General features: G+C 37.8%; 1 pseudogene; it reads right to left on the minus strand.

The window, feature by feature from the left end:
* Positions 1-28,607: 28,607 nt before the first annotated feature.
* On the minus strand, positions 28,608-43,560 carry LOC105980404 (annotated as a pseudogene).
* Between the last annotated feature and the right edge of the window lie 28,529 nt (positions 43,561-72,089).

Here is a 72,089-nt window from a genome sequence, read left to right on the forward strand (position 1 = left end):
AACCTCCATACTGCTTTCCAAAGTGATTGGACAAGTTTACATTCCCACCAACAGTGAAGTAAGGTTCCTTTCTGTCCACATCCCCTCCAGCATCTGTTGTTATTAGAGTTCTTGATTTTTGCCGTTCTATCTGGGGTGAGGTGATATCTCAATGTTGTTTTGATTTGCATTTCTTTTATGGCTAGGGATGTTGAACATTTCTTCATGTGTCTATTGGCCATCCTTCTTTCTTCTTCAGAGAAGTTTCTCTTTAAGTCTTTCGCCCACTTATTTATTGGGCAGTTGTTTCTTTGCGGATTTGTTGTTGGGGGGTTTAATTTTTTGAGTTCCAAGTATATTTTAGATATGAGACCCTTGTCTGTTGTATGGCTAGTAAAGATCTTCTCCCAATCTGTGGGCTTTCTATTGATCTTGCTAGCTATGTCATTTGCCCTGCAGAAGCTCTGAAACTTTATGCAATCCCATTTGTCCAACCTTTCTTTGATTTGTTGTGTTTCCGGGTCTCTATTCAAAAAATTTCGGCCTGAGCCAAGGAGACCTAGGGTTTCTCCTATTCCATCCTGTAATGTTTTCAGAGTGTCTGCTTTGACTTCAAGGTCTTTGATCCATTTGGAGTTGATTCTGGTGCAGGGTGATATATAAGGATCTAGCTTTAGTTTTCTACATGTAGTTAACCAATTTTGCCAGCACCATTTACTGAAGAGGCTGTCTTTCTTCCATTCTATTGTTTTAGCTAGGTCTGTAGGTTCATTTCTGGGTTTTCAATTCTATTCCATTGGTCCTGAGGTCTGTTCTTATGCCAGTACCAAGCTGTTTTGATTACTATGGTCCAAGCCCAGTTTTTATTATTTTAATTAATACTGCTGTTTTTTATAGCAAACTCTGAGAAATAGGATTATTCTTGATCAATTTTGAACATCTACATTATATAGTACAGTGCCTACCAGGACACCAAAAGCAATTGGTAGACCTTAGCCATTATTAGTCATTACAACACATTAAATCATTCTCTCTTCTGTCCACAAAGAGTAATTAATATTTTCTAATGTAAGTTTCTTGGTCATTTTATAAGTTCAAGTATGTGAAAAACTCTGAAAGTTATCATTTTGTTAAACAAGCTTTTCAAGATTCAACTCATATACTGTAATATTCACTCATCTATTGTCTACTTTATGGTGCTTAGTACATTTAAAAATTCATGCAACTATCATTACTAATATTAGAATACGTTCATCCCTAAAGAAAAGCATGCTAATTAGCCATAACTCTAACTCCTTATTTACCAGCCTTTAAGAAACTAACAATGTGCTTTCTTTGTATGAATTTGCTTGCTTTGGACATGTCATACAAATGGATGTATGCAACATGGAGTCTGACTTCTTTTATTTGACAAGATGTTTTCAAGGTTAATTTACATTGCAGTATGTATCAGTATTTTTAATGTCTAAATTATATTTTATTGTGTGGAAACATTGCATTTTATCCATTTATTGATAGGTACTTGGGTTGTTTCCACTTTCTAGCTCATACAAGTTTTTGTGTTGGCATACATGACCATTTCACTGGGGTATATACCTAGATTTGTTGGGTCATATAGTAACTGAATCATATGATACCATTTTGAATTGCTGCCAAACTTTTCCAAAGTGGCTGCCCTATTTTCCCATTCCCACCAGGACTGTGCAAAGTTTCTTCCATTTCCACACCTTCACTAACATTCACTATTGTCTGTTTTTGGTTAAAAAAGACATCTAGTGGGTGTGAAGTGATACCACAATGTGGTTTTGATTTGCATCTTGCTGATGACTAATGGGGTTGAGCATCTTTTCTTGTGCTTGCTGTACATTTGCTTATCTTGGAGAAATCTGTAATCACATCTCCTGCTCATTTTAAATTGAATTACTTATCTTTTTGTAATGAGTTTGGCATTCTATTCATATTTTGGATAAGAGTCTGGAGTTCTTCATATATTCTGAATATTGATTTTTTTTGTTTCTCTGTTTTCCCACTTGGTAGTTTCTCAGTGATAGGCATTTGTGTTAGTTTCTAAAGCTCTTTTAAGTAAGTCTAGAGCATTCTCTTTAGGATTTCTTGAGGGACTGATTGGTTAGTAATGAGTTGTGTTTTTCTTTATCTGGGAATAACTTGATTCAAACATAGAATGCTTGATTGATGATTTGTTTATTTTCAGTACTGTGAGGGGACCAGCCTATGGCTTGTTGGAGTTCATGGTTTCTGATAAGTCACCTGCTAAGCTTATTGAGGACCCCTTGTATGTAACAAATTATTTATTTTTTGCTATCTACAAGATTCGCTGCTTAATTTGACTTTCAGCAGTTTGACGGTTATGTCTTGACTGCATTATCTTCCCATTATTTGGTTTTACATGATTACAGAGTTTCTGTACAGAGTACTTTGGAGTTGTGGATATGGGGAACAGTAGCTCAAGTTATGAACAATTCTTCTTATCTTGTAGTTTCTATTGAATAAATGCTCCTCAGATTTGTAGGAAAATGAATTTAAATAATATTTGTCATTGCATTTGTGCAGGAGCAGATTGATGGAGGCTTCAATCTGTCAGTTCAGAAATCATACTTGACATCTTCTTATTTTTATCGTGTGTGTGTGTGTGTGTGTGTGTGTGTGTGTGCGTGTGTGTGTGAGTCCTGGAGCTTGAACTCAGGACCTGAATAGTCTCTCTGAGTTTTTTGCTCTACTACTTGAGCTACAGCTTCATTTCCAGTTTTTATGGTGTTTAATTAGAGATAGGAAGGTTATGGAATTTCTTGCCTGGGCTGCCTTTGAACTGCAATCTTCAGATATTTGCCTTCTGAGTAGCTGGGATTATGGGCTTGAGCCACTGGTGCTTGGCTAATATCTATTCCTCCATTAAATCTTTTATTTGTGATTATGACTTGTATAATCTGCTGACCCTATATAAATTTGACTTTGAGCCTACACTGTTATGTGACCATATCTGTGAATTTTAAGAGCCACTTGCCAAGATGTTATTGAGAAGTTGACTATCTAGTTAATGTTATAACAATGAGAAATCCCCTTTTATGTATTTGGTTCATACAGCATGTGACAATGTGGAACAGCTGCCATATTTTCCTGATTGTGAAGGGTATCCTGACTAGAAGACTGGATAGAGACTGAAGGATGTAAACTTCAAAATTGGTTTGCAAACCAAGTGCTGGTGGCTCATACCTATAATCCTAGCTACTTGAGATGCTGAGATTGGGAGGATTGTGGTTTGAGGCCAGTCGATGCAGAAAAGTTTACAAGGCCCTCTCTTCCCCTCTTCTCAATAAAAGCTGGATTCAGTGATGTACATTTGTTACTTTAGGTATGATAGGAAACCTAACACAAATACTCACTGAGGCACCTGAGCAAGAAGTGAGGCCATATCTAAAAATAAGCAATTGAAAACAGGACTGGATATGTAGCTAAGTAAATAAGAGAACCTACATAGCAAGTGTGAGGCCCAGAGTTCAAACCCTGGTACAGTAAAAAAAAAAAAAGTTAAAATGAATGTTTGAAAAATGATGCCAATGACTTTGTAGTCATTTTGATATCTGTCCTTGGCAGATTATAGTCATCTCTATAGTATACCTAGAATGTCACCAAGAACCAGGCTGAAGGATTATGAGATATCAATCAGAAGACAATTAAGTCTAATGTAAGACCAAAAGGTCTATTACCACAAGAAGTTTAGAAAGATCAAGAGAAAGGAGTTCCTAGAAGTCAGGGACTGGTCTTCATTCAGTTCCTTGCTCTTGAATCTTATCTCCTGCTTGATATAGGCTAGAAATTCATACTCTAGACACTCAAATCATGAAAATGTAGTGAAAATGACTTGTTGAGACATCACTGAATTTCCGCTATAATTTCTCATTTTGAAGGTACCATGAAGGCATGTATTACTTACATGGTTACCATTTACTTATATTCATGCCCAGAGATTAGCTGAGGTTATTTACCACATTTTTTTCAAGTGGAAACACAACTTTTCTATTGCTTGGTAAAAGAGCTTATGTATCTGGTTTAATATTATATAAAGTCAATTTTTATGATGAGTTTATAGGGAAACTGTGTATTCTTCTGATATAAGTCTTTTATCCCTCATGATAGACTGAATAATGCCCTAGCAGGGCATTTGTGTATTATAACATCACTCATGGACTAAACACAATTATTAATACAAGTATAATGGTCTCAGGAAGTTAACAAGAAGCACCAGTGTCTATCCTGTTGTGTATTAAATGATTTCATGGGCCTTATATGGCCTGAACGTCAGATGTTCCCCAACCCTAAAGGGAATATGGACAAACCATTTACCATTTCCAAACTTTACTTTCTTCCTTTGCAAAAATAGGGACAATATACCAGGTAGATTAAAAGAATTTGAAATTAAGGCACTTTATATGAAGTCTAAAACATCATTACACTGTTGAGACTGACTCTTAAGATACTGCCCACAAATTTGGGTAGGCTTCCAATGGGGTAGAATTCAAGCAGTTTTTCAGATGAATGAAGGCGGGAAGGCAGCTCTGGCAGATGGTTAGTAGGTGGCTATTGCTGGCACTGGAGTCTCAGTAGAAACGTCTGGAGGCTAGAGTAGGAGGAAGGAACAGAGGGAGCCAAGACTAGGTTGGCTGGGCTAGAACAAGCCAGTGAGTGCATAAGTAATACCAGGAACATTTATCCTGGGCCTTTTAAAATGCTTAAAAGTTATATGTCCATGTGTAGTTTCAAACTGTTAGCCAATAAATAGTTAAATGGATGGCATCATGTCATTTGGATTTTGGTACAACTTTATCATTTTTTCTTTATGTGACACTCTCTTTTTCTTTCTTCCTTATTTTCTCCTCCTTTTATTTTTCAAGTGGGTATAAAACTTCTAGTTTAATAATATGTTACTTCAAACCATGTAGCAGTTTAGAAATAGTAGCAGTCAGTGGTGTCCTGCTGACACACATTGGCTTTCCTGGGGATGACAGACCTTAGGCACAATTGAACTTCATCATCCCCAGTCACAAAGTGACATCTAAATCTGTACCAACAAATTTTAATTTATGAATTATTTTCAAGAAAAGTCAGTGTACTTGTTTCTCTTTAATGTATAATGAACTTGGAAATTAAATGCAATCAAACTTCAGAAAGATTGCAGAACAAGAGATTGGCAACTTTAGTACCCTTCTAGAAAGATCAACCAGCAACCTCCCAAAGACAAGAATGGCTGTGTGAAAACTGCAAAAGTTAGGCTAAGGGGGCCCCTTGACTATAACTCTCTGGAAGAGCAGCATCGGGAAGGTAGGATGGGCTTTTACTCTGACTAGATTGACTTTTCCCTCCACTTGCACAGCTCTGCACCAATAGGGCTCCTCAAATACTCCACTTTGTAGAAGAGAGCCTCGTGCTAGAGCATTTTGTGAGAGACCCACCTTTGTCTTGCCTTAGAGGGAACACCAGATCTAGAGTCAGCCAGGAGCAGAGAGAGCATGGCTTACAGTGACTAGTTTGCTGACCTTGACAATGGCACTTTACCCCGCTGATATTGTAATCAGCTAACCAGAGAGGCCAGTCCTCACTCATGTTGCAGAATGGTCAACTTTGTCAGTCCAGAAGATGGCATATTTGGTTCTACTGCTTGAGACCACAGCCATTAATATGGGATGTCCACAGAGCCCAACTCATAGCCCTGCTTGACCAAGAAGCCCATGCAAAGATCCTGTCTTGTCATAGACCTCAGTCTGAGACTGCCAAGAAAAGAAACTAAGCCAGCATCCTTGCTATATGGTATGTCTACCTTGTGGTCTAAATGGCTAACAACTCTGCCTAGTCGTAGGCCAGCCTATGGTCATGAATGACCATGAAACCAAATCCATGGACTTGCCTCATTGATAAGCATAGTCCATAGGCCCAGTAGGTTAGAGAGTCCAACCAATGAAACCACTCTGCTGAACTACAGGGCAAAACCTGTAAATACTTCCAATCTGGGAGACAAGTATGAACACTAATTAGCTATACAACATCAATAGAAACTGTGTAGAGTCCAGCTAGTGGTCCTGCATATTTATGAGAAATAGCTTGCAGCCCTGCTTGATTGCAGAGTTGAGTTTATAGTCAAACACAACTTCAGAACCCATCTTGTAGTTCTACCAGAATGTAAATATCAGTGAGAGACACTGTCTGGCCAGTAGCACAGCCTAGGCTCCTACCTACCTAAAGATAGTTGTAGAGCCTGGCTTGTCTCCAACTATTCATGAATTCAATCAGTTCCGCTATTTGACCAGTAGTTCTGCCTGACCACATAGTCTGGTCAATGGCCCTGAATGACCAAAGAGCTCTTCCACAAGTCCTGCTAATCCAGAGCCCAGCCAATGTGCCTACTATTTAAAGTACCAAGGTATCATTCCTAGTCAATCTCAGAGCACAAATAATGACTCTCCTCAACTAGAGAGCCTGACTGAAAGCCCCACATGCCTGGAGGTTCTACTCATTGGCTTATCTAGAAACCAAGCAATGGATGATGATCTTTTCCTGCCAATATAACCTTTAAAGCCTGGAAGAAGTGGCTACCTCTTCAAATTAAATGCACTAAAGATAATGTAATTGTATAAAGATTAGAAAGGACAATGGGACCAAAAGATACTAACGCAACTCTAAACAAGTGTCTTAAAAAAAGCGAAGTCTCTGAATTGATAGGCAAAAACATATTAGAATAATAGTCCTAAAATAATTTATTGAATTTCAAGAAAAGACAACTACCTGAAATTAAGAAAAACAATTCATGCACAAAACCAGGGGTTCAACAAAGAAGTAGAAACCATAAATACACTGATCAAAGTGCATTGTACTTATAAGCTGACTTGTTGAATTGAAACCCCTTCTTATAACTGCTTAGAAATAATAAATAAGTAATAAAAAGAGCATGAACAAACAAAGAAACCTGAGAAATCCTAACCCTGAAAGAATATAATGACAAAACAAAAATGATAGAGAACTTCAACAGAAGACACCACTAAGGATAAGAAAGCAAGTGAAGGGAAAGACAAGTGATTCGGGGCTGGGAAGGTGGCTCAGTGGTAGAGTGCTTTCCTTGCATGCACGAGGTCCTGGGTTCGATTCCTCAGTACCACATAAACAGAAAAAAGCTGAAAGTGGTGCTATGGCTCAAGTGGTAGAGTGCTAGCCTTGAGCTGAAGAGCTGAGGGATAGCGTCCAGGCACAGAGTTCAGGCCCCATGACCTACAAAAAAAAAAGAAAGAAAAGAAAAAGAAGAAGAAAGAAAGACAAGTGATTCAAAAGCAGCCAGTGAAAGGGACAAGAAAGAAAAGAGGATACAATACAATGAAGGAAACCTAAGGGATTTATGGAACACTATCCAGTGGTGAAAACATATGCATTTTTGAAATTCTAGAAGGTAAAAATGAAAAGGGCAGTTTATTTAAAGAATTAATGGTGGAAAATACCTCAAATTGAGTAATATGCAGCTACATTCATGAGGCCCAAGTGTCACCTGGGAAGTTATATAATAAGTTAGGTGAAATGAATCCCAAGATAAGTATTCAAATGTTTTTGCTTTTATGCAATTGTTTCTAACATATTTATAAGACGATTTATTTGTTGCTTTGTATGTCCCTTTCCCACAGTATAATCCCTGCTTTCACTGTGTTTGATGTTGGTATAATTTGTGGAGTGGAAGGGAAAAAACAACTCGTTTAAATAGGGATACAGGTGGACCCTTTGCAACAATGAGATGTACAAATCATTATGTAGAAAAACAAACTTTACAACTTAGGGTAGGGGGTGGAAGATGGGAAGGGATGGTAGAGGAAAAACAAAGGAGAAGTAAACAATGCTTGATAAGAAAGGTACTCATTATCTTGCCCATGTAATTGTAACCCCTCTGTACGGTATTTTCACAATAAAAAAAATAAAAATGTAAACATCAAAAAAAGAAATACTATAATTGTCAAAACTCAAAGACAGAATTTTAAAGGTAACAGGAGATAAATTACTCACTGTAGAGAGGAAAACCACCATAAGATAAGAAGATATTTTTAAGCACCTCCTTTTCTAGCTATGTGTCTTATCAAACATAAAATAATTTTCTTATAGACAGAATTTCACTGGATGTTGTTTTGTTTATGTATTTAGCCTCCCTACATCTGTCTTCCCATTTCAAGCATATCAAGGTTTTGTTTTGTTTTTTTCTGACCACCAATGTAAGAAACTACAAATCAATAACAGGAGGATAATTGAAAATTTTACATTTGTATGGGAACTAAACATTATTAGAGTAGGTCAAAGAAGAAATCAAAGAGAAAATAAAAAAATGAACTTTAACAAACATGGAGATAGCATACCAAAGCTTAATAAAATTAGATAAAGAACACAACAAAGGCAATCCTAAGAGGAAATTGTATAGCTGAAAGGCTTACATTTAATAGAAAAAAGATGTATAAATCACCTAATTTTACTTTAAAGGAACTAGAAAAACATAACAAATTAACCCCTAAGTTAGTAGTATAAAAGGAAAAATAAAAAAATCGAGGAACAGAGGAAGATGGCGGGGATATAGCTGGGCTATATGTGAGCTCCCCCCAAGACTCCAGTTTTTGTAGTTCAATAATAATTCACTACGGGAAAATCACACTAAGTGAGCTGTAATAGTACAGAGATTCTGCCTAGAGAGGAAAAATTCAGGCAGTTTGCACCAGAAGACAGATTTGAGCACAAGTGGTTGTTGCTACCCCAGGCGGCTGCTGTGGGATCCACCAGACAAAACCAAAGTAAAGGCGCCAGAGACTGGGGGGAATCTCTTCCCCCACCTTCAGCACGGACTGGATGATCAGAAGCAGAATCCCACATCCTGCTGATCACTGTCCGACGCAGATCCGGATGGGCCAAAAAGCGAAGGGAAACCGTGAGTATCCCCACTCCTCCCAAGAACAGCTCTCCCGCTGGAGAAGAGTGCCATATTTGATACTGGCATAGACTTCGCCATAACAGCAAGCAGATAACAGCACACAAAAGGAGCAACAGCGGCACCATTTTTCTTCAGGGCAAGGATTCTGATCTGTGAGAGTCCGCTCTTCCAAGTGAAGGCTGCCCTGCCCAGGGCAAGGCTTCCCCACCTAGGAGGAGGGAACTCCTCACAGGGCCAGAGGGGAACAAACTCACTCCCTGGTGAGCCAGTGCAGGCGGCCACAAACCCTTGCAGGCAGCAAAGGAATTCCAACCATACCGCCGCCGCAGCCAAGCCAGCACCTTAGCACCTGCAGGAATCTCACTAAAATTCATTAAAAATAAGAAATAAAACCTAGACAACCTATAAAACAGTCGACAGAGGTTCCAGGTTGGTGGCCCAAAGCGGGCTGGCTATTTTGGGAAAAGCCACTGACTCCAGATGGACCAAAATCCCACCCACTCCTAAGCTCAGTTGCAGCAGCAATAATCTACAGTCTCCAGCCACCTCTTCACACACACACACACACACACACACACACACACACACACACACACACACACACACACACAAAGCAGATCATACTTAAGTCCCCAAGCCTGTAAAGCACAACTTTATTCTGCCTACCCAAACAAGCTGAATTGAGAAACCAAGCAAGCAACAAGGAAAACCGACCACTACAAGCAAATCAAAGACGCCATCAAGGGACTGGAAAGAGGACACAGGAGAGACAGAAGATCCCGCCAAATAAGTTGAAAATACTTTCCCCGCCCCCCTCTCCCCAATTATAAATTTATTTTTGTTTAATTAAAAGTTTTTCTCCTTTTATTTTTTGCATCTATTGTTATTCTCTGTCCGTTTCTTGTTTTTGTTTTCTTTCTTTCTTTCTTTTTTGGTACAATCCTATTCCTTTTTTGTTCTTCCTCATTGCTGTTCTGTTCACAACTGGATACACAGCCTATGGTGTTCACTAGGCTTTTTCCTTAACTGTGTATATACTTAATTCAGAGTATAAATTGATCACCTAATTCTCTACTGAGCAATAGTAGTTTTAGTATTATTACTTCATACATACATAATTGTTCTAATTTTTTATTTTTATGAATATATTTTTTTCTTCTTTCCTTTTAAAAAAATTTTCTTCTCTTTTACTTAGAGTGTAGGTCTTAGTTTTCTTCCCTCTGTTCCTTTCCTTTGCTACATCCTTCTACTCTGATTTTCTCCTTCTATATTTCATTGCATATCTTAATCTTTACTCTAACTTCACCTCAATCCATTTACCATTATTTCTACTCCTTCATCCTCACTTTGCTTTCTTTCTTCCTTTTATTTATTTATTTGCTTTCTTTACTCTGTTGATTAGTAGTAGTCAGTGAGACTGTGCCAACTTGGCTCATGGTGTTTTCCCATTGGCCCAAACCATTTTAAACCTTATAACATACCTACTCACTGATTACAACTGTTTATAATCCCCACTTCCGAAACACAATACACCTTCCCTGACAAAGATAAGCAGAGATAAATAAGGGAATACCTATCTATGATTGGGGACCTCTAAAATTGGTGCAAAGACACAGCGCAGGTATGGATTTTTCTTAAAACTCTGCTCAGTGGTGGTATGGGGCTACTTACATATCCAATAGAAGAGAAATAGAGTGAAATACCTATTTGGATTGTAAACCCTCAAAGACTTCACAACTACAGGGCTCTGAGTTGGTGCTTGTCTTAAAATTGTGTCCTGGTGAGGGAGTGGATATACTTTCATCTCCAAAAAAAGGAGAGATAGTGAAAACACCTATCTTTGAGTGGGAACCTCCAAAGTCTGTGCAACTACAGGGCTCTGGGTTCAGGCTTGCCATAACTAAATACTAAAAACCAAACTCTACCACGCAAACAGATTCAGTAGAGTGTATTCTTGGGTTGCCAGGATAGTTAATATGCACAAATCTCTAGGTGTAATATGACATACTGATTGAATGAAGGTATCAATCATGTCATTTTAATAGAATTTCATAAATTTCAGCATCCTATGATAAGACTGGTAATATAATGTATTTCAATTTAATAAAAGATAAATACAATAAGCCCATGGTTATCATCACTTATGATGAAAATGTGTCATATGCCTAGATATCAGGACTAGGGAGGTGGAGGCAGTAGGATTTAGAATTCAGAACTAGCCTGTGCTACACAAGGGTTCTAAGGTAGTCTGAGTTATGTAGTGAGAACCTGTCTCAAAAGTTTTAAATGTTAAATATGTGTGTAGCTTGGTGGTAGTGTGTTTACCTAGTGGATGCAAGGCCCTAGGCTCAAGTCCAGGCCCTGGATAAAAATTCTGAAAACTTTAAAATTAGGAACAAGATAGCATTATATGTTCTTGGTATTTATATTCAGTGTACTGTGGTAAGTCCTAGTCAGAGCAATTATGCAAGAAGTGAGAAAATAAAAGGCATATAAGTCAGAAAATATGAAGTAGTTTCTGTTTACAGATGACATGATCTTTATATGGATAATTCTAAAGATTCCACAACAAAACTGTTAAAACTAATTAATAGGTACATTAATTGGTAAGACACAGAATTGACATAAAAAATCAGTTATATTTCTATGCACTAAATATGACTATCTATGAATGTGAAATTCCAGTGTTAAATGCCACTAATATCACTTAGGAAACTAAGTCAAACAAGCTGCCACCTCATCCCTGTTAGGATAGATACCATTGAAAAATAAAGAGATAGCAAGCCAGGCATGGTAGTTCATTAAACTACTTGGTATGAGGAAATCAGGATCATGGTTCACAGCTAGCTCTGGATAAATATCAGTGAGAGCCCATATCAACCAATAAGAAACAGCATATAGGAACAAGTTTGTCACTTTAACTATTCAGGAAGTATACATAGGAGTATTGCAGTCTAAGCAAAAAGAACACCCTGTCTCAAAGACAACCAAAACAAGAACTGAATGTATAGCTCAAGTGGTCTAGTACCTTCTCAGAAAGCCTGAGGTACTGAATTCAAACACCAGTACTCCCTCAAAGGAAAAAAAAAGATAAAAGGTGTTGGTGAGTGTGTGGAGAAAGTAGAACCTTTGTATAATATTGGTAGTGAGGTAAATTGTACAGTGATCATGAGAAACAACATGAACAGTTCTTAAACAATCAAAGTGTACATCACAGGATGAAGAAAAGGTAGGATATATACATAACAAAATATTATTCAGCCATAAATAACAACATGGATGCCATTTGCTATATAACATAGTTGAAACTCAAAGGTGTTGTCCTTAATGAAATATGTAGGAAAGAGAATGACAAATGTCATAATCTCACACATGGAATCTAAAAGCATTTAGTGCATAGAAACTCAGTACAATAGTATTTGTTAGCAGTCAGAGGGATGGGAAAAATGGAAAGTATTAGTCAAATGATAGAATTTTAGAAATAAGATGAACAAATTCTGAAGTTCTAATACATGGCATGATGATGATAGTTACCATGTATTACATACATATATTTACTATGATAGTAGGTCTTGAATCAATTGTCTATTATATGCTTAAAAATACATCATGCCTCAAATAAAACTAAACCTAATTTTAAAAATAAAACAATCGAACACCCTAAGAAGTTCTAAGGCCAAATTTTTTAAATTAGAAATATTAAAATATTTGGCCTTAGATGATAGTCATTTTTATTTTTGGAGTATCACCAAAAGAATTTGGCCTGTATGGCCTAGCCTACTTCTTAAGCAGCCAAAATCCTTTGTGTAGAGAAAAGATTAAGAATGCTGACTGTTATACACCCTGAACTAAATGCTAGGTAATTAGTACAGCTAAAACCTGAAAAAGAAAAAGTGGCCTTTTCTAATTCCTCTCTCCACCCCTTCTGACCACAGACTTAACTTCATTATATTCTGTCAAGACTGTGTTTCATCATTCATTTTTATTCTGCCCTGCAGTTTGAATAGTTCTATTTAAACCTTGCCTTCAAAGAACCAACATATTTACATCTTCCCTGCTCTAAAGTGAGCCATACTCTAGTCTTAAATTGCTGAACTTCCTCCCTTCTTTTTGAAACCTGTAGTTATTTCTGTTTTGTCCTATATCTCTTGGATTTTGTTGTTGTTGTTTGCTTTTAGTCCTATCACTGTATTAACCATGGTTTCAAAAACCAGCAGTGAAGTCCTGATTGCTACATCAATTACTGCTGGTGTTGGTAGCCTCAGACTTACTGGGAAGGTATATAGTGCCATGGTAAGTGAGAACTGGAATAGATATTCTGTTTTCACATATTGGCTGGGTGAGTATCTTGAGTGTTTATGAAGTGTTACTTTATAATTTTAAGTCCTATGAAGTAGTCAGAAATAGTTTAATCTCTCTAAGACAGTTGCTGTGAGGATTATACAATACCAGAAAATCAATGTACAATTTTTAGTATTTTATATTTTTTGTAAAAGTGCAAATTTGAGTATTTTTATTGTGTTTGGAAAGCATAGGGACAGAGGTGTTTCAATCAAATCTAGGTGACTGTTAAAAGGTTAAATTGTTAACCCTTCCTACCCCTCCCCATCCCCCCCTCCCAGAAACACTGAGAACTTAACTCTTCTGTCTGTGGATCTGAACTTCTTTGGGAATGGGCTCTTTACCAGATGTGCTTGGGATGTAAATTAACATGTGTTCATATGGTAGGCCAGGTCCTTAACCTGACTGGTGACTGGTGCCTGTTAGAAGAAAGACACATGGTGGAGTATCATATAACCACAGAGGCAGCAATTAGAGAGATGAAGCTTCAGGTGTAGACCCTCACCACTCGAAACTAGAAGTAGGCCAAGCAGCATGTCCCTAAAGCAACAGAGATAGCCTGGCCCACTGACCTCTTTAGACTTTCAGCTTCCAGAATGGAGAGAGAGAACATTTCTGTTGTTTTGAGCCACCCAGGAGGTAGAACTTAGTTAGAGAAGGCATAAGAAATAAATGCAAGAATCAAATGTCAGGTACTTATCAGACATTGGAATTAGAGCTGGTAAGAAGGACAGATTGCCAGCAGAGCTATATTAATGCTTTCCTGAAGAGCCATGTTACAGATCTTGCTGAGTGATTAGTGGGCATTGAAGCATCTATTATGGTAGACAGAGGAACAGGACCCTAGACATGTGCCATTTGAACTTCAAGTTATTAAAGAGAGAGGATTCAGCATAGTACAAAGTAGGGCTTTTCTCAAAGGAAGAAAAATCATCTATCTTTGAATGGAAAGAGATGGTGGCAGTGGGGACATTATTGGAGAGATGAGGTAAATGTTAAATCAGATCTCTCAAAACTTGAAGAGATCTGTGCATTTAACCACTATCAAGGATGTAGTTAAAAGAATACTTTTTTATTAGAAGAGTCCTCCCCATCATCTTTGGAACCAGAAAGGCGGATAAGAAATAGATGTAACAACAGATGTTAAGGTAAAAATAAAGTACAATCCATTTGGCTGTAATTCTTGTTTTGAAAATGTGAATTCATTTCAACATGATTGATGTTTTAGAGTACAATTTGAGCATAATTGGAATTTTACAGTTGCTCATAAACATTTTGTCTATGACAAATGCTAGGTGGTCACTGAAGACTTGCCCAGCAGATACAGGTCAAGTAGTTCTGTACAAGCCACATTATGCACACATGTGTACACAAAAGAGCACATATGCACACATGTGTACACAGTTCAGAATCCATGAGCTACTTCAGTTCACTGTATATATTATAAACTATTTTTTTCTACCTCCTTCTAGTTCCAGATGTCTTCTGCCAATAACAATAACAGTATCTCACAAACTTCAGTTCTTTCCATCTCCTCTCTCATAAACAAATGTCATGTCTTTTCTAGGTAAAATACCACATATCTTGTACCCAGTAGTATATATAACACTGTGCTACCATTTGTAATTAGGTTTGCTTGCTTTCTGTCCTTTCTGTCATATCACCAGCATTGGTGCTATGGTTACCCTCTGCTTCCTGGCCACAATGAGATGGACACCTCAGCTCCACCACATTCTCTTTGTCATGTATGCCTGGTCAAAGCCCGGAAACAAAAGCCATGTGACCATGGATCTGAAACCATAAGTCAGACTAAAACTCGCATCTTTTTAGGTTACTTATCTTAGGCATTTTGTCACAGCACCAAGAAACAAACACAGTTGTTAATTTGAAGTATGTTCAAGCTTTTTGTAATTGTAAAGGTGACAGTTATGTTCATTTGAACTTCATACTCTAAAAGTCAAATTGAATAGTTTGTTATATTAGTAGACTTATCATTTTATTAAGTTTTTACAGAATTATGCACACTAAAGGGCTTCAGAATACATGTAAAACTTCAACAACATAAATTAACTTCTCTATTTTTTCTAAGAGTAGACTATTAATGTAATGTAGACTATGTAGACTATAATGTAATGATGTAGACTATTAATTAGAGAAATTATTTTCCTCTGGCTATTAATAATATGGACATTTTCAGTGAACCATAGTTTAGATGAAACCTACCTGCAAATAAGAGGATGGGTCTATAAAGACAATGCAGCCACTGTATTCAGTAAAAAGTATTACATGTTGAGATTATAGGCTTTTTTAAATGAGGAAACAAACAAAAAAGGAGAAATACATTCAAATGTCAATTTGGAATAAGTAGACCAGAAAACTTTGATCAAAATGCATATGAAAAACAAAAGATAATCAAAACTAAAAGTTTCATCTAGTTGCTATGAAAGCATTTTAGGAAAACAATTCTTTCTTTCTTCCTTCCTTTCTTCCTTCCTTTCCTTCCTTCCTTCTTTCTCTCTTTCCTTCTTTCCTCCTTCCTTCCTTCCTTTTTATTTCTCTGTCTTTCCTTCTCTCCCTTCTCTTCATCCTTCCCTTCCTCCCTCCCTCCCTCCCACTTTTTTCTTCTCTCTCTCTTTTCCTTCCTTCCTTCCTTCCTTCCTTCCTTCCTTCCTTCCTTCCTTCCTTCCTTCCTTCCCCTGCTTTTTTCCCTCTCCCCTTCCCTTGCCCTTCTTTCCCTCCCTCCTTTTCCCTTTCTCTCCCTTCTTCCCCCTTCCCTTCCCTTTCCTTCTCTACTTCCCCTTTTTCTTCCCCTCCCTTCTTCCTCCTGCCCTGCCATCTTTGTGCCTTATGCTTGCCAAGCAACTACTCTACCATCAGCCTATTATTTCTTTCTTTCTTTCTTTCTTTTTTTGAGTCCAGTCGTGGGGCTTGAACTCTGGGCCTGGGCGCTGTCCCTCAGCTCTTCAGCTCAAAGCTCGCGCTCTACCACTTGAGCCACAGCGCCAGTTCCAGCTTTTTTTCTTTTTGCTTATGGGGTGCTGAGGAATCGAACCCAGGGCCTCATGCATGCAAGGCAAGCGCTCTACCACTGAGCTACCTTCCCAGCCCCTTGTTTCTTTTTTTTTCTAAAGTTAGAGACTCAGAAAGATATTTCTAGAGTGTACCCTCTTTACTCAACACATTTAAACACTGATCTGAATGGTCCAGAACCATAAAATAAGAAATAAATGAGTTGACAAGGAAGGGATTCCACAAATGTTAACAATTAGTGTACCACTAAGAATTATGGCTGCAGAAAGCTTTAGGGGCTCATGAAAAGTATTTACATCTCTTTCCTGGAATATTCTGACGCAAACTCTTCTCTAGTAGTTAGCTAGTGGACTTTTCCACTAGGATAAAGGTATGTTGAAGGTATGCTCCTTTGAAGTAAGGTAACATACTACACTTAATCTCAAGAGAAGAAAGAGCTTTGACTTTCTTTACATGCATGGCTTAGTTTTTTCTCTGTGATTTTGCATAAAAATCTCAACCTCAAATGCAGCCACAATTATCCCTCTGTGACTGTTTCCTACATCCTCCGAAATTTGCCAGGCAACCAAGGTTATAAAATATTATTTTAAAAACTTGCCAAACATTTTGTGTTAGTCTAATTTGAGCTCAGTTTTCAAATGAATTTTCAGAGCTGCTTTGGTTGTTTCTGTGATGATTGACACAATTAGATTCTGCATGTTTCTAGCTGTCTCACAGAAAGGGCTAGAGGGGAATACCAGAGTGGAGTTTTGGGGTTGTTGGTAAGATAATTAGATAGTTTAGGTTATCACAGAAAAAGAAGTGATAAACATCAGGCTTTGGGAGGAGTCTCCTGAGATCTGTGAACACTAGTATCACTCTTATAGAAGTCAGCTGAGTGGATGTGACAGTGAGGACATGCTTAAGACTGAGGCTCCATGGAAGTGCACAGCTTTGTCCCTTCAGTGCTATGGAGGGAAGGGTGATGGGTAATTTCTTAAAAGTGCTGCTTATTATATAACAACTGAGGTACATATCTATATCTATATGTAGATATAGATATATACTCAAACTGATTTATAGCATATATTATTTGGTGAAAAATTAGAGGAAATATGTATGCTTTTTTTAAGAAATGTATTATGTGAATATACACATATATCACATATAAATGCACCTATAAAGATATATTTATATGTAAATATGTGTTACATATAAATACACATATATTTTTGATTAAAAACTAAAATTATACATATAATAAACCATATGATAATAAATATGGGATGTGTGAAGGATAGGAGCTAGCTTAAGGGGTTGAGAATCGAAGGAAGATTTTAAAAATAAGTTTTATTTTGCAACTTAACATATACATTTAATGTAATATGATTGAAGTTATTGTATGTACTTCTGAAAAAGGTCAGAATAGATTCTATTTATGTTAAATACAGAAGGATTAGGAAAACTTAGAGCAAGAATGTAATTGAGGAGTAAATATGACCAAATGCATTTATGGGAATAGCACAATGAAACCTCTTTCTTTGTACAATTAATATATACAACTAAAAAAACTTTTAGAATTAATTAAAGATAAATAAGCTCTAAAGGTGAAAGAATATATTGAGACAAACAAGCCTGTGTGTACAGCCGATGTTAACCACATATTCAAAATACAGTTGAAATTACTTTTAGATTCAGTAACTGGACTGTGTAACCTTGTGTTAGTAGTTTGATATGGAGAATCTGAGATTAAACATTGTGTAGTGTGGGATAGATTACATGAGTAGTTGGTTATGTTAATGTCACTGAAGATCACTTGTAACTTTTCCAATTATTTCTGGAAGGCTAACAACTAAAGCTTGTGGACAATCTTTTCCAGGCAAAAAGAAACAGTAAAATAAGCATGTGTTACAGTTCTAACAACAAAAATTATTAAAGAAAAAAGTATTAAATGTGAAAAAACACACCTTGTGATTCTAAAAGCTTTCTTTGATGCAGTACCAATAAACAAAACTACAGAATTTGGATAAAAACCCAGTAATAGTAAAAAAAAAAAAAGACTTTAATACATAAATCGTCAAGACAGGCCAAGTGGATCAAAGGCAAGAAATTATATTAAAAATAACAATGCAATGAATAAGTCAGATTTTTGTTTCTATACCAAATTTTACATCTGGAAAAATAAAGAACATTTACTTTTTAAATCCACAGGGAATTTAAAAAAATTGTGTGTCAATACAAACATTGCAGCTTTCCAGTACAAATGCTCGGGTTTTGCTCTAGCAGGACATGATTGCTAGGTCGAAAAAGCTCCACAAGTTCTTCTGAGCTTCATCGACATCTGAAGTTCACTCACAAAGGAGACAGAATCAATACAGTACATGGGCAGTGCCTGAGCTTTGGGAGAAAACTTAATGACATTTGATACTGAGATTAGTGCAGATCATCCCAGACAGAGTACTTCATAAGCATCCCTGATTATTCTCTGCCAAAGTTATTTAACTATCTGAATATAACTTCCATAAATGTGCCCGTATATTAGTTTTCTATTCTGGATTAGTTTTACCTGAGTGTTTATTTATTTCTAATTCCTAGCTATCTTTTAAGTGTAATATCCATCTTTTTACGGAATTATTGACATTCTTTACAAAGTTTGGGCTCTAGCATCAGAATAAATAAAATTTATGCCCTCAAATTTTCCAAAAAGTAGAAGGACAAGTAAAATGCACTAATACACAACATGACCTTTTCTACCCCATGACTTTTATCCTATTCTTCTAAATGTTTCTTCTGTTACATATTATACCCAGGGAAACTGTGCCAAGTTAATAATTGGACTTTGTTCCAAAAAGTAACTGAGTTTATAATAACTCAGCAAAGTAACCTGGTTGAACCCTGGGTGTTTTGTTATAAAATCCTTGTAATGCCACAAGCTGCATGCTCACGTGGTGGAAATGTTTCTTCGTGCTCCAGACTTTGTTCTTTATCTGCAGGTAACACGGAGGCAAGTGAATATTGTCAATGATTTCCAGGCTGTTAGAGAATCCAGTCATTGCATAAGGCATCTGAACCCTTGTGAATGATGGCTCCTTAGCCAAGATACAGAATGCAAGAGGACAGATTCCTTGTTAGAAGTGATGGACATACACTTAGTGGGTTGAGCTCTGTCAAGTTTCTCCTGTCTCTCCTTACATGCATTTCCTATTTAGGTTAGAGACCAGGGGATAGCAGTATCACTAGTCCTTCAAAGAATAAACATTGCTATACCGAGAATGATGCATTCCTCTTTGTACTTAGGAGGAATTATGGCAGCTAGATCATTACAGGCTTTCATAAATAATTTAAACATGTTGTAACATAGGTCAGTATCTCACTGTATCCATTTATTTCTTCAGGCATATCAGTGTAAATGCAAGATGCATTAATATGCCTTTCTAATGTATATCAGCTTATTTTCTAGAGTTTGACCTTATCTTCTAAAATTTTTATTATTATAAAAGTGAAGTGCAGAGGGGTTATTGTTACATAAGTGAGGTAAAGAATACATTACTTTTTAGACAATGTTACCCCTTCCCTCACTCTCTTCCACTTTTGCCCTCTCATCCCCACCCATGAATTGTATAGTCCATTTTCAACATAGGGACCAGTGAGTACCACTGTTGTATTTGTTCACCCATTGTCCATGCATTTCTGTGCCTCTCCTTACATTCTCAAGGACATTTAAACAAACAAAACAAAAGAAAAACGTTAAAAACCCAACTTCTTGTTTCATTTCTTAGATTTCATTTCAATAAATATTATTTTGTATGATCAGATGTACATAGGCATTGTACCTTTCTGTTCCTCTCCTAAAGGTATCCTGCTTTGGTCTTACTGTATTTGAATGCCTACAGGTCTGTGTAATTTATTATGTACTAGTGTGTTTTAGATCTAGCTTCTGCATATGAGAGAAAACATGTACTGTTTGTCTCTCTGAGCTTGGCCTACTTCACTTAACGTGATTTGCTTTAGGTCTATCCATTTCCCTGAAAATGACATAAAATTATTCTTTCTAATGGTTGTGTAAAATTCTGTTGTGTATAGTTACCATACTTTTTGATAACCTAAGTTATCTCTTGGAGCACTCAATGTCTGAATATACAGCCCTGTACTAGTTATGGTTCTCAGAAAAACATTAATAACAAGATTTGCTATATCTTGTGTATGTGTGTGTGCATGTGTACACATATGTGTGCATGCATGCTGGTCCTAAGGCTTGAACTTGGGAGCTACACACTGTCCTTGAGCTTTGTTGATCAAAACTAGTACTCTAGCACTTCAGCCACAGCTCCACTTATGGCTTTCTGATAGTTAATTAGAGATAAGAGTCTCACACACTTCACTGTCTAGGCTGGCCTTGAACTTGTGATCCTTTCATCTCAACTTCCTGATTAGGTAACATTATGGGTATGAGCCACCAGTATCTGGCTCATAGAGAATTTTATATTAAATAATTCATTAAATTTATAAATTATGGAGTTGCAAGTCCAAAATGTGTAGGGTAGGCTGGCATATTTGAGATGCAAATTCTATCAGAATATCTGCTGGCTTGAAAAAGGTGAATCTTTGTTCTATTAAAACCTTCAACTAATGGATGAAGCCCATGGGCAATTACCCACAATGGTGGGTAATCTAATTTACTCAGTCACCAATATCATCAAAAATCACTTTTATAGCAACATTCAGAATAACCTTTCAATACATATCTGAGACCTGTGAGCCAGCCTGGTTTATATAAAATTAACCATCATAAACAGCCCTGAAAGTGTGTATACACACACACACACACACACACACACACACACACATATCAACAACCAAATGGAGAGGTTTAGAGGGTGTGGGGTTACTTTATATACCAGAATATGTCTTAGAACCAAGATGAGGGAAATGGTGGCTACTTGATGATTATTCAAGTTCTCTGTCCTCAATAAATTAATGTCCACTGCATGGAGCTTTACCTCTACCCAACTAACCCAAGTCCCCAGTAACTCTCTAGAAAGAGTTTCTAGGATGTTCTGGGTGAAGGGAGGCAGATTGTGTTTCTTCAGCTCATTGTGTAGCATCCTTCAGCTATGAGCATAAGGATCACCATCTTATGTCCTGTCACATCCTCTATGATTTGCAATTAGCTAAGCTTCAAGTGGATGTGTTTTCATTCTGGGTTTATTAACTTGCAGGAGTAAAGAAAGTGTGGCTAGGGCTGGGAAGCTGGCTCAGTGGTAGAGTGTTTGCCTCGCATACATGAGGCCCTGGTTTTGATTCCTCAGCACCACATGAAACAGAAAAAAAAGCCAGAAATGGCACTGTGGCTCATTTTGGTAGAGCATTAGCCTTGACCTAAAGAGCTGAGGGACAGAGCCCAGGCCCAGAATTCAAGCCCCAAGAATGACAAAAAAAGTGTGGCTATAACCCTAATCTTCTAAAAACACTTGGCTATATTTTATGGAGCAAGTTTTTATAGTTCATTATTATATTACTGAAATTCCTAATATATCAGGTAATATGAGCATAATTTGCCTTCATATTAAACTTTCCACCTTTTTTAAAAAATGTTACTCCATCAGTGATTCCCCATAGAATTTGAATGAGTGATTGTTAATACTAATTTTCCACTTGATTAGAAGGGAGCTGCTGAGAGATGAGTTAAAGATTCTTCCAGGTGTGTTTGTGAGGGTGTTTCCCTCACAGGGATTGACTAAGGGAAGACTTACCTGAGAATTAGTAGCAGTATTCCATAGGCTGGAGCCTGGATAGAATAAAAGAGGAAAAAGAGAAGTTCTGCTAGCATAGGCATTCCTTCTCTCTGCTTCATGACCACCATGAGGTGAGCAACATTTTCTTCCATAGAATCCCATAACCATAATGTTCATCCTCACTTTGGGCCCAAAGAAACAGAGCCAGGCATAATCTCTGAGATCAGATGGAAACCTCTGAAACGATACCCAAAATCAAACCTTTCCACTTTTTAAAACGTTACTACAGAGGGGACGTCTGGAGAACACAGAAAATGAGATCATTGCTATGATTTAACCTGACCACATGGCTCTTAAGCCATTGTAGGAAGACTGAGCTAGAGAAGCCCTAGAATGCTGTAAGCACAGCTCAGTGGGTGATTCTGGAGGGTTTTCAGAAGACCAGAATGCCAGTAGAAGTATGGACTCTGAAGCCTAGTTTCCTGAATTTTCTTATGGGAATGAGATTCTTCTGGGAATTAGCCCAGAGACCATTTTGTTTCATGCTGGAAAAGAACTTGTGTACATCTTATCAATGTCCTGCAACTTTGCAGGAAGCTGAATTTAAAAGTGACTGGACTAATTTACCTGGTGAAGGAAATTTCTAATCAGTCTAGCATCCAAGTTGTGATATAGCTATGCTAGTGTCTTTTAGCCAAATTTATAGTGAAAATTTGGAGCAAAAAACAGATCAGAAGACTTAAGAAAATTGTGATTTGATCATAAAGACCATGGAAAATGGAGACTAAGGAAGGCATGATTTGTAAAGAAATTAATGCCATTAAAAGTCAAGTATTTTACCTCAACACAATAGGAAAGATTACCCCTGCCAAATGGAAGTGGCCAACCCTCACAAAATATAGGTATAAAGGTATGAAAGAGCAAAAGGGAACGACTTCAGGACACCTAACTCCAAGACACCTTGCTTGTACAAGGCTGCCTATGAAGTTGTTTTCCCAGAATTGATTCTATCATGATAGGTGTTTAGGCACTCAGAGATCCCTACAGCTATAATCTGGGGGGATCCTAGTTACTGTTTGGCTGGTGGCTAGTTTGGTATTTTGCACATAATGCAGATTTTGAAAGCATTCAGGACATAAGAATTATGGGATCATGGAGGCTGCTACCCAGACTTCAAAGGAAAGCCTGGGAGGGCAGACAATGTGTGACAAGGATGGAGTTCCTGTAGACAGTCCCTGAGAGGGTAATGTGTGAATCTGAGAGGGTGGACCCTCAACTGCAGTTGAGATTCCAGAAAGTCAGAGATGTCAACAATAACGAACAAAGAATTACAGGCAATGAGTGGAGACAACTCAAGAGAGAGGACATGTGGGATACAAACAGCCATGCCACAGAGGAAGAGTTGTTCAGTCCTGTTGAAGCTCATAGCATGTTATCTCATGCACCAAATGCCTAGGAGATTAATAAGGCATACCTCTGGTATGTCTGTGAAGGTCTTTCCAGGCAGTTATAAGGGGAAAATATGGCATGAATATAGGCAGTCCAATCCCATAGGTTGGGGACCCAGGTAGAATAAAAGGAAAATGGAGATAGCTCATTGGTGCGGCATTTTATCTTTGCTTTCTGACCACTGTTGTATGATGAGCAGCCATTTCTGCTACCATAATGCTCAGCTTATCTCAGTCCCAGAGTAATGGAGACAGCTAGGTGATCACTAAAGCTTCTGAGTCAAATCTTTCTTTAAGTTGTTCTGTCAGGGATTTTGTCTCAGGGATGTAGAGACTAACATAGGGTCTGATGAATGGGTACTGGAAAGCAACTCGAATTGCTTTTTTCTTTATTCTTTTCTTCAGGAAGCTGCTCATTTTACCTCAATGAGCCTCACTGAGTCATCTAAATTTGTAATTATATATGTCTTCCAGAATCACCTATCATGTAGCATAAACAATGAATTATATGTGTGTTTGTGGGTATGTGTATATATGTATGTATCTATCTATTTATTTTTCTGCTGGTACTGGTGCTTGAACTCAGGATCTAGGCACTGTCTCTTAGCTACTTTTTTTCAAGGCTAGCATTCTACTGCTTGAGCCATACTTTCCCTTCTGACTTTTTATTGGTTACCTGGAGATAGAGTCTCATGGACTTTCCTTCCTGAAGTGGCTTCAAATCATGATCTTCAGATCTCAGCCTTCTGTTCAGCTAGGATTACAGGCATAAGCCATCAGCACCCAGCTAATAGTTATAATGCTAATGGATATGAGATACCCATTCCGTTAAAAGATCTAATTCTAGTAAATATTTAACTAAGTCAGTATGTATCTAAGTGATTTAAGTTGGTACTTTAACCTTCATTATTTAAGACTTTTACTGTATTTCCTTGTCTCTCTTTCTAAAATCTGGGCAATATTATTTGCTTTCTTCATCGCCTTTATCTAGAACAAGTATAGGTTAATGCAAGATTGAATTTTATTTTATTAACTTGTATATCTTTCTAAAGTTTAGGTATACATACAGCTTAGGTATGCATAAACCCTTACATTGTCATAAGTAAACAAATCATAGTGTTGTATCTGCATTCCCTTTCTTCATTCTGCAATGTTCAACTTGGATCAGTATCAGTGAGATTTATATATGTGCTTCCAAAAGAGGCCTAAGTCTCAAGTCTATCAAAATAGCCTGGTGATATGGCATCTACAATAGGAGTTCAGTGGACATCATGGAGTCTACTGCTGTCATCTGAATAATGGAAAAGTCAGATCTATGCAGTGTGTAAGTAGTCGATGTCTGCATTATTCATAAAAGCCTTACACTCTGTATTTATTTCAGTTTTATGTCGGAAGTGCATGCTTACATAAAGATGACTATTTAACAATCGTTGTACTGTAAAAGAAATAAGAATTATTTTGCATTTGGTAGCTTTGCTAAAAAAAACAATGGCACTATCTCCTAGGGCATTGCGTATACAACATACCCTAAGCCCAGGGATGACATGAATGTCATTTATAATGCTTAGGTCAGTGTTGAAAAGTAGGTAGCAACTTGTGCTATACTACTTAAGGTGGGAATGAGAAAGTCATTTGTGATGCAGTGTGATCATGAGAGCATTTTCTTCTGAAGTACAGTGTTGAAGGAAAAGCTGAAAAATGTTTGACAGTATTCCAGTTGGCAGGCGGTATCGTTTTAATAAGTCAATACTGCTGAGAGTTCTGTGAAAGAGAAATCTGGATGAAAGCTCAGAGCAAAGAACACTTTTTGCTGCTCTTAAACAGAGGGTGCACATGTGTTTGGAACACATGTATGAGCAACCTTTTAGAATAATGCATATACCTGAACATATGTTCTAGGAAATGTCATTAAAACCCTTGCCACAGCTTTTGGAAAGAAACATAATTTACATATGGCACCAGCATGAATTTGTACTTATTTTGGAATAAAAAATGACACTAAGCAATATTTTTAAATGTCTTGCATACTGGAAAAGACTTGCTTCTCATAAAGCAATCAGTGGTGGAAGATGGGGCTTAGCTGGATTTGTTGATCTCAATACCAAGACTTTAAAAAATACTGTCTCTGAATATTTGGAGTAGTTGGACTTTTCCTTTGGCCAATCATTTTCTTACATGCAGTCACTGTATAAATAGATCTTAAAGTCCACCTTTACTTATTCATTACTGTAATTATTTTAATTACTTTAATTATTTTAATAATTAAATAATTACTTTAATTATTCATTACTGAATTTGAGTGTCAAAGCGCAGTTCCCAGTGACCATTTAAATTCCTTTCATAAACATTAAGTCCCTTGAAATTTACCATACACTGAATTATTTTTTTCTTCTACTGGGTAGTTGATAATTGCTAAATATTGTTCCAAGTTAGTTCCACCAAAATCTATGAGTGTCCTTTGTAGAAAGATAAATTTCACATGATGGCAACAAGTGAAATGTGATGCTCACTCTTCTGGTGAGGAGAATCTAGGCATGCTGGCATTGGTTCTGGGGCTAGGCCTGAGTAAGCACTGGAGAAGAGGATGGATTTGCCCAGGGTGATATAGAAGAGTCTTAATTGCAGCTCACCACAGTTGATCATAGAAAGGACTTGCAGGCACCAGTGGCTTGCACCTGTAATTCTAGCTACTCAGGGGGCTGAGCTCTAAGGACTATGATTTGAAGCCAGCGTGGGCAGGAAAATCCATGAGACTCTTTACCTCCAATTAACCACCCAAAAAATGGAAATGGAGCTGTGCCTCAAAGCACTAGAATGCTAGCCTTGAGCAAAGAAAGCTCAGGGACAGTAGCTAGGCCCTGAGTTCAAGCCCCACAAGCACCACTAGCTTTTGGAAGAATCTGTCAGCAGGCCAAATGTTCATTTGTTCCAAATGTAAGAGGTTTGAAACATATGCTTAGAATCAAACACAAAGTGGTAATCTGTGGGTACTGTGAAGTGTTCAGAGATAAATGTGAATACAATATGGAGTTCTTTTTTAAATTTTGACTGATACAAGGGCTTGAACCCAGGCCCTCGGTCTCTTGCTTGTCTTTCTCACTCAAGGCCAGTTCTCTACCATTCAAGGTACACCCCCATTTCTAGCTTTTTGCTAGTTATTGGAAGAGAAGAGTCTCTCTCAGATTTGTCTTCCAGATCTGGCTTCAAACAATGATTCTCAGATCCCATGCTTCTGAGTAGGTAGGATTATAGACATGAGCCCCTAGGGCCTGATAAATAGTGAGTTCTTATTATAGATTTCAAAGTTTAGATAGGCCAGTAATTTGTTTTTAATGGTTAAATACAGGGATTCAAATGGCTGTTGTGAGACATAATCTCCACAGTTTGCAGATTTTAATTCAAGTTTATTCCTTGATCTTGACATTTTTACTTTTTCAATGAACTCAGGATTGTAAAAATAAATTGAAATTGATAACTCATAACTTATTTCCTTCCTTCCTACTCTTCTGCAAAGTTTAAGTTCTAATTATTCCTCATCAAAGGCCAAAGACTCCACCTAGAGTGGAAATAGCTATTATAATTAAATGAGAACAGTTTATAAATGGACATTCCTTTTGGAACAGTTTCAGTATCCTTTTTGCTACAGCTTGTTGATACACAGCAGACACAATCATACCATATCAGTTCTGAGTAAAACATAAAGATATCATTAATACAAACAGAAATGTGTACGTTAGCTATTTTCACTTTAAAAATGTGTATGTTGCTTGTTAAGAAATGTACTCATTATCTTACCCATGTAATTGTAACCCCTCTGTACAGTATGTTCACAATAAAAAAAATGTGTATGTTCTCAGGAGGCTGCGATCTGAGGATTATAGTTCAAAGCCATCCTGGGCAGGTAATCTGAGACTCTTATCTTCAATTAATCACAAAAAAATTGGAAGTAGAGCTGTGGCTCAAGTAGTTGAGTGCAAGCTTTGAGCAAAAATGCCCAGGGACAGTTCCTATGCTCTGAGTTCAAGTTTCAGGACTAGCACAAAAATATGCAAATGTTTTGCCAGCTGTTTCAATCTAAGCATACCATATATACATTTATGTCTAAATATCTCATCCACATGTATGACTTTTCAATGTGAATTTTACAAAGACCTAAAATGTTGTTTAAATTTATTATAAATGTTTATTTCTGATTTTTTCTTTCTGTACTGGTCCTGGGGCTTGAACTTGGGGCCTGGGCACTGTCCTTGAGCTTTTATGCTCAAGGCTAGCTCTCTACCACTTGAGCCACAGCTTCACTTCCAGGTTTCTTCTGGTTAAGTAGACCTAAGAGTCTCACAGACCTTCCTGCACTGGCAGGCTTTGAACCATGATCCTCAGATTTCAGCCTCCCAAGTAGCAAGGATTACAGGTGTGAGCCATCAATATCCAGTTTCCAATTCTGTTTTCCTTTGCTTCATAAGCATAAGCATATGTTAATTTTACCTTTTGAAATTCTACTAGTATTCAAGCTCATGTCTCATGTATAAGTGGATTCTCATTTATGTGATTCTAGAACTCTTTCCCTTTCTTTGTCTCTCTGTTTCCTCTCTCTCTCTCTCTCTCTCCCTCTCTCTGATCTCAGGTATCTACTGAATTAGAAATTAAGGAAGTAGGAGTGTTATTTCCAACAATCCTCCTAAGACTCATACAACTCTCTGATATAGTAATTTCTACTTCTTCACCAACTAGGGTAATTCAGTCTCCCTATTCTATGTAGTCAACACAGTTTATTGGTATTAACATTTCTGTGCCACAAGTCAAAATTGAGTTTTTAACTCTCATTATCTGTGAGAATCTTCTTGAGAGTAATGAAGAGAGTCATTCAGGGGAAACCTAGTACAGTCCAACCTTCATGGCTTGTGAGCCAGGCAGATGAGTTACAGTTCAAGCATGACAGTGAAGCCTCAGGCATTGAACTCTAATCACACTTAAATTCTCCCAGGACTTCCTAAGTCAAGTAACCACAGGCAATCACAACAATACCTACTGGGCTTCTGTGGAATACTCCCAGTCTCCTTTGGCTAGATTCAGAGTGTATTACTTGACAATGGCCAACTAGGCTAGGAAAGGAATTCTGGTCTTAAGTTTGTCACATTAACTTGGGGGAAGAGTTCCACTATCATCTCCCAGACTCCAGAGATACAGCTGATCAATGCCTGACTGTGCCCTCTCCTCGGGAGAATTGTGCTGCCTTCTCCTTCTTGACAAGCTGGCGATCTGGTTCAGAAGGGTTTCTATTACACTCATTTACTCTAACTTTTGCATCACCATGACTATATGTTGAAATGTGCTATAGCCTGCTGTCAGCACTTAGAAAAATGGTCAACTTTGCCTGTAATTCAAATAGAAATTACACTGCCTGGAAAAACCAGGCCACTGCTACAGACCAAAAGAGTTGTTGAAGGAATATTGTTAGCTTACCCAGAAAAAGATGGGAAAATACTCAACAAACTTTCCCATTCTGCAAAGGTAAAGGACATTTTAGATGTTATCAGTTTTAACATTGCTTTATCACTTGCTCTTGCAAATATGACCTAATTCCATGGAGAGCTCTAGAATATTGGCAAGACTTCAGATGCAGTCCTGTGCAAACTTTTGTTCAAAAAGAGGCCCAGACTGTCTCCATACATGAGTGACCATGTAGGACATGCACAGTTTGAAAGGATGACTCAAGAATCTATCTGATGAACACCTATGACACATAGAAGTTTACTCTTCCTGTTTTGTTTCTTTTCCTCTGTAGTAAGTCCTGGTCTTGGGACAAACTGTCCTCATGGTTTTATGTGACATAGGCTTGAGAGGACATAGGTTATGAAACCTAATCTTGAGTTCAAGTCCCTGTTCTGAAACTTAAGGTCTCTAGGGCTTGGAGAAAATGATATAACTTCTCAGAAGCTCTGTTTGTATCTTATTCTAAAGAGAACTGTGTGTACCTCATTGTGTTCCTGAGAAGATTTTCAATAGCTTCCATGAAGTATTTGTAGAGGATTCCTTCCCTTCATAATTATATCTTGTACTTTAATTGGCATTAGACTAGATATACATCTTGAGAGTGTATTTTGCGAGAGGTACTGGCTATAGAATGCACTTTCCTAGTGTGTTGGTTACTTACACTCTTTCTATTGGTAGATTGTTTAAGCTGACATCAGTTGCCTAGCTAGTTTGCTTTGGCCATTTTATTTCTGTTTTTAGAATGTTTACCATGGATCACAAAATAATAGTGCCCATTAAAAAAAGTGGAAGAACTCTTTTCAAAATGTTTTTATAGCATGCTTGTTGAGTGACTCTTAGTCTTAGAAAAACCACTTTACAAGTTGGAATCAAGCTTTAAAATACTCTTCTTTTTAAAATGATGGAAATATATATTACTTTGATATGGTAGTGACTTCATGGGTGTAAACTATATTCTTAGTGATATACGGTTGTATGTATCAATTATATATCAATAAAAGTTGTTAAAGTAAAATGTGTGGGGGATTCTCAAAATGGTGGCCTGCACAGAGGCACTAGTTTCCGCATATCTCCAGAAAACTGAAATAAAACTGCACTTATATGGTCAAGAAAAGTGAGGCAAGCAAGGAAGCTAGGAACAGGTACCAGCAAAAGTCTAGTTAGAAAGTGGCTATAGGGGCTCGGAATGTGGCTGAGTGGTAGAATGCTTGCCTCTCATGCATAAACCCTGGGTTTGATTCCTCAGTACCACATAAACAGAAAAGGCCAGAAGTGGCGCTGTGGCTCAGGTGGTAGAGTGCTAGGCTTGAGCAAATGAAGCTCAGGGGCAGTGCCCTGAGTTCAAGCCCCAGGACTGGCAAGAAAGACAAAAACAAAAAGAAAGTGGTTATAGAAACTCAACATCATCAAACTTTCAGTTTTTATAAGAAAAAAAAGGTAAACTTAAGTTGAAATCCACTCAACAGTAATGGGACATGATCTGTTCTCCCCACCCCTAACTTTTACAAGTTTCTTTTTTTCTCTTTGTTGGTTTGGATCTGTTTTCCCTTTCTTTTTCTCTTTTTCCTCTCTTCTTTTGTCTTTGGACATCCACAAACTTCTGCACAACTACCTAGGACATTGTACAGAAACAGAAATAGAATGGCTGCTGTGTACCTGTTTGAGGTCAAATCAATCCTGCAGACAACTGTGGACACAGTGCTGCCCAGCTTAACATAAAAACAGGCCTTTTTTTGTATTGTGAAAATACTGTACAGAGGGGTTACAATTACATGGGCAAGATAATGAGTACATTTCTTATCAAGCATTGTAGCCTCCTCCTTTGTTTCCCCTTCCCATCCCTTCCCATCCTCTCCCCAGCCCCCAATCCTTCCCCCACTCCCCACACCAAAGTTGGTAAGTTCGTTTTCGACATAACAACTTGTACATCTCATTATTGCAATGGGTCCACCTGTATCCCTATTTAAACGATTTGTTGTTCTGCTTCCCCTCCACAAATTATACTGACATCAAATACAGTGAAAGTAGGAGGAAAACAAGACTTTCTTAAGCCCACCAAAAACCTTCAGAGAAACAGCTAGGATAAGAATCCACTCATCTTTCCTTAGGCTTGTGAGTTGGAGTGTAGCTGACATGGCTACAAACAACATAAAAGAGATAAAAGCTTACATGCCTGTAACTAGAGCATAGCATTTTGTGCTTCAGACAAATTCAACCTTTTCCCAAACCAAAGTCAGATGGACTTCAAGTACAGATTTTGAAGGCTGCATCTTTGCTCAAGCCCAAAAGAAGAGTATCAGTGGCTAAAGAGTTGCATTTGGGGTCCATGTTCTTGTTCCAACCCAAAAGAAGCTCAGAAAGTCAGCAGCCAGCACACATAATCTAGTGATAGGAGCTCTTTACTCTGCACCCTCCAAAAGAAACATTAAACTGAAAGCTCAGGTGAAGAGAAGAAAAGCTTACCAGGAAGAAACCAGAGTAACCAGTGGATGTCCAGAGCTGGGCAAGGTGCAAAGTGTGGGCTATGAAAATGACAGAGTACTTATCTACCATGTCTCTGAGATCCTGTTACTAACCACCAAAGCACAAATGGCTACCTGATATTCTTGAATAAGGGAGAATAATTCAACTCCAGAGAGCTGCTGCTGATACACAGGATCTTCCTTACCTTACTCTATCAGCTGAGCATCCCCGATATCGGAGAGTATGGATATTGAAGAAGAACATAGTTTTGTTGATGAACTCCAGCAGACATACATTCTTCTCCTCAAGGAAGATAAAATGACTTAAAAAAACTTTTAAAATTCTTTTATCTCTGTTACACATTGTCATTTTTCTTTATTTTTCTTTTACTTATCCTATCTCCCACTTTCAAACATTTACCTTTTCATATTAACTTTTCTATCTTTCTTCAATCCCTAACGATTACTCCCTTGTCCACAATTTATCTATATCCTTCACACTAGTGTTTTGTGTACCTGCAATCTCACATATTCTCCCTCTCTCCCCATCTTTCTTCTTTACAGCTTCTCTCACTCTTCTTATTTTTTACTAGCTAATTTTTTTTTTGTTGGTCATGGGGCTTGAACCCTGTGCCCAGGTGCTGTCCCTTAGCTCTTCAGCTCAAGGCGAGTGACCTACCACTTGGGCCACAGCACCACTTCCAGTTTTCTGATGGTTTATTGGAGATAAGAGTCTCACGGTCTTTCCTACCCTGGTTGGCTTTGGACTGTGATCTCAGATCTCAGCCTCTTGAGTAGCTAGCATTATAGGCATGAGCCACTGAAGCCCAGCTCACTATCTAATTTTTAACTCCTACAGAAATTTTATTTTCCTAATCCCTTATTATGTCATGTAAGAATGTTAGCTTTCTTTATATACATGATTGGTTGTATTAATAATGATGCCAAGGCTAGGTAGGAAGGTGGCTCAGTGGTAGAGCACTTGCCTCGCATGCATGAGGCCCTGGGTTCGATTCCTCAGCACCACATAAGCAGAAAAAGCCAGAAGTGGTGCTGTGGCTCAAGTGGTAGACCTCTAGCCTTGAGCTGAAGAGCTGAGGACAGTGCCCAGGCCCAGAGTTCAGGCCATTTGTATTTTATTTTATATAACTATTTACTTTGGAATTGAATTGGAGAATTTGTTATTTTTAAGTTATACACACAGACCAATGATAAGAAATGATTTATCAACCTAGTCAATTCCTAATTCTGCCACAGCATAGGAAATAATTCAGCAAGAAGATATCAGACAACTATAATCCCAAACCACAAATTGACTTCAAGTTCGAAAATCTCAACATGCAACAGACATAGTAAAAAAACAAGAAGGCAATATGACACCCCTAAAATTCAATTCAAACAAAGGATCAGGATGATTGTGAAGAGGATAATATATCAAATATTGAGCTCAAAGGAATGATGACAATAAGGATCACTGAGAGGAGAGAAGATACATATAAACAACTCAATGAAATTGAAGAGAATACAGGTAAACTAAGTAAAATCAAAGTCAAATGCACATAAACAGCTGAGTGGACTCAAAGAGGATACAAATAAATAACTAAAGATAATGAAGAAGTCAATACATGGAAAAGGGACTAAGTAAAATACAGAAATCCTGAGGGGGAAAAAATCCTGGATCCTAGAGATAAAAAATGTAGTTGAAAGCCTCTCCAGCAGAGTAAATGACATAGAAGGAAAAATTTCAAAACTTGAACATAAGAGAGACATTAAAAAAAGCAGAAGACAAAAGATATTAAAGAAGTTTGTAAGGAATTTTGAAGAACTTAACAACTTTTTAAAAGACAAAATGTATGAATCATACACATAAAAACTGTTAGATAAAGGCATAGGAATCATAATAAAGTACTATCTGAAAAGTTAATGAGAAGGAGTAGCCCATCTAGACAGAGGAGGCTTGTAGAATATTCAACAGACAAGGTAAGAATACAGGTAAACAATTGATATATCTTCATGATAGATTTTTCCCTTTATTTTTATAAAGCAACATATTTTGTCTGTCTTCTGACTAATTTTATAATTAAATATTTTATAATTAAAATACTATGCTCAGAAAATGAAAAAAGAAAACCAAAAGATGCAAAAGAGAAATGTCATATGACTTACATGATAAATGCATCCGAAAAGCAGCAGTTCTTTCAACAAAATCCTTAAAAGCAAGAAAGATTGAATTGCTGAATTTTAAGTGCTGAAAATTAGTATCTACCAATAGAGAGTACTGAACCTAATGAAGTTAGCATTCATAATTAAAAACAAATAAAATTCCCCATAAGAAAGAAAAACTAAAACAATTTATGACCAAGTAACTCAATATGGCTGAAGATATTTTTTAAAAGTCTTGCAAAAAGAAGAAGAGGAAGAAGACCAATACAAACAGGAAAACAAGAAAGAAAATAAATTTCACTAGATGAAAAGATAAGCAAAGAAGTCGAAGAAATTACCACATGCCTTTCAATTTTAACCTTCAATTGACTCAATTATTTAATCTGAAGACATAGAATTATTTGTTGGGTCAAATGGTAAGATCCAACCATCTGTTGCTTTACAAGAAGTGCATCTAGTAAGATATTTTTTATCAGTAGATAAAAATAAATACTGGCTTAGAGAAAGATCTCCCAAGTGAATGGACTGCAAAAACAAGCAGGAATAGCTATATTCATATCTGATAAAGAAAACTTCAAACTAGTCAGAAGACAGACAAAGTATGTCACTTTATATTAATAAAGGGAAAAGTCTATCATGAAGATATAACAATTATTTATATCTATGTAACAAATATCATATACCCAAATTTGCTAAGTGCTATTGGACTTTAAAAACACAGACTCTCAAAAATAAATAAAAATAAAAACACAGACTCTCAACACAGTCATATAATAGGAGAATTCAGAACCCACATGCTCACCAATAGCTGCATTATCCAGATTAAAAAAAAATAGTAAAGAAACACCAGAATTAAATTACACTGTAAGCCAAACTGACGTGACAAACATCTAGAGTATTTTATTGAACAGCTGTACAACATGTATTCTTCTCACCAACCCATGGTACAGTCTCTAAAATAGATAATATATAGAATATAAAGTAAATCTTTGCAGAACAAGAAAATTGAAATGACTACCTGTATGCAATAACACTATACTGGTATAAAATTAGAACAGCTAAAGATACTACAGAAAATATGAAAAATGTAGTGACCAAACAATACATTGTTGAATGATGAGTGTGTCACTAAAGAAATAAAAGAAAAAATTAAAAATTTCCTGAAATCTAATTAAAATCTAATTAAAATGAAAGCACAACTTATCAGAACCATTGGGACATAGCAAAGACAGAACAAAGAAGGAAGTTTATAGCTATAAGTTCCCACATAAAAAGCAAAACAAAACAAAAATACAAAGAGATCATAGCAAAATGGCCTAATGGTATATCTCAGGCTCCTAGTAATACAAGACTTAGCCAAACTCCAAACTATCAGATTTCAAAGAAATAATAAATAGTAGGGTAGAAATCAATGAAATGGAGTCTAAAAGAACTAGTCAATGAATAAAGGAAACAAAAAGTTGATTCTTAGAAAAGATAAGGATAAACCCTTAGCCAATCTGACTTAAAAAGAGGATGGAAATAATCCAAATAAATAAAATTAGAGATGAAAATGTACCCATTTGTATTCCATGACAAATCAAAGTGTAATCCAGAAAGAAGGGCAAGAAGAAATACTGTACTTTGCAAATTTACAATCAAATAAACTGGAATATGTACAAGAAATTAATACAATTCTAGATGCACCTGACCTACCAAAAGTGACTCAATAGATCTGTGACTACCAATGATATTGCAATAATAATAATAAACTCCTTTTAAAAAAGGAAAGCTGAGTTCTAGATAGATTCATGACTGAATTCTACCAGACCTTCAAAATACGGAAAATACCAATGTACTATAAGTTCTATTTCTATTCCATGAAATAAAAAAGGAAGGAATGTTAGAAAAGTCATTATATGAAGTCAGTATCTCACTTATTCCAAAACCAGAAAACCAGAGAGAGAGAATATCAATTAGTTTGATGAATGTAGACACAAAAATTCTGAATAAATACTTGCAAATGTAATTCAACAATACATCAAAATGATTGTACACAATGAAAAAATTGGTTTTACTGCAGATAGGAAAGATTGGTTCAGCATATGTAAATCAATTCATGTGATATAGCACATAAATGGAATCAAAGATAAGAATCACATGATAATCTCAATTGATGCTGAAAAAGCCTTAGATAAAATTCATCATCCTTTGGAATAGGAGAAACCCTAGGGCTCCTTGGCTCAGGCCGAAATTTTCTGAATAGAGACCCAGAAACACAACAAAAAGGTTGGACAAATGGGATTGAATAAAGTTGCAGAGCTTCTACAGGGCAAATGACATAGCTAGCAAGATCAATAGAAAGCCCACGGATTGGGAGAAGATCTTTACTAGCCATACAACGGACAAGGGTCTCATATCTAAAATATACTTGGAACTCAAAAAATTAAACCCCCCAACAACAAATCCTCAAAGAAACAACTGCCCAATAAATAAGTGGGCGAAAGACTTAAAGAGAAACTTCTCTGAAGATGAAAGAAGGATGGCCAATAAACACATGAAGAAATGTTCAACATCCCTAGCCATAAAAGAAATGCAAATCAAAACAACATTGAGATATCACCTCACCCCAGTTAGAATGGCAAAAATCAAGAATTCTAACAATAACTGATGCTGGAGGGGATGTGGACAGAAAGGAACCTTATTTCATTGTTGGTGGGAATGTAAACTTGTTCAACCACTTTGGAAAGCAGTATGAAGGTTCCTCAAAAGACTTCACATAGAACTCCCCTATGACCCAGCAATACCACTTTTGGGCATTTACCCAAATGCTTACAAACAAGACCACACTAAAGCTACCAGCACAACTATGTTCATTGCAGCATTATTTACCATAGCTAAGATATGGAACCAACCCAGATGCCCCTCAGTAGATGAATGGATCAAGAAAATGTGGTATATATACACAATGGAATTCTATGCCTCCATCAGAAAGAATGACATTGCCCCATTTGTTAGGAAATGGAAAAACTTGGAAAAAATTATATTAAGTGAAGTAAGCCAGGCCCAAAGAAACATAGGTCCCATGTTTTCCCTTATTTGTAATATCTAGTATATGTATGAGTCAAGCGGAAAAGGTCAGATAATGTGATGTCAGGAAAATGAACCGTTAGATGTGTATTTTAATGTTTTTTTCTTTCATGCATGTGCTTCTAATGCATTTATAAGATTATCTCTTTGTTGCTTTGTAGGTCCCTCCCCCACAGTATAACCCCTGCTTTCACTATATTTGATGTCAGTATAACTTGTGGAGGAGATGGGGAAAAACCAGTTGTTTAAGGACACAGGTGGACCTGTTGCAACAATGAGAAGTACAAGTTGTCATGTCCAAAACGAGCTTTACAACGTCGGTGGGGGGGGGAAAGAGGGGGGAAGGAGAAGGATTGGGATTGGGGGGGAGGGGGGAGGCTGGGAAGGGATTGAAGGGTAAACAAAGGAGGAGGCTGCAATGCTTGGTAAGAAATGTACGCATTATCCTGCCCATGTAATTGTAACTCCTCTGTACAGTATGTTCACAAATAAAATAAAATTAAATTAAAAAACATTCATCATCCTTTTTGATAAAAATCTCTGAATAGATGTAGTATACCTCAATATAATAAGAAAAATCAGCAAACCTTTATCAAACATCATACTAAATGCAAAACACATGAAATCTCCTGAAGTCAGTAAAAAGACCTTTAACTTTTGGAAACTTTTTTATTTGAACAAAATGAAACTGCATGTGTGTCTGTGTAAGTATGATAAGCAGATAGACAGACAGACAGTCACAGAGAGAAAAAACAATCGCAGGTCAGTATTTTAGATTTTAAAAAGTGGTGTCTGCACTATGTCTTATTTGCTACTGTCAATCTTTTCTCAGAAAGAGAGCTCATATTTGGCTCAGTTGTAGCTAATTATTATAATGGGGATTAACTTATGTCTAGACATGCACATTTTGTCTTTGCTTCTTAGGATCTTATTACTTCAGAATTTTTAATACAACATGAATATGAAAGGATAACATACTGGTTCCTCCCAGTGTGACCATAGCACCACTTACAATCCCATTGTCTGCTAGCTGTGTGATGACTGCTGAGCTCTGAGTCTGCTCTTTCACAGGTGTAAATGTGAAACCTTGGGGGATGTAGCTTACAAGCAAGGTAGAGGCTTAAAAATTAAATACTGCTGCTCCAATTATAAACAGTTGCAATGAACAAAAGGGGAATAGTATTTAATAGAGACTATGAGTATATGGAGATTTCTTGGATGAACTAAAATTTTGAAACTTGTTTTCTAAAAAGTATAAAGAAGCATGCTAAAAAGCTTTCAGGACGGGTCACTATAAGGTAGGAAAGACTTATACAACAAGAGGTATGTGGAAATTACTAGTAGCCACTGAAAACAAAGAGAGATTTAATATAGGGAGCTATTTCCTGAATGGGTCTAATAGATTATGTGAAGAAAAGGTAGGAAAAGGTACTGAATACAGATTAGAACTTCAATAAATAGTTTCTAACCTAGAAAGCAAATAGATGGCATTTTAGTCCATCTATTAGGAAGAACCTGAGGGTGCAGTATTTGATAAAATAAAAGTTGTAGATTGACTCAAGTATAGTCAGACCAACAATTTTCTTCCCAAACATCAGTCGAGGTCACCATCTTCTCTCACCTAGATCAGTTTCATAAATAGTTGCTTTCCATTTACTTGTTTCCTTGTAATCCTCCTTCAAAGAATATAGGCATCACTTCTAAAAATTATTAACCAGATTATATTTTCTCTTGCTTAAAATCCCAGACTGGCCCCAAACCCCTTATCTGCTTTACTCCTTGCTCTCTCTTCCCAGTACATAGAATAATGCCTGATGATATAATAAACTTTCAATTTAAAAAAATTATTTATTGTTATTATGAAGGTGACATACAGAAAGGTTACAATTATGTAAGTCAGATAAAGAGTGCATTTATTTTTATGTATTTATTTATTTTTTGTGGATTGTGGGGCCTGAACTCGGCCAGGGCACTGTCCTCAGCTCTTCAGCTCAAGATTAGCACTCTACCACTGAGCCACTTCTGGCTTTTTTTTTGCTGAGGAATTGAACCCAGGGCCTCATACATGCAAGGCAAGCACTCTACCACTGAGCCACCTTCCCAGCCCAAGAGTGCAGTTTTTGAACAATGTCACCTCTTCCTTTGCTCACTCCCATCCATACCTATGAATTGTGTAATCCATTGGTGGGGATGTCTGCTACAAACTTGAACACTCCAAACTCCTTCCTGTCTGTAGTGTCTTTAAAGATGACGGAAGCTGATTCTTCTGCTTCTAATACTTTCCATCCTAACATCTGCCTACTGTAGATTCTCTTATCATTCAGACCTTACACTGAACTACACCTTCAAGAGAGACCTTCTTCAGGCAGCTGCCTAGAATGGCCACTTATCTACATTTTGTAGAGGACTGACAAAATCATTGACTCTCTTCTCATTTGTGTAAGTTATTTCTCTCACCCTATTAGAAGGCAATCTCCAAAAGAGTAGGCAACTTAACTTCTTTACTCCTTGCTCTCTCTTCCCAGTGTATAGAATAATGCCTGATAATATAATGAACTCAAATTCTCAAAATTTATTTATTGTTATTATAAAGGTGACATACAGAGAAGTTATGGTTACATAAGTCAGATAAAGAGTACATTTTTTGAACAATGTCTCCTTTTCCTTTGCTCTCTCCTAGTTTTCTCCTCCTATCCACACCTTTGAATTGTATAGTTCATTTTCAACATAGTGACTAGTGAGTACCAGTGTTGTATTTGCTCATCTTTTGTCTTATCATTTCTGTGCTCTCCTTTACCCTGTCTAAGAGAGATAAATGAACAAACAAAAGGAAATAGAAAACAATATCAACAAAGAAGGGAAAATCCCTTCTATTTCCATATCCTGGAATTCATTTAGATAAACATTGTTTTATATGGTCAAATGCACACAGCTCTTGCACCTATGTGATCCTCTCCTAAGAATATCCTCCTTTGGTCTCACTGTGTGACTGCCTAGAGACCCACACCATCCAGTGTGTTTACTTTTAGATTTATAGGCACATTCTAGTTACCATAAATGAGGGAAACCAATTTTTCTGGGTCTGTCTTACTTTGCTTAATATAATTTTTCCAAGTACAACCATAAATAAGTACTTGAACAGAAGATTAGTAACTGGAAATTTTAGGCTGGAGCTGTGGTTCAATGGCAGAAAACTTCTCTAGCATGTGCCAGGCCCTAGGTTTGACTTTCAGTACTATCAAAACATACAAAAGCCAGGTGCCAGTGGCTCACACCTGTAATCCTAGCTACTCAGTGGGCTGAGATCTCAGGATCATGGTTTGAAGCCAGCCCAGGCAGGAAACATTGTGAGACTTAACTCCAAATAAGTACCAAAGAAGTCAGAAGTAGGACTGTGACTCAAGTGGTAGAGTACTAGCCTTGAGCAAAAATAAAATGCTTAGAGATAGTGCCCAGGCTCTGAGTTCAAGCTTCAGGAATGGACAGGCACACACACACACACACACACAACCCCGGGAATCCAAAGACAGAGGACATGGCCATAAGGTAGGGCTGGTGTCTATGGAATGTGTTTGGGGGTGGTGTAGTTGAGCTAGAACTTTTTGTCTTGAAAAGGTATAACTTGGTTACCAGATCGTGGGAGCAGACTGTGGGCCAGAGAATTGGAGCACAAAGATGCTGGTGTGGAAAAGCCCCTAGTATATGTAGCTGGTGATGAATGAGCCATTCTAAAATGCTACATGGGTGGGGATTTTGGATGGTGTGATGTGAGAAATGTCAGGGGCATCTAAAAACAAGACAGAAAAGAGTAATTCTTCTGTGAATATATTTTTCATACAAAAAGTACATATTTTTCATGCAAAATTAAAAGTAGGTTTTATACAAAAGGAATTCTGTTACAATTTCTTCTGAATTATGCCGGAATTTTCTAAACAATTTCTTCACCAATACAGAATATTTTTGTTGCTGTTTGATGACTCTAGACTACCTTGTTTTACTCCATTTATTAGTTCAAATGATGTTCAAACATTTATCATGTGCTTAATAATTTTCTCCTTTGTAGAGAAATAACATTAATTCTCTATTTGAACTGATTACACTCAGGTCTCAGTATTAGAAAATTCTCTAGTTACAGAAAGTTATAATTAATATGCATTGTACTTCAATTTATTTTCACAAAGGAACTATGAAAGTCATTTCAAAGTTCCGAAATGTGGTAGTCCCTTATAGAGCTTATATTTCCTATCGTGAAGCTTAACCCAAACTAAAAGCTTTGGTCACACCCAAAGTTTTTCATAAGATAAGAAAATTGAAAACAACAAAGCTCCACAAGATTTAAGTCCAAAAATCTTCAACCTTTTTTAAAACTTCACAGATGTCTTATACTCACAACTACCTAGGTCATTTTTATGACAAGGTCATTTTAAGCTACCATGATTAGCAATGAATTTAACTGACACTTTTCATTTGAATTTCACTGGAGGCCAGGGTGCTTCATTTGGATGCTTCCTGGAACTAGCTACTTTAGCTCAATTTGCTCAACTGTGAAATGGATTCAGTAAATAGTGTCTTTACAAAAATACAAGTTGAGGCTGAAATAAGTGATGCTAATGATGACCTGTTCTGACAGGAGATTTCTTGTCTTTTCACTTCCATCACCCCTAAGAGATACTTTATTTTAAACAAATCAGATTTCTTTAGATGGAAAAAAATTTCATTCAAAATTGCTTCTATTTCACATCAAACCCAAACAGTGAATCCCATCATAAGAATCTCGAAAAAGACTTCTTGATGCAGGACCTCCAAGCAGAACTGAGTTAGGACTTCAGGCTTAGTTCCCTCTATTGAGAGATCTCTCCACCATAGAAGTGATAGAGAGCTGTCTTCCTTGACTAGCTTCTATGAGCTGGAGTCTTAGCATCCATGCTCACTGGAAAGAACACCCTTTCCTATCTTTATCCCTAGGAAGAGTTACATTAGCAGGTAAATTGATACTTGCTGGGGCTTTGTGTTAGTACTAGGACTTGAACTCAGGATCTTGTGCTCACCCTAAGCTTTTTCATTCATAGATGGCTGTCTCCTCATTAAACTTTGCTTCCAGTCTGACATTTTGCTGGTTAATTGGAAGTAACAGTTTTACAAACTTTTCTGCCTGGGATGTCTTTAAACTTTGATCCTTAGAGCTCAGCCTCCTGAGCAGCTAGAACAATAGACATGAGCTACTAGCACGGGTCCTTCCTGTTTTTTCAATTCAGGCAAAAAATTCTACCGAAGGAAGATATTACAAACCACAAAACAAAAACTAGGAGGAAATTGGCAGTGAAGGACCTATCAGGCCAGGTCTTCAGGAGTTAAGTCCTAAATATAAGGTTGAAGAGAGAAATGAGAAAGCAATGCCCACTGCCCCAGGAAGCTGAGTACTGGGGAAGATTCTGGAGGGGGACACATGAAAGAGCTCAGTAACATCCATTCAAAAGCATTACAAGGGCCAATGCTAAGGATGCTACAATATCCCATCCAAAAATACAGATTTGCCCAGGCGCCTAAATAATTTACACAAACATATTCATATTCATTTCAGTAACTTTGAGTTGACTAAAACACATTCTAGAAATATGGGGTCTGGTTCCATGGAAGGCCTAAAGTGAAATGGAGTCTCACTATATATTTTCCTTACTCTACTGTGATTTGTAGAAAGGGTGTGAATGAAAGTATCAGTGGAAGCAAGCTCATTGATTGAAGACATCTCCTACTCCAAGGAAAGCAGTGAGGAGAGCAATTTAATGTGTTCATTTGGAAAAATTAATATAAAGTCTTTTTAAATTTAATTTTTAAAATACTTTTTTATTGTAAAAATACTGTACAGAGGGGTTACAGTTACATGAGCAAGGTAATGAGTATATTTCCTATCAAGCATTGTTACCTCCTCCTTTGTTTTTCCCTTTTCCTCCCACCTCCACAACTACACTCCCCCTGCCCCACTCTCCCTGCCTAAATTTTAAAGTTCATTTTTCAACATAGTGTCTTGTACATCTCATTGTTACAATGGGTCAACCTTTATCCCTATTTAAGCATTTTGTTTTTTTCCCTTCCCTTCGCCAAGCTAGAAAAGTGTATATATACACTTTTTTTTTTTTAAAAAAAAGCAATTTCATAGCTTTATTTGAAACTTGCCAGTTCTCATCCACATTGACTATCTGTAGATTTTTGAACATGGTAACAGGGACATAGGTTACCAGAGTATAGAGCTTGTTTGGTGAGTCTTCATCCTCATTGTGTTTTCTAGATAGCTTCATGCGGATCTGATAGGGGATATTGTTGGGAGCCAAAAGTTGAGTCGCTCAACATAATAGGCTTGACTATCTCAATGGAACATCTTGAGGCTGAGTTTACAGAATCCTACCCTCATCCTGCCCTAAGTAAACATCCTGCAACTGCTAACTTTCCCCCTGCCCCAAGCAAACATCCTGCACTGCTACGGCCAATGAAAACGCTTCCTTAACGGCCAATGAAAAAGCTTCCTTATTCCAAGCATATAAATACCCCTGTGTGAAAAATAAAAATTTGCAGCTTGATCAGAATCCTTGTCTTGCTGTCATTCTTCGTGTCTCTTGTCCCTTCATTCCTTCTCGCTTAGGTTAATTGCCCTCGTTGATGTCCTGCGGGTTGGGACAGGATATTTCTTATTCCTTTGGCCCAGACAGTTTTGTTGAGCGTGATATCGATGTGCACATTTAGAGTCTCCATCTCCTTCATGACAAACTTCTGTGAATGAGTGGCACGCTTCTTAAAGCCCACTCCATGGATGTGCTTGTGAATGTTGATGGTGTGTTCTTGGGTCACACCTTGATGGTGGCAGAATGGCCCTTCTTCTTCTCACCACCCTTCTTTGGGGAAGCCATTCTGCCAGGCCTAAGTTGGAAATTAATATAAACTCCTTACCTTAAAAAGATGTCTATTCCAAAGAAGCAATCCAAAAATTCATATGGAACAATAAAAGACCCCAAATAGCAAAAACAATCCTTAGTAGAAAGAACAGCTCTGGAGGAATATCAATTCCAAATTCAAAACTCTACTACAAAACTGTAGGTTTCAAAACAGCTTGGGACTGGCAGAAGAACAGAACTGAGGACCAATGGAATAGGACTGAAGACCGAGAAATGAACCCACAGACCTATAGCCACCTAATCTTTGACAAAGGTACTAAAGAGATAGAATGGAAAAAAGGCAGCCTTTTCAGTAAATGGTGCTGGCAAAATTGGTTAATCACTTGTAGAAAACTAAAGCTAAATCCATATATATCTCCCTGCACAGAATCAACTCCAAATGGATCAAAGACCTCAAAATAAAAGCAGACTCCCTGAAAATATTACAGGAAGGAATAGGAGAAACTCTAGGGTGCCTTGACACAGGCTGAAATTTTCTTAATAGAGACCCAGAAGCACAACAAATCAAAGAAAGGTTGGCCAAATGGGATTGCATGAAACTACAGAGCTTCTGCAAGGCAAAAGACATAGCCAGAAAGATCAATAGAAAGCACAGGATTGGGAGAAGATCTTCACTAGCCATACAATGGACAAGGGTCTCATATCTAAAATATACTTAGAACCAAAAAATTGAATCCTTCAACAACAAATCCTCAAAGAAATATTTGCCCAATTAATAAATGGGCTAGATTTAAAGAGAGACTTCTCAGAAGAGGAAATAAGAATGTCCAATAAGCACATGAAGAAATGCTCAACATCTCTAGCCATAAAAGAAATGCAAATCAAGACAACATTGAGATTCCACCTCACCCCAGTTAGAATGGCTATAATCAAGAAATCTAGTAACAACAGATGCTGGAGGGGATGTGGCCAAAAGGGAACCTTACTGCATTACTGGTGGGAGTGTAAAGTTGTTCATCCACTTTGGAAAGCAGACTCCACATATAGCTCCCTTATGACCCAGCAATCCCACTTTTGGTCATTTACCCAAACGATCACAAAGTCATACCAAAGCTACCAGCACTACCATGTTTATTGAAGCATTATTTACCATGGCTAAGATATGGAACCAACCCAGATGACCTTCAGTAGATGAATGGATCAAGAAAATGTGAGATATACCCCCCCCACACACATACACAATGGAATTCTATGCCTCCCTCAGAAAGAATGACATTGCTTCATTTGTTAGGAAATAGAAACATTTGGAAAAAATTATATTAAGTGAAGTAAGGCAGGCCCAAAGAAACATAGGCCCCATGGTTTCCCTTGTTTGCAATGACTTGTACGTGTCTAGGACAAGCAGAGAAGGTCAAAGGCTATGTACATATGACCACATGAGATAATGTTAAGCAAAATGTACCCAAGACAAGGACACGAATGGTTTTTTTCTTTCTTGCTAGTGTTTTTAATGTACTTATAATGCACTATGTGATTCTTTTGTTTCTTTTGTATGTTCTTCCCCCACAGTATAACCCCTGTTTTCACTGGATTTGATGCTGGTGTTCTGCATCTTACATATACATTTTTGTAATTTGGAGAGGGAAAGGGATATAGCAGAACATTTAAATGGGGATGCAGGCTGACCCATTGTGACGACAGGACACTATGTTGAAAATGAAATTTACAGTATCAGGGTGGGGGTGGGAGGAATTGGGAATGTGGAAAGGGAAGGAATGGTAGGGGTAAAACAAAGGAGGAGGTAACAATGCTTACTAGGAAATGTACTCATTACCCTACTCATATAACTGTAACCCCTCTATACAACACTTTTTACAATAAATATATATATAATAAAAAGAACACAAAGCTTAGGTAATGCCACTCTAGATGTTTATGTTGGCTTAATTAAAAGTAAACACAGTGCAGGAATAAAAAGATGCCTATTCCTAATCTGTCACCATTAATGGTCTCAATAGCAGCTGCTCTTTCTTTTTTTAGGGGTGGTGGGTGGTCTGGTAGTGGGGCCTGAACTCTGGGCCAGGGCACTGTCCCTCAGATCTTCAGCTCAAGGCTGGCGCTCTACCACTTGAGGCGCAGTGCCACTTCTGGCTTTTTCTTTTTGCTTCTGTGGTGCTGAGGAATCGAACCCAGGGCCTCATGCATGCAAGGCAAGCGCTCTACCACTGAGCCACCTTCCCAGCCCTGCTCTTTCTTTTGTCACCAATTCTCTTGTGTCTTGGAGTTTCCATATTTTGCCCCTAATAATGTATTTTCCTTAAAGGAACCTGAATATCTGGAGAAAAATTGATTCCATGTCTTTGACAGAAAAATAATCACAAAATATACCAGACTAATTCTGCTCTAGCATATCCTTTTTCTGTCTGGAACCAATGATAGGTTCAAAAATGTCAAGGTCAGTTCTAAAAAAACAGAGGAGCAGATGTGAAAGGGCTTTCATTGGCTAAGTACAAATACCATAATCACAATAGTGATAATCATCACTGTAGATAATTGAAAGTGGAGACTGTGAAAAGCCATGAATTAATAATTATGTCCAAGAGAGAAATGTGGAGGTAAAAGCTACAAAAATGTAGTTGTATTATAATGAAGGTTATATACAATAGTATATATTTAATTATTTATTGATTTTAATAAGTAAAGCAGTGCTAATAAACGGGTAAAGCTTTACAGGGTAAAGCCTGGTGCTATTTGAAATTTTAGTAAATCCAGTTCCATAAAAGATGTAAGCAACCTACAAAATGGCATAGAGAAAAGTTACTCAAAGAGAAGCATATCTGGTTGCAGAAATCTCATTTCTCAATGTAATCAGGATTTTGGATAATGACCCTGATGTTTGCCAGTACTGCATAGTTTCTATTACTGGAGTATAAGAGAAAGAGGTTTATAAAAAATGGATCATTAACTATTTAGTTTAAATGATGGGGAAAATCTCTCACTTCTATGTTTTACAAGTTATTTACATCTTCTATATACATAAAAAATTCAAAGCACACATTTATTTTATGAATATCTTGAATATATGAGTATTTTGCTTCTCATTTTAATTATGTATCTGCTTATAAGTACTAAATGTATCTGTTTATAAGTGTATCTGTTTATAAGTACTAAGGTTATCTGCCTGAGCCAGTACAGTGACATCAATCAAGATCAAGATGCAGTGTAATCATAAATGGCTTTGTTGAATAGCAGTTTGATTCTATCTGTGAAGATAGGGAGGGGAAAACACGCAATTATGAGTAACCCAAGTAGTCCAGGCAACACTTGGAACTATACCAAGTTGAGGTAGGACTACCTCAGCACCTCACATTATCTATGCTAGCCAATTGGAGGGCATTTACTTCCTGATCAAAATTGGTACCTTAGCCAGACAGATGACTAAAGGGGAGCTAGCTATAGGCCCCATCACTCATCTCCCAGAAATGGATCTCTGGATGATACTACAACTAGTAATAAAATATTAATAAGTACCTTTTTATTTTTATTTTCTATTTTTCACAAACTTCTTTAATTTCTTAATTTTTATTAATTAATTTAATTAATTATTAGTTAATATTTACTGTACTGTTCCTAAGGCATGAACTTAGGGCCTTCTCACTCTTGCTTAGCTTTTTGTGTTCAAGTCTGGCACTCTACTATTTGAGCCACCTCTACTCTGTTCTTTGCAGATTAATTGGAGATATGAGTCTCTTAGATTTGTCTGCCCACACTGACTCTGAACCTTGATCCTCATATCTCAGCTTCCCGAGTAGCTAGGATTACAGGCATGAGTTAACAGATCCTTGTGTTAATGTTATTTTCACTAGTAAAAAAAAAAAAAGCACAAAAATCAGCATATTATCTGGATGTTGGTGGCTCATGCCTGTAATCCTATATAAGCAGCTGAAATCTGAGAATCATGGTTTCATGCCAGCCTGGGCAGGAAAGTGTGTAACACAGTTATGTCCAATTAACTTCCACAAAAACCAGAAGTAGAACTGTGGCTTAAGTGGTAGAACACTAGCACTGAACATAGAAAGCTCAGGGACAGTGGCTAGGGCCTGACTTCAAGCCCCACGACTGTCCAAACATAAAGCATATTGATAGACAAATGATCTTTTGATACATGGTTACACTGGGCAATATAAACAGGATTAAACATAGCTATCTTTTCAAACATTCATCATTCTTTTATGTCAAAGACTTCCAAAATCCTTTCTTTTAGCTCTTCGACATGTACAATTTATTGCATTATCTGTAGTCACCCTATTGTGCATCAGCATACCAGAACTTCTTGCATGCTGTTGTGTACCAGCCAGACACAGAAAGACAAACACTGCCTGATATTACCTGTGGAACTGAAAACATTGATCTCATAGAAAATGCAATAGAGCAGTGGTCATTAGTGGCTAGAGTGAAGAGAAGAGAGGGAAGGATGGGGAGAAATTGATCAATGGATAACAAGTTACAGTCCTTCCTGCCTCTTTATTAAGCTATGTGCCTGGCTTATTTTACGTTACATAATGATCTCCAGATCATTTTTATATAATTAAGTATTCACAGGAAGATACAAAAACAGTACAGAAGCTTCATATTACAAAGCCAAGAATGATAGGACCCCTGTTTGGTTTTAAGAGGAAGCTGAAATGGTCTATGCCCTTGTATCCTTAAGAAAACTAAGTATAATTTACTCAGCAAAACAGATAAGATTTCCTTTTCAGTTGTTTCAAAAAGAATGACCGTATGGGTGTGCAGAAAGGGCCCCTGGAAAAGAAATGCCCCTGAAGGAGAAGTACTCTTGCTTCCTGTCTCTGTGTTTAACAGATGCCAAAAATTCTTACCCAGGACAAGATGTAGAAAATATCCTATTTACATGTTGTATAATAGGACAAATTGCACATGCCTGTCAAGTTTGGTTGCTGGATTTGGGCTTGTAGTTTCTCTTTTATGTTGTTGCTGTGGTAGTGGTGGTGGTGTCATACACATTCTTTTGAAATTTAACTTAAAAATTTTCAGAATTTTTAACTTATTGGAGCTCAAGTGTCTTGTTGATATGTCCACATTCTTGTCTGACCTAGAAGCAAGCACATTTTCTTGAAGGACTAGAAATGTGTATGAATTGAGACATGGAGGTAAATTACACGAACAATGCATGAAAAATAAGTAATTGAAAGGCTATTTTTTATAACATGAAAGTTTCTTAAAAGGATAATATGTGTTATAGTCTGTATAACATAAAATTTTTGTCTAGAACAGAATTTAATGAGAAAATGTAGAATCTTTTCATGAAGAAATTTAGTGTAGTCATTAGAAAAATCTAACTAGGTGGTCAGCTTTTTTCCAAAAGTGTCTGTTTTATGAGCTGAATCTAAAAGTAGATATTTGTTCAAACACCAGTGATGCATACCTGTATTTCTAGCTACTCAAGAAGGTGATATCTGAGGATTGAAGTTTGAAGCCAGTTTTGTCCGACAAACCATGAGATTATCTCCAATTAAGCAAAAAGCCAGAAGTAGGGCTGGTACTAAAGTGGTAGAGCAAGAGCCTTGAGCCAAAAAAGCTATGGAAGAGCATGAGGTTTTGAGTCCAAGCACCAGTATGGCATAAAAAATAGACAAACAAATAAATAAGTAGATATTAAAAGAAGGAAAACTTTCCCCCCCAAAACTGCTTATATGAATATTCACAGAACATGTTATTTGCCCAGGAAATATAGTTATTCCCATTTCTATATCTACCCATTTACTAGTATGCTATTAGAAAATGCTATTGAAAATATGGAGTGAACACTGTACAGTATAATTATACAAGGAAATGTAGTTTATTGAAATCAGTATTTTTTAACTTTTGAGTCTTTTCTACTATTATTTGCATTAATATTTCCATTTTCATGAACAAATGAAGGTATCCTTTTCTTGGACTAAGTTTTAAATTCTTTTTGGAATTTCCCTCAAATTACTACATGATTTTCCCAACTGGTTCAGTCAAATGAGCTTGATGAAATGAAAAGAGTTCTGGTGGTTTGAACATGAGACACTAGAACATGTGTGCTGGCTATTGTGAACAAGCCTTCCTTCCTTTCTGTTCTACCCTGGGTCCTCAGCCCTTCAAGGGTTGCTCCTGTGTGGTGAAAGTATGTTCACTAGGTAATCTGCCTTGGCCAGTACAGTGACATTGATCAAGATGTATTGTACTCACAACATCTTTGAATAGCAACTCCTGTGTATAACTAACTTAAAAACTTTCCTTCCTTTCTTTCTTTCTTTCCTTCCTTTCTTTCTTTCCTTTCTTTCTTTCTTTCCTTTCTTTCTTTCCTTCTTTCTTCCTTCCTCCTTCCTTCCTTTCTTTCTTTCTTTCTTTCTTTCTTTCTTTCTTTCTTTCTTTCTTTCTTTCTTTCTTTCTTTCTTTCTTTCTTTCTTCTTTCTTTTCTTTCAAAGAGCCCATTTGACCAACAGGGAAATGAAATGAACTGAGAGCACCTCAACTTCTGTCTAAAGAAAAGCTCAGTGCTCCCTGCTTCCTAGAGTTGGATTCTGTCCCAGTTAGCCTATTTGATTCTAGAAGCCTAAGGTGGAGACACCTCCTGCACGACTCCAAGACATGGGAGAATGGAAAACACTAAGACACTGATGTCCTTAACTCTCCTCCCTCTGAACTCTCCTCCTCTCTGATCTCCAGCATGCTGTGGGAAGGACAACATTAAAACACAGATGCTTGTAGAATCAAAGGAAATTGTTTTTTCCCATTGTTTTCACCCTCTTCTTTTGATCTCTGTTAGTAACAATCATAGTAATGACTATTATGATCTCCACTACTTATTGAAGTCTTAATGAGTCCATTTGCCCCATTTTGTTCATTAATATATCGCTTATCTTCCTGAAATTCCCAACACTGCAAGGCAATAGTACTAAAGAATGCTCACTGTCTGTCCATTCCCAAAAGCTCGGACCCTCAAAGTGTTCTGCTGGTCACCTCGCCAGCTAACAACACTTGCTTCAAGTTAATTTCCTAGAGCAGCACGTTCAGTTTTTAAGTACTTATTCATACTTGGAAGTATAATTGATTCTTACTGTTTGAGACACTTTGAATTTTAGTTTCAGTAACAATTACATCCAATTCAAGAAGCACTATCCCTCTTTATTTTACTGGGCTTCGCGTATGCTGAGCAGCTCTGCCACTGGGGCTACACCCTCAGCCCCGGTTCCTCGTTGCCTGGTCTGTGTCTTCTCTCTGCCAAATAGATAGGCTGCTTATCGTCAAAGTCCAGAGGCCTCCTCACCTCTACTGTGTACTGAATCATCTCCTCACATTTTCTTGTACCTCTGCTCTGCTTATTTCTCTCTTTGAAATGTATCCAATCAGTTTTTACATACTTGTTTTCACATAGGAATTATAACATCTGTTTTCCCCCATTTTTGTGCTTTCTTAGAGAAGGACTTATCTATGAAATGTTCAAATGCTTATATCTACTTACTATTTCAAATGGTTTTATCTACTTAACCGCACAGAGTTGGAATGTTCTTGGAGTAGTATATATAAAAAGTAGAATTACCTAAAAATGTGATAAACAAAAATATTTTCTCCTTTAAACTCAGTGTAGACTTAACTGCTTTGTGTTAAGAATTTCAGCTACCTATGCCAGCAGTCAGTCTGTCAAGCCAATAATCCTTGCTACTTAGTAGGCTGAAATCTGAGTATAATGAGTTAGAGCCATCCAGGGCGACAAATTCAAGAAACTCTTATCTGCAAACGACCAGCAAAAATTGGAAATGGAGGCATGGCTTAAGTAGTAAAGTACCATCTGTGAGATTAAAATAAAAAGCCAAATGAGATGTGAGGCCCTGTGCTCAAAACCCAGTATTGGCAAACGCACGTGTGTGCGCATGCGCACCCTCCCCCCCACCCCGCCCACACACACTTCAACGAACCAAATCCATTTGTAATTCTTTTCTCCATGTTCAGGTTGTCTAGTGGAAGTTAATTGGTACTATTTCAGGTTTCAGTATGTCGCATTAGAGCAAGAGTAATGCACTACATTTCCAGATTCCTTTGCCTCTCTTTTTGTGTCTCTTTATTTCTCAGGTTGAAAACAATTTTATTTTCATCTGTCCCTTGCCCCACTTTCAGCATAATCCTTTTTATGAAGAACACCTGCACCGTGATGTGGTCTGTCGTTATGATGAAAGCTCTCCTACAGTTTGCAACCACTGTCCTTTTATTTTCAGATGTTGGAAGTTCAATGCAGAAACGAATAACTGTAAAGTAAAAGAATAATTTCTTGCCATAGCATATATTTTATTTGACTGAAAATGACACAAAGCTCAGGATGACAGTATTAAAGTAGAACTGACAGTTCTGAACCAGTTTGGTTAACATGCTAGAAGTACTTTGTGAGCAATCTATTATAGCTCTAGCCTACGGTATGATCATCTTAATTCTAGTAGTAGTTGGCTGACCCAGATGTATAATGACAAATGGATAATTTAGCTCCTGTAACATGGCCTCATTAACTTATTTACAAATTTTACTTCTACCAGTCATGTTAGACAGGGCTAGCAATTTCAGTTTCACTTATGATGGCCAAACACTAATTTTTATTTTCTTCAGTAAGTACTTGACCAGTATCCTTACATCTTTTTATTATAGTTACAGTATATGCTTTTAAATGAGCACAAATTTGTAGCATGTAGAACATTAGCTGCTGGCAATAGTGAGTGCTATAGTTCTTTATAAGATTGGTAATACAGGTTGAGTATACTTTATCTGAAAGCTTGGAATGAAATGTTTCAGATTTTGCAGTAATATCTGTCTCTCCACTTATGTATAGATAGATTGACAGATAGGCTAAACATGAAGCTCATTTATGTTAGGTCCACGTATCTGCCTATTTATCTATCTATCTAGATATGGACAGATAGATATAAATAGAGGATAGATAGGTGGACAGACAGATAGATACTTTGGAGATGGAATCTAAGCCTAAACATGAAGTTTATTTATGTTTTATTTGCATCATATACATATATCCTAAATACAGTATTTTCATTATTTTGCACATGAAACAGAGTTTCATGTCATACCATTTTCCACTCCTGGTGTCATAGCAACATTCAGAAAGTTTTGTATTGTGAAGCATTTCAGATTTTGAACCTTTGGAGCAGGAATCCTCAGACTGTGCTATATGGTTGTTTGGATGGCAACACTGAAGCCTAAAAATGTTGCTAAACTTGATGCAGCTTGAAAAGCCAACAAGGGGAGAAGAAACTTTCAAAACCAATTCTGGTTTTGGTATCAAAACTGGAGTTTTGTCTTCTCAGTTATTTTTCTTAGTGTGTCTGGTGGGTTGTGGCTTCTGATTTCTATCCTATTCCCTACTATCTGTGACGTTGAAGAGAATATTTGGAGTAAGAAGCTTCTACATAGTGGAATTTCTATAAACAATTTGTTCTAGCAATAATATGAGAGGATCAAAATCAAAGGGTGAATATCAAATCAATATCAAAGGGTGAAAAAGATGTAGGGAATGGTGGTCTGGAGACCAACATCAGAAAGCAGATCATTAGTTACAGTTTGTGACAGTAAGATTATTATCATTTGAACACACTGGAGTTTGCATTCAGGGTCTTGTACTTGCCTGGGTTTGTTTGTTTGGTAGTGGTAGAGACTCTCCCTTGGCTTTTGTTGGTTATTTTGGAGGTGGAGGTCCACACACCTTTCTGCCCAAGTTGGCTTTGCATTGTGGTCCTCAAGATCTCAGCATCTCAGTAGCGAGGCTTATCGGCCTGAGTGTCCTGAGCCTGGCTACAATTTATGATCTCATGATCTTTGGACCTGCTGTTAATTAATTGATTACAAAAGGATTTTATGGATTTAATTAGGTTTCCACATCTTGTAGCCTTAAAAGGTCTCCTTAAGTCTGGGCACTGGTGGCTCACACCTGCAATCCTAGCTACATGGAAGCCAAGATCTGAGGACTGGAGTTTGAAGCCAGATTGACTCTTATCTCCAAGTAACCATCAAGAGCTGGAAGAAGAGCTGTGATTCAAGTGGTAGAGTGCTAGCCTTGAGCAAAAGAAGCTCAGGGACAGAGCCCAGGCCCTGAGTTCAAACCCAAGGCCTGGCAAACAATCAACAAACAAACAAAGCCTTTCTCAAGTAAGGAGACTAAGCCTGTTAATCAAGTGTACATAATCTAAATTTCATGCAACTCTAGAATTTTTTTCCTAATGAGAGATACAAGTTCTAAGCACGAAGTTTGATGTGCCCTTGCTCTTGGAGGAAACAAGGACCATGTGCTTAGGAAACAGGGATTCACTCCTATATCCACAAGGAGCTGGACTCTTAACAATAGTTTGAATAAATTTGGGAACTGAGACTTTCCCAAAGTCCCTGAAGAGTGGTCAATCTAACTACCATCTTGATCCTGGCCCAGGAGACCTTGAATAGTGGCCCTAACTGAGCCACTGTGCCTAGAGTTCTGGCTCATGGAACTGAGAAACACTATGGATCCGGCTGTAAGTCATTCATTTTGTGTGGTTTATTATGGCAGAAAGAGAAAATGAGTGACATATATTTTTCCATTTTTTCAAATGACCGCTAGGAATTTTCAAAAGAAAAAAATGTTGCTTATTTTGGGTATTGAATAATATGCTACCATATTTGTTGTTCCCATTGGTTAGGTATTTGGAAGGGGTGGTAGTACATAGAGATTTAGTCACATTGCCAATTGTTGCAAAACTACAGGCTTTCCAATACAAATTCTGCCTGTTTCAGGTTGGACTGATTAATCCTTGTTTGAGTCCAGTAGAACATATGATCCCTGTTCCCTGAGATCTTACTTTAATAGCAAAATTTAATCCAGAGTAACACCCCATAATTACATTATCTTATTTTTCAGGTCTCACCACTGAATAAGTTGCATGAATTACCAATGATAAAAAAACTACTTATTTTGCAAGATAATAATGGTGGCTTACTAAAATTATGATGTAGTCAGAACTAGCTGGGTTTAATCTACTGCTTTATCCATGGTCAGGAGATTCATTTTCTCAGCAATAGAAATTATTTCCTGCTGGCATAAATAATGAGTGCTAAGAGAACTTATTTGTGATCTTAAAATGTAAGTGGTGAGTTCAAGGTAGAATATGAATGTAGAATTTGAAAAGCCAAATCAGATATATAGGAGTTTTAATTTGTTCCCCATTTTTGCTTTACAGATTAATCTTCAAGATATTGGAGAAATCTACAAGATACGCATTGGACATGACAACAGTGGGAAAGACCCCAGCTGGTACCTGGAAGAAGTTAGACTAGAAAACATAGCCACATCTGAAGTCTTTTGTTTACCTGTGGATTCCTGGCTGGCTGAGGATGAAAATGAGGGAGACACATGGAGAGAAATACCCATTGTGAAAGCCAGTGCAGCACCATTGCCAGGTAGCTAATTCAATCTCCTTTGTAAAGTTTGCTTCAAAATTTGAATAATTGAAATGCTTTAGAAGAGCGGATGGCCATGTCTCCATAAAGCACCAGGCACTAAATATCTTGCACTCTGTGGGTTGTAAAGTCTATAAAAAGCTACTCAACTCAGCACTGCCAGCACCACGAGGCAGCAGCTGTATGTAATGTAGAATCAAACAATGGATCTGGGTGCCAATGAAACTATTTTGTGGACGTTGAGATTACAATGTCTTATAACTTTCATTTGTCAATAAATACTATTCAAACCTTTTTAGAAATAAGAAGAATTTTTACCCCCTGAACTGTACAAAATTGGGTAGCTAGCAGATTTTGCTCACAAGTGGTATGTAGTTGGCCTATCCCTGCCTTAGAGCCTTGGGCTTTGTGTTGCCCGAGATGAAAAGAGTATATGCAGGTGTTTGTGTGTGGCCAACTCATCATTGTTTAAACTGCTTTGCTGTCATTTAAACGTGACTTTCTTCTTAGCTAAATCATGTTAATGAATATCATCAGTCACAAGTATTAGGAGCACCTGACTTCTCTTCCTGAATATTCTTTTTTCCTGTTGTTGTATAACTCACATATTGCCTTGGTCAGTTTTAGAAATTAAATGACTCTGTGTACGTATGTGTGCATGTTTGTTTTCACATATGTACATGGATGCATTCATGGATGCACATATATATGCCTTTATGTGTATGTGACTATAAGTGTGTGTGCATGTCCATCTATGTATATGTGTGTGAGAGAATGTGTATATGTAGATATAAGTGGGTGTAAATTTGTGTTCTTAGTGTCTCTGGACTGTCTCTTGTACTTGGCCATTCTCATGATCTCTCAGTTGAAGAGTCCGAGATTTTTAGAGGCTCTCAAAGCAGACCCACTGGGTTCTAGTTTTGGCTTTGTTATGTGTTCAGTTGTATCACCATTGGTAAACTACCAAGCCTTTGTTTGTCAACAACTTCTCTTGCATAAAGTCATCATCATAGGGTTACCTACATCATAGGATTGTTTTCAGTAACTAACAATGCACTTAGAGTACACAGGAAAACACACACAACAGTGTTCCTGGGACACCCAGTAACCACTCAAGAGATGCTATCCATTACCATTCACCTTCATCAAATGAAACCAACCTTGTTCTTGGGCTGCTTCATCCTATATTTTTGTGTTTTTTTTTAGTTAAAAAAGTTTCATTTATTTGTGTGTTGTAATAGTCTAAGAAATATTGTGTATTTTTATCATCACTGTTTCCATTTGCTTCTTTTCTTTTGAATATGGGAGTTTAAGTGTTTGATTCTTTTCTTCCCTTTTAGCCTCTTTCTAACTTTACTGTTTACACAGAGCATAGCATCCTTTTGTCCTCATGCCTGTTCTCTTTCATGTGTGTAAGTCTGTATTCCATTAGGTGGTTTACCAGTGTGCCATCCACATGCGCCATAGTTGATACCACTCATTCACCTGCCTTGCCCAGATGAAGATAGACACATGTACAAGTACAGGTGTCAAGTATACAGCATGTGCCACAGTGAGAGCAGTGGAGGAAACACTGATGGTTCAGAAAGTATTCTGTATCTCCAGAAGTTACTGTGTCTTCAGGGCTCAACTACTGACTCTCTTCTTTCTGCCCTGAGTGAGTTTAATTCTTTTCAACTCTCTCCACAAGTCTTACCTCTGTAGCTCTTGGAAGCTTTGGGCTCAACATATTCCCAAACTGAAGTGGTCCTACCAGCTACTCTACTTCATGCTGCTTTCCTCTAAACTTCCATGAAGAGTCTAGTTTTCTTCCTTACACCCTATTGATTAGCCAGCAGGAGATCCATCAAATATATTCTCAAACCTTGTTAGAAAGATGGATGGCCCTGAGAACTTGGTTGTGGACAGGAAAATATGTACTGACTAATTTAGATATGACAAGAACGATTTGAAATAATACAATCTTAAGGATAGGAGAAATCTTTAATAACACTAACTCTTCATATCTGCTTATATGTTGATGGTTTGAAAAAACATTTTCTTATATAAATATTTCATTGAAGCTGGGCACTGGTGTCTCACACCTATAATCCTAGCTACTCAAGAGGCTAATATATGAGGATTGCAGTTTAAAGCCACCCCAGGTAGCAAAGTCCATGAGACGCTTATCAACAATTAACCACAAAAAGTCACAAGTGTAGCTGTGGCTCAAGTGTAGAACACCAGCCTTGAGCGAAAAGCTAAGGGATAGCACTTAGGCCTGAGTTCACGTCCCAGTATCGCCCCCCCCAATTCATTAAATACATCAGATATCAGGCTCCAGAGCCCTCTCATTCTGTCTGCCCTAAGAGGGGCATGTGAGGGACATAATATCCAAGGATTTTCAGAAAGTGCTGAAATGGAAGACCTACAGTGGTCCTAAGATATATAACATTCTAGTTTTCACTCAGACCTAATTGTTGTATTCATCCAGTGCTAACACCTGCTAAAAATCTCCTCCTACTTTAAAAAATGGTATTTATATAGGTAAAAATGTTTAGACGTTGAGAAGAAAATCACACAAAAACTGAAGAAACCTTTCTGGCTTGTTATATCATGGTTTCTCACTTTTGTAGAATCTTTACAGGCTGCATTATTTTAAAATGAACTTTACTTAAACTTTGTTAGGCAGCTATCTTTGTATTTCTTCCAATTGCCTCTTACTTGGTGCGTTCACAATTTGTTACATGCAAAATTTGTGGAAAGCACTCATATAGGTTTTTAAAAAAGTTAAGCTACAAAGGAAACTACATTGTACTTTAAATGAACTATTGATTTTGGGCTCATTTAACTTGAACAGCAGTAAAGGCTCAGCAGGTCTCCCTGAATCTTTGTTTCTTTCTCCAAACTAGCTAATGAAACTGCATCCATTAGTATTTCTTGTTTCAGAGGGTAGTTTCTTAGTGGAAGCACACTAACTAGTTCATAAGGCATTTGTTTCCAACAAAATAATATAAGGTGATCATGATCCTTAGACAGAAGCTGATCCAGTCTTGGTTTTCTCTGGCTCTGGAAAAAACAATTCAGGCCCCAGATTGAATATTTATTCATTTAGGGGAAAATTATTAAAATAAAAAATGAGAAAATAATGGCACATCAGTGTAACTATACACTTACCACCGAACAAGGAGGCATTTGGACATGTCAAAGCCACCTTTTGAAGCATCCTTCTTGGTACCACAAAGGGCTTTATTTACCATTCCTGTGACTTAAAACCCACAAAAGATTCAAGCCATTGGCTAATGAACTGTGGCTTCCTCTTGTCTCTGAGTTCAGGACAGGGAATATGGAAGTCCCATCTTCAGATTGTCCAGCTTTTCAATATTCTGAAGTTGGCTCTGGGAAGAGCATAAGAAGTGATGAGGAAGGGTAAGGTTTTTTTTAATTAATTAGTGCTTATCTTTGAGCTTCTCAGTGGAGAGAGTCTCCAGCATCTACTGAAGAGTGATATATATATATATATATATGAATATATCTTATATATAACATATATAATTTTATCTATTTATATATATATCTACTGAAGTGATATATATAATGTATAGTTATTATATATATATATATAATTTAGTGGCACAAAAGAAGTGTTTTCCCTTCAGTTAGCACTTTCCTCCTGAGCTGATTTTGTGACTTTGCCTCTTCTTTTTGAAAGATAACTGAAAGTTTTGTAAAAAAGAAAGGGTATTTGAGACCATTAGTCTATAAATCACCACACTTTGGCGGCTGATCTGGTTTGCTGGTTATTCACAGCTTCTCCTCTTGGGCCTAGCACTGCAAAGTTAAGCTAGTTTCATACTTTCCTCTGATTTATTCAACGGCTGCCATGTTGGCAGTCAAAGGCATGAGGGAGTGGCTGGTTGCCCTTGGCTTGTTGTCTTTAAGAATCTTTAGTTTATGGCCTGGCAGGGGTGCCCAGGGCTGGTAGAAATGCCGACTCAGCTCATGGTGGCCTTGGCACAATTTCAGCTCCAGCTCTCAGGAGGAAGGATGGATGGTAATGGAGGTTTGAGGCCATAGTTGTGGGTGAGGAAATGCTTGATGCAAGCCGGCAGAAGGTGTGTTTAGGGGATTATTCCAACTCAAGAAATCACTCCCTGAAAATACATAGAAACACTTCTGTAATTGAAATGTGTTGCTTCAAAACCACTGACATTCTATAGGAAGTTTCCCTACAGTATAACTACAGTTATACTGTATAACTACAGTATATATAATTACAGTATATACACTGTATAACTACAGTATATATATATGTGATTTTTTGCTTTAATTTTTTCACTAATTTAAAAATATTATTTTAAAAGTGATCCTTCTTTTTAAAGTTTTTAATTGTAAAAAATATCTTTAAGGAAGTTGTACAAAAGGGGTTTCAATTAAACATCTTAGTTTATAAGATCAATGTCACTCCTTTCATCATTCTCCCTTATCTCTCTTAATCCTACTCATCTGCTCAAGTCATCCGGTTTTACTTTCACATACATACATCGAGTATTACGAGTATATTCACCTCTCTCTCTATTCATCTTCTCCTCCCCACCAACAAAACAGGTATTTCAGCTTTCTGGTATTTATTTTGTTAGTTGTTCAGAGGAGTTATACTATTGGAGTCCTCCTCTGAAGATACCACAGTTTAGTCAATTTGTTTGTGTATATATTTCCATATGTTTATAATTTAGATCAAACTTCTACATTTGAGAGAAGACATGTGCCCTTTCTCTCTCTGAGACTGTCTGCTTTTTCTAGGCCCAACCATTCCCCTGAAAATGACATAATATTATCAAAGTGAGCATTCTGTAATGCTTTTGCCAGTATCACTATGCCTATCCATGTTCAAGGGCAGATGTGACTTCCATGTGAAACAGACCTTTTCATCCAGAAGACAGTTGTGTCTCAGAATGAGCAGAGTCTGGCTTTGCATGTTGGTCTCCGTCCTTGACTTTGAGACTGAGTAGGGTAACTGAGTAGAATATCTGAGTGTCTCTTTCTTATCTGACATCCATGCTATTTACCATCTAAGACAGGACCTTTCTGAGAGTGAAGATGGCTCTGTTAATAATCATACCAAGACAAGTGAATGTTGAGACTATTCCAGGAAAACTTGAATCATAGTAATTTCTGGAGTTTCCTCAGGAGCAGGTGAGGCGTGTATCAGGAAGGAACTTCTCAGACTAAACTAATTTTTTCACCTTTCCTGTTAACTTTTCTTCTTCCCCTTTTTCTTCCAGATCACTTATGGACTATCATAAGAGAATGGTATCCCAAAGAATACTTTAGGATTAATGCCTGCTCTCCTCAAACACATAACCCTAGTGCCCAGCTTAAAATAACACATTCTGGCCTTCTTTGCCTTCAGCCATTCAGTATTTTCTTATCTTATGGAGAATAAAAGATATGTCTGTCACAATATTCTACAAGGCCATACTCATTTCCCACTACAGTCCCAGTGGTCCCTGATCGTGCCTACATGCTGTTCCTAAAGCCTTCAGGCCTCTGCCTTTCCAGTCCTATCTGTGGTCTGTCTTCCTCCAGACCCCTGTGTGATCAACTCCTTTACATTCAGCCTGATCTCTAGCCCAGGGAATTTTTCAGTGATGTCTTCTTGGCAACCTTTCATTAAATAGCAAGACATTTCATTCCCTTTCTCATCCACTCCTAGCCATACTTTTTTTCTTTATACATCCCAAAGCAGCAAGATAAATATTTCAATCAAGAGACGCATGCAGATTCAGCCCCGAACTGCCACCAAGTACAGTCTTGAGCCACAACCTTCAGCACAAGCTGGAACAGGATTGTCTGCACATGTTTAACACTGACTCTCATTTACCATCTGTTTCTGAGCTCTGATTTCTTTGGGCTGTTTGTATCAACAGGATCGCACCACAGTGAGTGCTGAGAAAGCTTAATTCTTGGAGACCTGAAAGAAAGCACTAAATAAGCTCATTAATTAAATCAAATGAAAGATTCTGCCCAGGAGTTTGTCTGCAGGAAGTACATCATTACTGCTTGTAGAGTGCCAGTGCCCAAGCCCCTTCCTAGAAGGTTTCCCTGGGGTTGTATATCCCCTAGCCCACCCGCAATGTGTGCAGGCGCACATGTGCAAAGGACTGATCTCTTGCAGGGAAACTGATCATTTAAGGAGCCAGTAGGACAAAATCATTCAATAGTTGAGCATCATGAATCCAAGTGTCAAGATTTCAAGCAAAGGTCTAGGGTAGTTCCCCAAATGCAAATAATTACATTTTTCCCTCTAAACGTTTTTTCTGATTAGGAAAGTGTCCCAGAAATAAAAAACACATTCCCTGAAAATATTGTGTGTACTGTAACAAGGATTAGGTGATAAATGAGTTTTTGGCTTTCTAGCTGACACCTTGGACTTTTTCATTAAGTGATTTTTGTCAAGTGGATGCGACTTGAAATGTGTCTAGAGCTAGTCTTTCAAGTGGAGCAAAGGGTATTGAGTGGTCATGGCTCAGGATGATTTGCCATCTAGAGAGCATTAGGAGTCTGACTGGCTCAGAGAACCTTTGGCACCAGCCACCATTTCTAACTTGGGGAGCTAACTATTTAGAGGGAAGACCTGAGCAAAGACTCTTCCAGTTAGGGACCTACTTGAAATATGATTCCAACTAATTGTAAGCTGATTTTCCCTAGCACAAGGCTCCAAGTCATGGACTCTCTCTCTCTCTCTCTCTCTCTCTCTCTCTCTCTCTCTCTGTGTTTGTGTGTGTATTGTCTATGCAACATGTTTGTAAAGGGTTAGCCTCGTGTGTCATTTCCCAATGAAATTTGAAATGTATCTTGTCAGGAGAATATTTACAGCATTAGGGATATAGTTAGATTATCATTTTTTATGTGCTGGGAATTGAACCCAGGCCTTTCTCATGCTAGGAAAGTACCTTACCTTGGAGCTATTTCACTCTACCTCAGAGCTATATCATATAGCCTTAAAAGGATATTTTTACGTGACTCTACTGTTCATTTGAGAAATGGAGACATTTCTGATAACAAATTGAGAGATCTGTTCTCAGATAGATGGTTTGATAGAAGGCAATGACATTTTTAAGTCCTACTGTCTGAAGAAGATGAAGGCACATTTTAAATGAATTCCCGTAGAAGGAACTTTTAGGAATTTTTAGACTGGTGTGAACAGTGAATGGTGCTTATTATAGTTCCTGGCTCATCTCCCTTCTTCATTAATTTCATAGGCTAGTGGACAGCAGTACTTAGAAACAATTAGGTCTGGGAAGTAAACATTGTGATATCTGCTTCACCAGCACATAAGGAACTAAGGTTAGGGAGCTAGGAAGACTTTGAGATACACTGGTGAGCAAGTGAAAGTTGAAAATGAAGAGATGGGGGTCTGTTACTTTTATGATGGAGATTGCTTTGGGACTGAGCTATACTTTGAGAATTGTGTGTCAGTCTTATGTCTAGTGTCAGCAGCCACAGAACTCTAGATGATTCCCATTGCACAGGTCTTTGGGCAACCAGCAGAGAGCAGTACGTAACCCTTAGTGGTGGATAGATGAATGGTATTTATTTGCATTCACTTGGAGGTCAAGGTTCAAATCTTTTTTTTTTTTTTAAAGACATAGGCCCTGCCTTTGAGAAAATAAAGTTGAGGAGTGGGAAATCAGGATACTGCCCTATATGTAGTCAAGCACACCTCTGCAGAGGGTATGCATTCATACCAACTGGATTGGCAGTCCTGTGAACTATGATTGTATGGCAGATCACCTATGCTTTTCAGTGATTTTTAAGTGATATAATGACAAACTATTCTTTTCATGCTTTATTCAAAGTTAGCCTAAGTTGAGGACATTGCATGTGAGGGTATTTTTTTTTCTGACAAGTTCTCCTATATCTACAAGGAAAGTTACCTGGCATACCAAATTAATTATTATATTCTGACAATAACAAACAGCAGAGTGTGGATCATGTATTTGGCCTGTGTCTTTCCACTTTTATCTCTTGGACTGATGTTTTTTGGTCCTAAGTACTTTTCTGCTTATGTTGGATATTGGATTAGTGACAGTCATTTCTTTCTGAAAGGTATACTGGTTCTTAATGCTCTGTGCATGCAAAAACACACGTGGGAGATAGGAGTGGCCAGATGGGGGGCAGGACTAAGTTCTACATATGAAGTTGTGATGTTTGAGTATTTATCCCTCATCCCCCACTCAGCTTTGTGTGTGGCTGACTTATCCTTAGGGGCCATGGAGGAAATGAAAAGGGCCTTAACTGTATAGGAATTTAAGGGATGATCCTTTGAATGGAACTCAAATTAAAATCCCATAACCTTAACAAATACATTTAGTAAATTCCTTTAAACAGACAGGTATCTCATACGAGACAATGCTTCTATATGTGGTCCAGGTGTCAGTCTAACTCTTCTATATTTGCCATTATTCAGTAGGGTTGAAGCTTCACAAAGGTCATGTTTAGGGAAGCAAAAAGCATAATTTTTTTCATTCTAAATTTCAGATTAAAATATATAGCCCTCATGAAGGAATTCTTGTGATGGAAATATCTACCTATTTATCTATCTGTCTATCTATCTACCTACTTGTCTATCCATCATCTATCTTGATAATGGTAAGAGTTCCAGAACTATAAATATTCACCCAAATGCATAATACTATACAGCTTAAAAGAGTAAATGTTACTACATGTAAATTTTACTTCACCAAAATGACTTCAAAATAATCCAAGCCCCTATTTCCATTGAAGGCTGAAAATTGTAACAATTTTAACTCAGAATCCACTCAGTCATTTCCAATATATAGTTTTGTTTTTTATCTAAAGCTGGTCCCTTCAAGCTCTTTCCTTTCTGAGCCTTCTTTTGCTGCATGTGAACATCATGGCTCCTGGATGTCCACCTCTCATCTGCAGCAGTTTTCTGGTGTGAGGGTCACCCTCTTTTCTCGTGAGTCCCCTCAAGATGCATCATTACATCTGTCCTTGGGTGTCATGAGTGCTAATGGGAACACATGCCTCAGCCTGGCCTTGGTTTCCAGGTCCATGAATACTGTTCTTCTGTCAGAACGAGGGCTGTGTCTCAGTGAGCCCATTACTCAACCTCAGCCTTTTCCACACTTTTCCTGGGAACACAGCTGATAATGGAGCTCAGATGCCTTCTCCATACTGCTCCTAGCTACCAGGACCACTGGTTAACCTATCACTCAGACTTCAGTCATCAAAGGAAGAAGAGATGGTGGGGAGGACATATGGAGAAGATAGAAAAAAGTGTTTTCAGGAAATAAAAAAAAACAGAAGTCTTTCTCATAAACTTCAAATTCAGGATGTTTCCCGTGGCTTACACCTGAAATCATATTACTCAGGAGACTGGAATTGGAAGAACCATGTTTCTGGGCCAGCCCCATGCAGAAAGATCTATGAGACTCCATCTCAGCAAGAGAAGCTGAGCATGCTGGTGTGAATTTGTCATACCAGATAGGAAGGAAAGCAAGTAATAGAAAAACATGGGCTAGGCACACATCTGTATAGGAAATAAGCCCCGCTCTCCAAAATAACCAGTTCACAAAGGAGTTGAAAGCTGGGCACCATTGCTCATGCTTGTAATCCTAGCTACTTAGGAAGCTGAGATATGATAATTGCAGTTTGAAGCCAACCTAGGCAGGAAAATCTATGAGACTCTTATCTCCAATAACCAGAAAAATGCCTGAAATGAAGCTGTGGTTCCAGTGTTGGAGTGATGACCCTGAGCACAAAAGCTAAGGGACAGTGCTCAGGTCCTGAATTCCAACCCTAGGACCAGAACATGAGCATGTAGGCGCGCGTGCGCACGTGCATACACTCTCTCTCTCTCTCTCTCTCTCTCTCTCTCTCTCTCTCTCTCTCTCTCTCTCTCACACACACACACACACACACCACAGAAAAAAAAAGAATCAGAGAGATGGCCCACCACACGTGTGAGGCCCCCAGTTCATGATCTGAGAACTGTTGAAAAAAATGAAATTTAGCATATTTCTCTCACAATCTAAAATCTTTTTAAGCTGTTTCAGAAATCAATGGAGTTATGTTCTAGGCTTTCCATAGGCCCACATTCTCCCAAGCAGTAAGTGTCATTCCATGGAGGATCTTAAAGCCCTCAGGTAAAAAAAAATGTAGGAAAGTCTCAGTTACAATGTCATGATAGTCTCCTGATATATTTGCTGGGATTATGACAAATAATGCCCTTTTGACAAATAAAACCCAGTTATTTTCTTCTTTTTTTTCCAAGACTGGAACTCAAATTCAGTATCTGACACTTTTGATCCTTGGTTGGCGCTCACTTTACAACCCCAAATTCTAGTTCTAAATGGTGAGAAACAGGGATTCTTCCTCCTGTTTTAGTTATACCTGTTTCTTCTTGACCTCACACAAGCCAGGCCCGAGGAGGCGGTCCAGGCATCCTTAGCAGTAAAACATTGAGGCACTGGTGCCCTACTCTGTGAGAAGCTGGAAGTCTCAGTATCCACCTGCTTTTGCCCTTTTCCCTCTTAGTCCTTGAGATTGTTGGACTCCTTGGAGCCTAATAAGTATCTCCTGCTATGCCACTTCTTCCTGTACTTGAAAACAAGTACTGATAGAGTGCCTTTAAGAGCTATAAGGAGACATAAACTATGTCTTTCTGGTGGTTGGCTTGTTATGCCATGAGCTCTGTCCTTATCTGGTGTTGGTAAGAATCAAAGACATAGCTACAGAAGACATAGTTTCTGGTTCTGGTCTCTTCCCTGATCCACAGTTTTGGACAGAGAGGGTTTGATCATGTGGAATTTATGAACACTCAGCTCAAACCACATAACTTCTGCATAAATCAATTGTTCCAAAAGAAAACCAAGAAACTGGATTTTGGATCCAGTGACATTGTGGTAAAGAAACCCAAACACCTAGAATGAATATTCTAAAAGAAACTGAGATGTTTGTTATCAAGAACAGATTTTTTTTCCAGCACTGATTTTCTAAAGAGGCTTTCTAAAGACTAATAAGAAGTCAATAGGTGAGAAGAATGCAATTCTCAGCCTAAGATTCTTGGGTGGGCTAAGGCTGCCCAGAAAGCCGACAGAGGTGAGGAAGGGGGCAAGGTGGATGCAGCTCATCTGAGCATTGTTATATAAACAGGAAAAAAAAGTGTGTGGTGCCTTTTGTTTCTTACTGGTTCAAAAGTAACCCAAATTTTAATCATGTTTATTTATTCATTGCAGTCAGACTGGCCCAGAGGAAAAATGTTCATTTTTTTCCTGGAAAAAATGTTTTACCTGTTGTATCTTACAAATGTCTCCTATTATGAGAAAATAATCAGAGGAATTTAATTCAGCACACTCCCTGACAACTATATAGCATTTTGAATAGGTCCTATGATTAATGAATGATATGTCCCTATGAAAAGTATGTAGTAATTATTTTTGAAACTCAGCATTTGCTATAGTTAGCAGAGATAGAAGAATCTAAGAATTAAAGGATGCTATTTATAGAGATGTTAATGCTTTGAGCTGATGCTGTTAAATCTTCATTAACAAACACTTGTCATAGATTCTAGCCCATAATAGTATTTGAGAATAAACCCGCAAGTAAAGATTTTCAGAGACTTTTTGTCACTAATAAGATGCTGTGCAATCTTACTGTATCATCCACGTGTTTATAAGCCTGAAGAACAAATAAGAGAAAGAAAACAGACATAAAAAAATGCTGAGCTTTGACACAGATTCATCACTCATTGCTTGAGTGATGAGAATGTTGTTGAGATGAAAACTGGTAATATATAAACAGAAGGGTGAGAGGGTTGAAGATTGATGACATTGCAAACACCAGTGAAAACTTGGTGAAACTGATTGTGTGGATGACAATTGAGTTGGATGATAATTGTGAACAATAGGAAGAAAATCATTTTGTTCTGTGCTTTGCAGATATTATCAAAATGAATAAACCACTGAAGCTACTAATTGTCAGAAAGAAAAAGCTATGGCGAAAAGGATATTAATAAGCTGAGTGCTTGTGGCTCACACCTGTAATCCTACCTAATCAGAAGGCTGAAATTTGAGGATCACAGTTTGAAGTCCGCCCAGGGAGGAAAGTTTGTGTAATCTCCAATTAATTAAAACAAACAATAAAGCTGGAAGTATATCTGTGGCTCAAGCGGTAGAACATTAGTCTTGTGCAAAAAAGCTCAGGGCCAATATCCAAACTTCAAATTTAAGAGCAGGACTAGCACAAAACAAAACAAAATAAAATCTAATATTTTAGGTGCATACAAGTGACATGTTAACTAAGGATTTTTATTTTTGTAGTATCAATGAAGTCAAGTTCTTGTATATTTGCTTGTCTTGCTTATTTGTCTGATGCTCTATCATTTGGGCCACACTTCTATCCTGGTATTTTGCTGATTGGTTGGAGATAGAGTCTCTTAAACTTTCTGCCTTGATTGGCTTCAAACTGCAGTCCTCTGGATCTCAGCCCCTTGAGTATCTAGGATTACAGACATGAGTCACTAGTATCTAACTTAACCAAACATTCTTTAAAATTCCCCTTTGGCTTATGTTAGAAAAGGAGAAAAATTATATGGCCATAAGAATCATGAAAAAGTCTAGAGTTGTATTTTTTTTTTTTTAGCATGAATCTAACAGTTTAAAAAAGTATCTACAGGGAGGGGGCCAAGATGATGATGGGACAGTAGGGAAACAACACAGATCTCTCCAACCAAGCTTAATGCTTAAATGCTTAATTTGCCCAAGAAACTGACAACAGCAAAAAGACGAACACCCAGAAAAAAAAACAGGAGGTAAAAAAAAGAGAAAGAAAGAAAAGGAAAAATTTCATAAAAGTGTGAAGACCCCTTCCCACAACCCTTGCTGGCTGTGCAGCAACACGTCAAACCATGGCTAGCCTGGCCCAGAGGGTACTGCTGGAGACCCAGGAGACCCCGGAGATCCCAGAGCCAGAGGGGGTCATCTGCAGATCACCTGTGCAGAAGATGCCTGAGGTGCCACCTGAGGTGCTGGTGCCAGACCTGCTGATTGCAAACAGAGAAACCTTGGAGCTCAGAGTCTGCACAAAGACCCCTCCCCCCCACCCCCCACAGAGTGGTGTGTCTCCATCCTGCCAAAGCCACTAGCCCCATGACCCGAGGGAGGAATCCCAGAAGTACAGGTGTCTGCCCTTAGAATGCCAGTCCAGAAGCTGGTGCTGATCTGGAGAGCGCAAACAAAGACAGAAACCTGGGAGCTTAGAACCTGCATGAAGAGCCCTCCCTGAGGCCTAAACCCAGACAGCATCAACAGAGGCAGAGAGGGGGAGAAACACTGACCCAGAGCTGCCACCACCTGCATTTCAACTGAAGGCAGAACACATGCAGTGGCAACCAGTGACCTGCATTGCACAAAAACAACAGCTGGAGAATTCCCAAATACCTCCAGGGTGAGTACCCTGCAGGGGACAGCATATCCCCCCAAGGGAGAGCAGTGCTGGTGGTAACCCCCAGAACTTGATCCACACCCCACCCCTGCCCCAACACTTGGACTACAGGTCCACTAAAACTGGAAACTGTAAAAGCTGTGGAGCACATCCAGCCAGCCAGGCTAGATCAAGAGCACCCCTGGAAGGGAGTTTAAATGCCCAAGCTGGGAACAGCAGCTGTGGGCCACAGCAGCCAGCAGTGGAAGAAATCTGAACTGTGTACCCCAGGCTGTGTACCCCAGGCAGAATACCCAGCAGCACAGGTCCAACTGGCATGCCTCAGGCAGGGGATTGGGAGCCAGAGCCGGGCCTGGGCATAGGGCACCTGAGCTGCATAACCCACCTGTCCCAAATGAAGCTGAGTACACGCCTCAGCAGGAGTTGGGGGAAAGCAGAGAACTGCAACCCTTGGGAGTCGCACCTGTGACAACAAAAGACCTGTGTCTCCAGGGTAGGAGAACCAGAATCCCAAAGCTCACCAGAACTTGACCTGTATATCCCAGGCTGGGGATTGGACAGCTCAGGCCACCAGCACCTGATTATAGCCAGGAACTTATAGCAGACTCCAGCAACTGGGGGAGTACATCCAGCACACCTCATCTCAACAAGAGCACCTGTAGGAGTAAGCATGAGCAGTCTAGGCTGCTCAGTCATGGGCTAAAGGCGGGAACTACCAGTCATCTACAGCAGAGAGCTGAGAACCCTATGTGGGTCATACCAGCAGCTGGAGGTTGACCTCTTCTCCAACAGAACTGAGACCAGATAAAGACTCAGCCAACCCAGGGCTGAGAGCAAACTTCAACAATTGATCCAGGAATCAGTAAGAACCAAGCAAAGATAGCCATCTACTGACCAAAACACCCAGGATAGCAAGCTACTGCTAAAAGCCAGCAGCCACCCAGGGTAGAGCACCAGTGGAAGCAAAGCAGGAATGGAAGACAAATGCTACATCTAAGAGATGCTGGAGGCAATGACTCAAGAATTAAAGGAAGAAAGAGATCAGAAATTTAAAGAACACAGAAACGAAATATTAAAAGATGCAGGATTCAAATAGGGGATGCATGCAATAGTGGATGCAGTACACACCTCACTAAGAAATGAGATTAATACTGTGAGAACCAACATAGAAGCCATAAATGGCTCAATTTTCTCCATTCAGACCATAATGGAAGCCATAGTTAACAGAGTGAATGAAATAGAATTTAGAGTATCAGATCCAGAAGACAAAATGCAGCAACTGGAAAAAAAGTCACAGATATGGAAAAATCACTTACATTATACCAAAGGGAAATCCAAGAGCAAGCAGACAAGGCCAAGAAATTTAACCTTCATATAATTGGAATGTATGAAGTTGAGAATATCAAAGCAAAGGAATACAACACCTATTCAGCAAGATTATCAATGAAAATTTCCCCCATCTTAAAAGAGAACATCTTACCTACATAACAGAAGCATATAGAACACCTAACAAGCAGGATCCCAGGAGAAACACTTCTAGGCACATTATAGTAAAAACAATAGATCGGAATGATAAAGAAACAAACCTGCATGCATCAAAAACAAAACAAAAAGGAGCTATATTATTATGGGAAAAAAATCAGAATCAGATCTCTCCACACAGACACTGAATGCAAGAAAGATCTAGGAAAGTACTATCTGAGCCCTGAGAACCAATAACTGCCAGCCCAGAATGATATACCCAGCAAAGCTAGCATTCACATTCAATGGAGAAACTAAAATTTTTAATAGTAAAGAAAAACTAAACGAATTCATTAGATATAAGCGAACATTAAAAATAATATTAAGAGGGGGAGCACAACCTGAAGAAGGCAATCAAAAACAGGAATCCTCATCAGACAGGTATCACTGGAAGTCCAATTTAGTAAGCACAGGAAGAAAGGAAAGAAGAAAAACTTAGGAAAACAGGAAATTGACAGGAAACACAATGCATCTCTCTATAATACACATAAATATTAAAGGGCTCAATTCACCAATCAAAAGACAAATAACTACAGATTGGATCAGAAAACAAGACCCATCCATCTGTTGCCTTCAGCAGACCCACCTTACAGCCAAACATAAAAACAAACTCAGAGTGAATGGTTGGAGAAAGATCTACCATGCAAATGACCCTAGCAATAAAACAAGAGTAGCTATCCTGATATCTGACAAAATTAACTTTTCATTAAAATCAATACAAAAAGCCAAAGAAGGGCACTGCATATTAATACAGGAAACAATCCAAGAAGAGGATATTACCATTATCAACTTATAGTCCCCAAATATTGGAGCACCCAAATATGTGAACCAAATACTCTCAAACTTACAGAATAAAATAGATCCAAATACAATAATACTAGGAGACTTTAATGCCCCACTCTCACCAAAGGACAGGTCTACAAACCAGAAGACTGGCAAAGAAGCTACAGAATTTAAGTGAGGCCATATTTCAAGTGGAACTAATTGACAGTACCAAGTTTTCCAACCTAAAATGACACAGTACACATTCTTCTCAGCAGCTCATGGAACTTTTTCCAAAATAGACCATATCATAGTTCATACAGGATTTTAAGCAAATACAAGGGGATTGACATAATCCCCTGTAGCCTATCTGACCACAGTGGAATCAAGCTAATTCTCAATAACAAAACATATGGTAGAAATTAGTCAGACACATGGAAATTGAACAGCACACTTCTGAGCAATACCTGGGTAACAGAAGAAATTAAAAAGTTCCTAAAATTCAACAAAGATGAATACACATCATAAAGAAACCTGTGGGATGCAGCAAAACCAGTCCTGAGGGGCAAATTTATTGCCCTCAGTGCTCACATCAAGAAAATAGAGACAAACCATGTTGCAATTAAAACTGTTAGAAAAACATGAAAAAATTGGACCTAGTTACTAGATGGAGCCAGATAACCAAATAAGAGCTGAAATCAATGAGATAGAGACTAAGAAAACTATAAATAAAATTAATAAAACAAAAAGCTGTTTTTTAAAAAATAAAATTGATGGACCACAGGCAAGATTAACTAAAAAAAGAAGAGAGGAAACCCAAATCAATAAGATCAGGGATGCCATGGGAAAAATTACAGCAAATACCCAAGACATCCAAACAGTTATAAAGAACTATTTCCAGAAGCTATACTCAAAAAAGGAAAAAAAAAAAAACCTAGCAGAAATGGATGCATTTTCAGAGAAATATATGTTGCCCAAACTAAAAAAAAAGAAGAAATAAATCAATTAAATAAGCCAATATCACAATAAGATACAGGAAGCAATCAGAAGTCTTCCAACAAGGAAAATCCCAGGACCAGATTGATTCACTACAAAATTCTATAAGGCCTTTAAAGAGGAACTAATACACATACTCTGCAAGTTCCTCAGGGAAATAGGAACAGAGGGTGCAATCCCAAACTCACAATATCACACTCATCTCCAAACCAGGCAAAGACCAACAACAGAAAAAAGAGAACTATAGACCAGTCTCCTTGATGAACACAGATGCAAAGCTCCTCAATAAAATTCCAGCCAACAGAATCCAGGAACACATAAAAACACACAAACAAACA

The sequence above is a fragment of the Dipodomys ordii genome, unplaced genomic scaffold (genome assembly GCF_000151885.1).
Source record: "Dipodomys ordii isolate 6190 unplaced genomic scaffold, Dord_2.0 Scaffold9, whole genome shotgun sequence".
In the NCBI taxonomy this organism is placed as follows: domain Eukaryota; kingdom Metazoa; phylum Chordata; class Mammalia; order Rodentia; family Heteromyidae; genus Dipodomys; species Dipodomys ordii.